This window comes from Durio zibethinus, chromosome 7 (genome assembly GCF_047325235.1).
Source record: "Durio zibethinus cultivar Kanyao isolate XHJ-2024 chromosome 7, ASM4732523v1, whole genome shotgun sequence".
Lineage (NCBI taxonomy): Eukaryota > Viridiplantae > Streptophyta > Magnoliopsida > Malvales > Malvaceae > Durio > Durio zibethinus.
In genome coordinates this window covers 19,856,060-19,928,148 of record NC_143168.1, presented here as the reverse complement: position 1 = coordinate 19,928,148, position 72,089 = coordinate 19,856,060, and the positions used below count along the sequence as shown (strand labels likewise).

Here is a 72,089-nt window from a genome sequence, read left to right as displayed (position 1 = left end):
ATTAATCACTTAATTATAATCAATTGAATCTTTAGAGAGATTTTAAAAAGAGAGGAACATAGAAAATAGAAAAGAAGAAAAAAGAAAGTTTATTTTATTTAATTTTTACATATATTAGTTGCGTCACTTGGCAAACTTTTACATATTTTATTGATATCATATAAAATTTTATCTTAATTTACAAAAAATTAATAATGTTAATTTTTTTATCCAAATAATTAAGAGCTTAATTCAATGCATATAAATATTAGATATGAAATTAATTAATTGTAATAAAAAAAATAATAACTTCATTAATTTTTAAATTATAGTTCAGAGTTTAATTTCAACTCAAATTTTTTGTTGATTATAATAAAAAAATAAGAGTTTGGAGATTTTAACTTATCTTTACTACATTTTTAGAACATCTCACCAACAGTAAATCTTTTAGAAGATCTATCCGGAGCAAAGAGGCTCGTATCTTTTTAGACAATTTATAAGAATAGAAAAATATGATAAAGATTATAAAACTTAATTTCATGTATATGCATGCGTGAACGTGAAGGTAAGTAATTTGAATTGCAAACTTGAAATTATAACGGCTAAATTACTTCTATGGTCCTTAAATTTTAAGGTGTATATCATTTTAATCCCTAAAAATTAAAAAGTTAACATATTGATCTCTATATTTTGATAACTATAATGAACCGGTCATTCTATCAGTCAAATCGTTAGTTGTAAGTTAAATAAAAAGATAAAAAAAAAATTATGAAGTATAATAACGGATTGAAAATATTATAAAGTTAAGGTTAAAAGATAAAATAATTATAAAAGAAAAAAAGTGTGATAAATTTTATTCATTTTCTTCTTCATCTAATAACATATATAAATATAATCATATAATCATTAAAAAAATTTTGATAAAATATAGTCAATGACAATAAAATCTTACTAGCTTAATTAATTGTCACATCGTATTTGTGCAACCAACTATGAGTGGTAATCAATATTTTTGAATTATAGGGTTTAAGATAATTTCTTCATTTATTGATAACTCTACCATGCATACTAAATGCTGATTAAGAGGCAATTGTGGTAATTGGAATACTTAATATATCCTTGGCCATGAGTGAAAGGATAGGATATCAAAATTTATATTTCTTCCAATAATCAAGAACATCAATTTGCTTCTCACAATCTTCTCTTGCTTCATCTAAAGAGACATCCAACTTTGATTTATGTGAAATAGATCTAGTGTTATAACTTTTAAATCCCTATAATAATAAAATAAAGGAAGACCATATATCAAATTATAATAACAAATGTACACTTAAACTAAAAGAAAAAACCTTTATTACTTGTTATCTAAGAAATAAGTAATAATCTTATAACTAAAGCTATTTGTATAAAACTTTTGGCTGAAAATAAAATACTTATTAAACTTACACTCATTTCTTCAGAAACTTTTCTTTGGTTACTTTGATCACTATCATTAATTGTCATAGATGAGTGAAAATGATTCTTATTCTCATAGTCCTTGAAAAGTAGCTTCTATTCTTCCAGAAAATCCAGCCACTTGTTTTCATATCCATTACCCAATTTTGACAAAAGTTATTGCAAATTTTGCAACTTAAAACGATGATTAAAGATATCTCTTTTGCCATTGGTACTATGATTGGGTCTTAAAACAAGGATATTTCAAATATTTTTTTGAATTTGCCATACATTTTTAAAATATAAATTATCAGTGGTGTAGTCTCTTCCTGAAAACAAAGTGTTAATCTCAGAAAAAAGGTTTCAAAAACTTGGAAACCTTATCAATCCAAAAAAATTCTTCAGAACTTGGAAGTATATTGTAATTTCCATTTAACAAACTCAACTTCTTAAAAGCTTCACGAAAAAAAAAAAATTATTTAACATCAAATATGTAGAGGTCCACCTAATTATCACATCCAACCACAATCTTCTGAATAATTCAAATTTGATTGAATTACAAATTCATGAAACTTGACCTTTCTTGCTTTAGAACCTTCCACATATTTTACACTTTCTTTTACCTTTTTCAAGGTTCATTAATGATTGAAAAATCCTTTTAAGCAATAAGATTCAATATATGAGCTATACAACGAATATGAAAAAAATTTTCCAAGACATAGCAATGCACCTTGTTGATCAAGATGGCCACATAAAAGGTTTTGCATGCTATCCATATTGCTACCATTATACAAAGTAATGCTAAATTTTTTTTCTCAATTCCCCAATCTTTCAGTAAATCATAAATCTTGTTATTCAAAAGAAATGCAGTATGTGAAGGTGGTACATGTCAAAAATTCAAAATTATGCTACATAACTTTGAATCATCATCAATAAAATGTGTAGTTAAACAAAAATATCCCTCAGTAGTACAAGATGTCAACATATCGTCAGTCAAAGAAATTCTACTTAAAATTTTCTCTATACTAGATTTAACTTTTTCTTTCATTTTATTTTGTAGTTTCAAGCAATCAACCTTACAAGTATTTCTACAAGTAGGTTTGAAATAATTATTCAAATAGGAATGAAAGGCTCTAAGTTTAACGTATATCTATGAGCAATCACACTTTCAGCAATCATTTCACAAGTAACAAGCGGTTTTATTTTTTTACTTCCACCCACATCCTCATTAGAAATTTCTATTTTGTTATATCCATATGCCAACACATAGTAGACGTACCTGAATAAGACCCACCAATCATAACAATCCTACAGAACTTGCTTTTAGCTCCTTTTTCGGTATCATTTTTTTTCTCGATATACCAACTGTTCTTTAGGATCAAGCGAAACAAAAATAGTCTAACATTAGATTTTTTTTTTTTTTGACTCTTTGAAGAATTAGAAGTAGAAGTAGGTATCATGGAGCAACCTATGATGTTAGGGCCATAATCACCACTAGAGTTTGATTCCACATGTAATTGAAGAAAAAATTAAGATAGATCAATCCCATCAAACCTGTTTGAAGAATAATGCAAATACTATAATATATATATAATAAAAATAAATCATACAAGTATATTAATTGCATGTGCTAAGTATTATATGGTAGTAGTATAACACAATTTAAAAATCGCACAAATACATTATTAGTTAATTGAATTTTAATTTTTTCCCAAGCTAGAACATCAGACTTGCATTCCATGGATTACCCAATTAAAACTCCATGATTATGCCATTTAATCTAATATAGAAAGAGTATAGTTTGAGCCTAATGTATATAATTCACTATGATGAATAACTTCAAATTTATTTAGGCAATAATTAAATGTATTGTAACTTTGAAATGTTGCATTTTTAAATCTTTAGGAAATTTAATTAAATGTATGACAACATGAAATTCAAATAACATTCCAAAGTTACTAACAACCCATCAGTAACATGCAAACATGTCTATTTTATTAGAAAGAAAGGCCATTAGAAAACCTCTAAACAAGCCATCAGTAACATGCAAACACGTTACTCTACATATCAGAGTTTAACATACTGTCGTTTCTTTTTTTTTTTTTTTTTTTGCTTATCTGCAGCATCATGTAACTTGATTAGCTTCAGCAAAAAATAAAATAAAATAGAGGATGAATGAAACATAAAGATATAATCAATCAAACCTGCTGTTACTGCTCGAGAGATTTGTTGTTGCCATTGGGCTTCGTTGCTATCGCTAGTTGGGAGGGTTACCGTCAGTTGGGAGTTTGCTGATGAAGGCTCATGGCAGTAAACTCAAGAAAGAGGGGTGGGACTGGAGAAAGTAGATTTAAGAAAGAAAAGCTAGGGGTGCGTTGTTGGCTTTAGACTTAGGAATGGACTAATAGACTTAGACTTCTGATATGATATTAAGGTTTACTCAATTTTTTAGGTATATATTTTTTTATTTTTGGAAATTAGAATTGTGAGGGGCCCGTAGCCTCTCACTTTCACTACTTGAAATTTTGGAAATTCTAGAAAAACTATCCATTTACCTTGACATCAAGATTAGTATACTGAATGTGTGTGCATATATAATTATACATAAAATAGATAAGAATAGAATGCTGAACAAATAAAATTATCATTGACATTTTTATTGCAACCAAGAGTGCATGTACATGGACATGAATTGGGCATGGAAAAAGCATGTAGCAACAAAAATAGTGCTCTAAGGACATTAATGTGATAAAAGACGAAGATTCATAACAGAGATTATTGTTGAATCTAAATGCCAATTCTTGTCCTGTTGCTCGACAAACATGAACTCCAAGTGCATGTAATCCAATAGAATAGACTCAGTAGCGTCCAGCAGATATAAAAGCTGATAAGTAAATGTTAGTTCTGCAGCATAAAACTTAAGATTCTATTAAAGCATGTTTATATTGATACTATATTAAAGTATAACCTAACAGTACACTATACTAGTAAATTTATAACTTAAAGTAGAATTAATTATTATTGATATTAAATTAAAGTATAACTTAACAGTATATTATAATAGTAAATTAAAATATTGATAGTCATTTGTAAATTAAAGTATAACTTAACAGTATACTCTACTAATTATTATTATAATTGATAGCAAATTAAAGTAAATTTAAGTGAGAATATAATAAATTATTATTGATAGCAAATTAAGTATAACTTAACAGTATGCTATACTAGTAATATTTTTAATACAATTAATTTTATACTTTATTGATATTAAAGATAATTATATTTTAAGTAATTTACATTTGTTGATTGTAGACTTTATTACTAAGTGGTTGGTTCAATCGGTTAGGTTCGTTTTCTTCGACAAAGAAATCTTGGATTCAAGTTTTGTCGGTGATCACTTGTTGAGGTCATCTCGAATGCACGACTTATAATCACTTCTCTTAGACTATCAGGTACTATCAAGTACGACACATCTTACCCTAATATGAAAAACTAAGCAGTTTACCTCAGATTTTTCTTACAAAAAAAAAATTCCTATACGAAGTCTCCCTTATGCTTGAACTTTTGGGTTGACCTAAAGTTTAGTGGGAGTTTGTGTCCTTATTGCGGCAAGTTTTTCGTTTAGTTTTACATAGCAGACTCGCGGAAGGTCTGTTTTTCTGGTTGACTATAATATACAAGATGGAGAAGCTTGAGGAGATGTGGAAGAAGTTGTCGCTTTCGGAGGAAGAATTAAACGAGGTAAAGATCGAGAAGGACCGGGTGACATTTACATTGGCGAGGGGGAAAAACTGCCAATTAGAGAAAAGTCTGTCTAAAAAAGGGATTAACAGGGAGACCATCGAAAGAGTATTTATCAAAGTCTTGAGGGTCTCAGAGGGTTTGAAGATCCAAGAGGTTGGAGACAAACTTTTTCTTTTCCAATTCTGCAATGAAGGCAAAAAAGATAGGGTTCTTACAAGCCAGCCCAGGTCTTTTAATCTGGCGTTAATGATGTTCAAGGAATTTAATGGTTTAGTCCCTCTAGAATCAATTTGTATGAAGTGGTGTCCATTTTGGGTCCAAGTGCATGGTCTCGCCCTAGGTTTAAGGAACGAGAAGGTGGAAATAGTGCTGAATGAGTAAATTGGGGAAGTGGAAGAGGTTGATATCATGGCCAGGAGGAGGCTGCATGGGGTCGGTTTTTACGGATAAGGGTTAACCTTAACGTGGAAAAACCGTCGAAGCGATGCTTAAAAGTTTCCCTAGGAGAGGATGATCAACTGATGGTATCTTTCAAGTATGAACGTCTCTCAAATTTCTTCTACGTTTGTGGGAGACTGGATCATGTAGAGTTCGAATATGAAATTGCCATAGAGAGAGATAGACTGCAAACAAAGTTAAAAGAGAAAATGGGGAATGGCTGAAGGCTGAGGAAATGAAGTTGTTATCAAATCATGTTAAAACAACTCCAATGCACCATGTCCAGAATACAGGGAAGGATGCTTAGCAGAAAATCCTCAAAAGCACAACGAGATCGAAGGAGAATGGAAATGAGAACGAGGGCAGTGAACAATCAGGGATGGGCAAAATGGTAAATTCATAGAAGGATGAAATGGCACAAGATGTTTCAACGGAGAGCACTACGGGATCAAAGAGAGGGGATCTTGATAGATTTCGTTATTCAAGGCACATTCATGGGGACAAGGATGAAACTTTAATAGTATGTCTGGATATATATATATTTATATATATATATATATATATATATATAGGGGAAAGCAAAGGAAAGTTTTTTAAAAGAAAAGAAAAGGTATATGTACCTCTTATTTGAATAAGTAAAATTAATAAAATAACAAAAAGAAATGAATTCTAATAACTATTATTTAGATAAATAAAAAAAAGAAAATTAAATAATTTATTATAATATTTTTTTCAATTATAACTTTTTTTTATAAAATAACATATAATATATCAATATATATTTATGTTACCTAGCTTGTATAAACAAATATTTTTAAACAAAATTGAACATATTTAATATGATAAGATATATTAATTAGTTATTAATTTACTTTTAATTTTGTATTTAATTCATCCTTTTAATTTATTTTGACAATAATTTGACTTGTTTTATTATTAAGATTTGAAAAATTATAAATTATTTATAAATTATTATGTTATATAAAATGCTTATAAAAAGAAATTCTTTTAGTAGGAAATATCAATTATATAGTTAAACCTAATATCATAATAAAAATATAGATATAATAATCTTTTCTTTTCTTAATTTTTCTCCTAAATTAGTATATTAAAAAGTGAGGATTATAAAAGAAACTAAAAGTTATTAAATTGTCATCTCTTTTTTTTCTTTTAAATTAAAAATTTATCTAAATAAAAAAATATATATTATTTTCATTACTTTTTTTTATTTTCTTTTTCTTTCCTTTACTTCCCTTCCTCTCAATCCGATCATAGTATAAACGAGAATTAGAGGAATATTAGTAGATATCCTATAGTGAAGGAAGGTGAAAATTTGGGCTCGAGGTTAAATCAGACTTGGTGTAATGAGATGTTTGAAAGAAGCCCATTTACGGAAGTACCCATCCAAGTGGCTAGACAAGACCATAGATGGAAAAGATAGAATGGAGGCAACGTGACAAGGATTTCCCATGCACTTTAGCAGAAACATGTAGGCATCAAACGGGCAAATGAGAATCAAGCAGTGATAGGGGTCAGTGAGAGACTGCCAAGGAAGAGAATGAAAAAGTGATATGAAAAAGAAAACAGTGGAAAGGTGAATGATAAGTTAACGGCAGAGGTTGGCATGGAGGGCTAACCCTGCCGAAAACCATGAGTTTTCTAGTGAGGAACTGCAGGAGGTTAGGGGCACCCCATGCAGTTCATGAACTGGTCAACCTGGTCAGAGAAAAAAAGCCTTAATTCGTTTTCCTTTCTGAGAAAAATAGGAAAAGGAACAAAATGGAATGGTTAAGAATGAAGTTGGATTTTGCAAATGGTATTGCAGTAGACGGTGCAGGGCGCAGGGGAGGATTGGCGCTGAAGTGGTCGCAGAATGTGGATATCACTTCGCTCTCGTTATCTCCATCGCATATTGATGTCAAAGTGATTGTGGCAAGGAATGAAAAGGAATGGAGATTTACAGGGTTTTACGGCAACCCAGAAACTTATAAAAGAATGGAATCATGGGATTTGCTGAGAAAGTTGAGAGATCAAAGCCAGTTACCTTGGCTATATGCAGGTCACTTCAATGAGCTGCTTAGAGATGAGGAGAAACTAAGGGGTAATAATAGTCCAGCTTGGCAAATAGAAAATTTCAAAAGAGTAATCGATTATTATGACTTCTTGGAGATTCCTCTTATGGGGCCAAAGTTTACATGGGCCAGAAGGTGTGAGGGAGAACAAACACTGGAAAGATTGGATACAGGACTATACACTGCATCTTTTTTGAGTCTGTTCCTTTCTGTCTTGGCGAGGCATCTAGTGTCTACCACGTCACACCACCCACCTTTGCTTTTCTACTTGGTTTAAAAGGGCCTTTCATCGAATAGATGTAAGCAACAGTTCTGTTTCAAGAACTTATGGACAGAGTATAAGAACGTGAGCAGATTATTGACGAGTAATGGAAGAGGGGAAGACCTACAAACATCGGAGTTCGTGAGGTTTTGCATGGATGAGAAAGAAGGCTACAATACTGAAACAAATACAAGGTAGGGGACCTCAAAATGAGAATAAGGCAGCTGAAAAAGGAAATTGAGGTTATAGATCAAGGGACAACGCATTATGATAAAGGGCAACGAGAGCTGGGGAGATTGTTGCCCCACGTTGCCCCAAGAAAAGATCATGTGGAGGCAAAGAGCAAAAGAAATGTGGCTTCGGGATGAGGATCGCAATACCAGGTACTTTCATTGCTTGGCGTCGAGGTGCCGTAGAAATAACACCATATGTCAAATACAAGATGAAACGGGGCAAGTGTATGATCAACAAGGTGAGGTGGCAGGGGTGTTTCTACGGTTCGTCGTGGATATTTACAAGTCAGGCAAAATCGCAGGGGCCGAAAGCTTCTGTGAGGTGGTACAAAGAAAAGTAACGGATGAAATGGACAATAAACTGGGGCAGGATTTCAACGAACAGGAAATAAAAGAGGCTTTTGACCAAATGAACCTAGGGAAAACCCCAGGTCCGGATGGGATGAATGCCTGCTTCTTTAGAGGTATTGGCATATTGTTGGCAAGGACGTAGCATGTATTATTTTAACGTGCCTCAACGGGGACCTAGCAATCCAAGGGATAAATCAAACTAACCTGGTGTCGATTCCTAAATATAAGTCTCCCTGCTTATCTAGTGACTATTGACCCATAAGCTTATGCAATGTCCTTTACAAACTGGCTAATAGGATGAAAAAAATACTACCCAAAATCATTAGTGACACTCAAAGCTTGTTTATGGTCAGAAGGTCATTATTTGATAATGCCATGATTGCCTTTGAAACTCTCCAGTCTATGAGCAATAGGTGTAAGGAAAGAGGTGGTCAGATGGCTATTAAAGTAGATATGAGTAAGGCTTATAATTGGGTGGATTGGCATTACCTTGAGGTGGTAATGAGGAGGTTGGGTTTTTCTAAAAGATGGATCTCTATGGCGATGACGTGCACGTACGGTTTCATATTCGGTTATGATAAATGGCCAGCAATGTGGTAAGATTATTCCCTCTAGAGGCCTAAGACTGGGTGATCCATTGTCACCTTATTTGTTCATCATTTGTGTTAAAGGTTTGTCAAGGCACCTTTTCAAAACTGAAATAGATAGGAGGATTCGAGGGGGTGAGGTTCAAAGGAAGCTCAAAGGGTTTTGCATCTCCTGTTTGCAGATGACAGCATATTCTTTGTAGGAGCAAGCGAGCATGAAGGGCAAACTTTGTTGATGATATTGAGGGAGTATGAAGCTGCCTCTGGCCAGAAAGTGAATATCAGTAAATCAGCAGTAGTTTCAGCTCAAATGTGGGGTTAGAACTTAGAGGAATGCTCATGGACTGCTTGGGAATAAATCAACTGATGAAAAATGGACTGTACCTGGGATTCCCTATGGCTTTTGGCAGGGATAAGCTACTGATGTGTCGCCCCATTCTTAATAGGTTGTGGGCTAAGGTGCAAGGGTGGTGAGGTAAGCTGCTGTCCTAGGCAGGAACGGCGGTGCTTGTCCAATCTATGGCCCAAGCCATCCCAACATACATCGTGTCCATGTTTAAGCTACCTAAAGGTGTCATCAACAAATTCACTTCTCTAATAGCAAGTTTCCGGTGCGGGGATATGGCAGATAAACGAAAGATTCTTTGGTGTAGATAGGAGGTGTTATCATGCTCCAAGATGGATAAGGGACTTGGTTTTGGAGACCTTGAAGCATTTAACTTGGCCTTGTTGGCCAAACAAAGGTGGCATTTAATCCACAACAAGGACTCCTTATGCCATAGGTATTGAAGGCAAGATACTTCGGTCCCAAAAATCTCCTTCTTACATGCTAGTCAAGGGGAGTCTCCATCTAATCTATGGAGAAGCCTTTGGTGGAAGAAATGTTCTAAAGAACGAATCACGTTGGAGGATAGGGGATGGCACTCAATGGAGGTTTGGAGAGAAAAGTGGGTGGATAAGTGGCCAAGCTATATGGTGAATCATCCTATGGATCAATAGCCTACACCATTGAAGCTGGCAGATCTCATTTTCCAAGACACCAAACAGTGAAAAATGGAAATGTTCAATGATTTGTTCTCTCCAGAGGATGTACAAAGAATTGGGAGTATACCACTGAGCAAACATAGCACGAGGGATACCTCAACATGGTTGAATTCTCAGTTGAGAGACTTCACAGCAAAAAGCGCTTACTTTAGAGCTAGAGGGGAACTTGGAAGAGAGGGACCAAATAGGAACCAAAGACATCCTATATGGAACTTGGTGCGGACGGCACATGTCTTACCAAAAGTGAGGCTGTTCTTTTGGGAGCTTTTGCATGGTTTTCTGCCAACAAAGGAAGTGTTGCAAAGGAAAGGTATGACGGTAGAAGTTAACTCTCCAGTATGCGGGAAAGCACAGGAATCAGGTATCATACTCTTATTGAAAATCACTATAGTCAGACAGTTTGGGCATTGGTACAACATGATGTGAGTACTCTGACTTTTCATGGAGATGGGAGACAATTCTAGCAAGACCTACCGATTCTCTCAAGCCAGGTAAAGGATAGAGAGGAGAGGATGATCACTACATGGTTGTTATGGAAAAACATGAATGAATGTCTTCAACAGATGAAGTGCATAAACCAGCAAACCTGTTGCGAAGGGGCAAGAGTCTGCTAACAGAAGGATCACCAAGGGATAATCAAAGCTCACCCATTCAACAAATATCTCAGCAGGAAACATGGAGAACACCTGAGAATGGCAGGGTTAAGCTGAATGTAGATGCATCACTAAAAACGCAAGCCAGAGAAGTAGGACTGAGAGCTGTGATTAGGGATTCAAAAGGTAATGTTCTTTTGTCAGCATGCTATGGTGGAGAAAAGGATATTGTGGCCTTATGTGCAGAGGTGATAGCAATAAGATGGGGCATGCAATTGGCTATCAACCAAGGAATATAGAATGTCGAGGGGAAAGAGAAATAGTTGGTGATAGTAGTCCTTGTTTTGCAGGTGGAAATGTGATATAAGACATCAAGTCATTAACGAATAGCTTTCAGTTTTGATTTTTTAAGTTTATTAGAAGATTAGCTAATAAAATAGCTCATGAGCTGGCTGGGGAAGCACTTTCCTCAAGTGATCATAGGGTATGGAGAAATTCCTTACCTTTTTATGTAACTTGGATTGCATGGGAAATGAATGAAACAAATCTAGTTGGTATAAAAAAAAGGGCATTTACATTTATTGACTTTAGGTTATTAGCAATATATTAATTAATTTAATATATCTACTATTCAATATCCTAATTGAACATTTGATCAATTGGTATATATCTAATATTATTATATTTACGTAAATGTTAATGTCAAAATAATATTCTTTTAAATAATATCCATTATTCACCTATGTGAATTTTGAATATTTTAGTTTTTATTTGAATTTGTATGATGATTAAAAAATAATGAATAATATTTAAAGACAAAATTAATATAATATATATATATTTAAATTAGTTTGTACTCAAGATAATCCAAGCTTGAAATTATTCGAATTCAAAATTTTTTAAATATAAAAAAATTTAAATCCAAAAAAATCTATATTTGAAACTATCCAAACCTCAAATAAATCCTAATTCAAAAGATTTGAACTAAAGATAACTTAATCCAAACCCATCCGAATAAGCCTGTTTGCTACCACTACAGGTGGCAACAAAAAAAAAAAAAAAAATTGAGCAATAATCCAACTAATATCAACCTATAATTAGTTGTGCCAAATCAAAAAATTAACCTCAACCTACCAAAAAAAAAGATGCATCACTCTATTAAATGAATTCAAAATTTAAAAAGGTAAATACTCATTTACCTTTGTACTATATACTTTTTATTAATTTGACGTTTAAAAAAATAAAATTGTCAATTTTATACTTTAACTCTCATTTTATTTTACTTTGGAATATCAAATTGATACCATTAATCAACTTTCTAACATAACATAAAAATCTAATAAGATATTGACACATGTTAAAAAGTCCAACCAGTATTATATTATCAATCGTCATATTAATATTTAAAAAGTATTGAAAAATTCAAGAACTTTTTTTAAAAAAATTTTAAAAGTCCAAAATATTTTTTAAAAACTATAAAAAAATATTAAATATTTTTAAAATATTAAAAAAAATCTCAAAATTTTAATAAAAAAAATAAAAATTCTATAAAAACCAAAAAATGAAAATTTTAATAAAAACTTTTCTTAAAATTCAAAAAATTTGACAAAAACTTAAAAAATGAAAATAAAAAAAACTAAATTTAAAAAAAAATCTGAAAGTTTTTCAATAATTATAAATATTTCAAAATTTCTAACAATTTCAAATTTTCAAAAATTTGAAACTTTTAAAAATTTTAAAAATTTTTTGAAATATAAAAAATCTAAGTAACATAATAAAAATCCTATAAAATTCAAAATATTTTTTTAAAAAATTTCAATAAATATATAAAAATGAATTTTTAATAAAAATAATTAAAAAACTAATTAAAACTAAAGATATTATTATTTTAATTAAAATTTTGATTTTTATATTTTTGTTGAATTTCTTAGAAATTTTTTTATTTTTCTTTGATTTTCTATTAAATTGTTCAGTTTTTTATCTTTTAATTTTTCAAAATTTTTGTAGTTTGTTTCAAAATTTTTAGGTTTTTTTAATTCTTCATAAATATTTTAATATTTTTATTCTTTAAATTGTTTCATATTTTTTTGAAAAATTTTTAGAAATTTTTATATTTTTTTAAAAAATTTAGAATTTTTAGTTTTTTGAATTTTTCAAAATTTTTTGAATTTCATTGAATTATTTATTAAAAATTTGATATATTTTATAAAAATTTTAATTATTCATAAATTTCAAGTTTTTATATTTTTAAAATATTTTAGTTTATTTAATTTTATATAATTTCTTTAAATAATTCATTTTTTTAAAAATTTTTGGAAAAAATGTTTAAATTTTTTTAATGTTAACATGATAATTGATGATGTAGGGTTTATTAGACATTTTTTGATAAATAATTATATTTTATTAAATATTCATATCATTTTTTTACATTGATTGATGAGTTAATGACATTAGTGTGAAGTAATAAAATAAATAATGAAATAAAAATAAAAATATCAAACTAAAAATTTTATTTTTTTTAAATATCAAACTATATAAAATATATAATAAAAGGGCTAAATGTACATTTATCCTCAAAAAAAAAAAAAAAAAAAAAACAATAGCCAACAGAATTCAAAACAGGACAACAATCGGATATTCCTTTAAAGCGATGGACAATCAGCTACACAGAAAAAGACAAAACACACCCGATAAACTCAAAGCCAATTTTCTCTTTTGTCACTCCATCTCCACTTATCCAAACAATGGAAACATGGTTCCTCATCCTCCTCACAATTTCCATCTCTCTTCTTCTCAAAGCCTTTCTCAATCTCTTCTACCCTTCCAAAACGCTTCCCCATAATCTCCCTCCAGGCCCTTACACATTCCCTATCATTGGCAACATCTTATGGCTCCGAAAATCTTTCTTCGAAATCGAACCAATCCTCCGCAGCCTCCATACAAAGCTTGGTCCCATGGTCACTCTATACATTGGTCCTCGTCCCAGCATCTTTGTCTCCGATCGTTCCCTTGCTCATCGGGCTTTAGTCCAAAGCGGTTCACTATTTTCAGACCGGCCCGAAGCTTTTGCTACTAATAAGATCATGTCTAGCAACCAACATAACATCAGCTCTGCCCCCTATGGCCCAACCTGGCGGCTTTTGCGGCGGAATCTGACTTCAGAAATCCTCCATCCTTCACGTATAAAGTCCTATTCTCATTCACGTAAACGGGTTTTGGAAATTCTTCTTGATAATTTAGAGTCAAAGGCTAAAACTGGAGAATCGGTTCAGGTTTTGGCTCATTTTCAATTTGCTATTTTTTGTTTGCTACTTTTGATGTGTTTTGGTGATAAGCTTTCTCAAGAGAAAATCAAAGAAATTGAAGCTGTTATGCGAAGGGAGCTGTTAGGTTTTGGAAGATTCAATATACTTAACTTTTGGCCTAGAGTGACCAAGGTTTTGCTTCGTAAGCAATGGAGGCAGCTTTTTCAACTACGTAAGAATCAAGAAGATGTGCTGATTCCTTTGATAAGAGCAAGAAAGAAAGCTAAAGAGGAGAAACTAAGCAAGGACAGTGATGATTATGTTTTGGCATATGTTGATACTTTGTTGGATTTGGAGTTACCAGAGGAGAAAAGGAAACTTGATGAAGGAGAAATCGTTAGTTTGGCCTCTGAGTTTCTTAATGGTGGCACTGATACCACCTCCACCGCTTTGCAATGGATTATGGCAAATTTGGTGAAATACCCATATATTCAGGATAAATTATTGCTTGAAATTAAAGGGGTTGTGGGAGATGAAGAGGAAAAAGTCAAAGAAGATGATTTGCCAAAGATGCCTTATTTGAAAGCAGTGATTTTGGAAGGGCTAAGAAGGCACCCACCAGGGCACTTTGTGGTGCCTCATAGTGTGACAGAAGACGCAGTCCTGGGAGAATTTTTGGTCCCCAAGAATGGAACTATCAATTTCATGGTGGCAGAAATGGGATGGGATCCAAAGGTGTGGGAGGATCCAATGGCATTTAAGCCTGAGAGGTTCTTGGGAAGTGATGATAGTAGTGGTGAAGCGTTTGACATAACAGGGAGTAGGGAGATTAAGATGATGCCTTTTGGAGTTGGGAGAAGAATTTGTCCTGGACTTGGCTTAGCCCTTCTTCATCTGGAGTATTTTGTGGCAAATTTGATTTGGAAATTTGAATGGAAGGCTATGGATGGAGATGAGATCAGCTTGGAGGAGAAGCTAGAGTACACGGTTGTGCTGAAGAATCTATTGAGGGCCCACATTTCGCCAAGGAAGAGACAAGGAGTTGATTTTCTACTTAGAAATTAAATTATATAGGTGGAGGTCAGATGTCAATTTAGCTATTAAGTATGTGCTTAATATGTATGCATGTTTCTTTCTATACATGAATCTAGAAAACTTTATAGTAAGTAGTTTTCTACGTGACTGCATCAATTAAGTAATGATTGCTAAAACCAACTAATCCAAGGTGAAATAAAAAAAAATGATTGCTAAAAGAGAGAAACCGTTATAATCTTCAGTTTTGATAATTAAGTAATGATTCCAATGAAAAAGGTTGCTGGTCTTTTGCAGGAGAGGGTGTTTTTTTTTTTTTTTTTGGGCCCATAGGAGAGGGACTTTTTATATAATATTATTCATCAATATCAGTTTTTTTTTTTTTTTTAGAGATCGAAATTACAAGGTTAAACACAGTTTTAGATAAGTTAATTTTTATGCTGATTTCATAATTATTTGGGCTTTTAATGGAAATGAGAATCATCATGTCATGATTAATCCATCGGTAGAAATTATGAAGTTTATATTAGAAATATATTTTAGAAGTTGTAAGATTTAAAGCTTTAAGATTGTAAGCAATTCTGACCGCATTAAAAAAAAGTATAATGAATGAAAGGCTTATAATTAATAATCAATTTTAATTCTATAAATTTATTTTGAAATTTTATTTACATAAGATACTTTTTGCTTTATACAAATAGAGAATAGTAAAACCGCGTTAGCTCAAGAAAAAAAAATGGCTATCCATAATTATATTTTTAAGGCAGTTTTTTATGTAAAATATTTTATTTGTGTCATATTTTATATAAAAAAATTATGTGCATAATTTATGTTGATACAAAAATATAAAATATAATTTTTTTAGTTTTATTAAATTTATTTATGATTTTTAAAAATTTTTAAATCATGTTATATTTATGTATTTTTTTATATTATTTTCGTATTATATCATCATATCATATTTTAAATTATTATGTTTATCTCTAAAGAACAAGGCATATCCGAATGCAATAATATTCTATTCCCTTTCCCACTTTTTGGAAGGAAGGAAATAGGAAACCAAATTAAAAAAAAAAAAATCCTTTTGACAGAAGGGTTTTGTCTGAAAAAATAAAAATTAAAAAAAAAAGGAAAAACTTGTACTCAAATTAAATCTCTTTTAGTTATCGGCTCTAGCCAATGAATAGGAGTTGCTACATTGTGATTTGCAAAAAGAAAGGAGAGAAATGGAAGTTTTTATGAGAATAATCAACAAACATGCAACACAAGGGAAGACTTACAATTAAATATGTATTATATATAGCAATGATCGATAAATTGTCAATTGAGAGATATTAAAATTAATTTTAAAATTAAAAATTTTGAATTTGAATCTCAATTATAATTCAATTATATTTGATAATGTTAAGGGACCTCATCCACTATATTAACTTTGTAATGCAAACCCATTCATTGATTTCCCTCACCTAGCCTAGCCTTGCAGAGAGGAAGAGGAAGTCCATAACTCATTTTTCTTTTTTGATGCAAGAGAGGTAAAAAAATCCCTAGTTTAGGGAACGAATGAATGAATGAATTGATATTCCTGAAAATTTTAATTAATGTTAGATTGGTTGTTCGCTTGTCAATAAAAAACAATACTTGTCTTTCCCTTAAATTTATCTGTATCATGAAAAATATTTCAATAGAATGATTGACTAACAGTTTTTTATTTAGATTTTTATATATTTTCATGAATATTTTATCCTAATAATTAAGTGTTTTTCATTCTTCTACCATTTATTTAAGCAAATAATAATAATAATAAAATGCAGCCCATTTCCAATTGTCTCACCTAACACTTGATTTTCTAAATGGAATAAACTATGAATGCTTTAATTTTTTTATCAACTGGTTCTAATGTCTATTTTAACAACAAATTTATTTCAAAACATGATAATATATGTGTAGACTTTGATGCAACTGATTGAGGATGGGGGCTTTCAAAAACAATAAATTGGAGATACACATACAATTTTTCATTAGTCCTTACTCCTTAGACCTGTCCCGTAACTTTTACACGTTTTTTACATGTAGTGCTATGTTCTCTAATATATAAGCACTTATGGTTCTCATAACATGCAAAAGTATATTTAAAAGTGGACTATCATTTCTCCAACTAAAAATAGAACAGATTTTGGTACATTAGTAGGATTAGATATTTAATAGTAAATTGCCATTAATCATATAGTCTATTAATAAAGTGTTTAATTTTTAATTTTAATTATCGAAATTTAATTTTTAATAATTTTAAATATAATGAAATATTTTATGGTAAGTTTAAGTATATGAGCTGTGGACATTGATTTTGTCCGGGTCTACCTTTTTTTATTTTATTTTATTTTATTTTCAAAATTTTTTATTATCAATAATAATTTTGATAATAATATTAATAATAATATTAATTTAATTAAAAATTAAAAAAATTAAGAATTAAAAATCAAAATTATTAAAATATTAATTAAAACAAACAAAAACAAACAAACAAAGGGAGCAGAAAGACAAAAAACAAAGGGCTGGTACGACGACGTCGTCGCCCCCTGTCCAGCCCTCTGCTCGACAGCCACCCTACCCAGTCCCATCAAACCTTTCAGCCCCCGACCAACCCCTGTCCAGCCACCTCTACAACTTACCCCAGCCCACCTATAGGCATCCAAATCCCCATCTTTAAAACCCTCCAGCTTTTCCCCTTAATTTCTCTCCCTAGAACAAAAAACAACCACTCAAACAGAAACTAAAAAAATGCAAACAAACCCCCCAATGTCGAAACAGAAAGCCAAAAAATCAACACGAAAAAAACATAAAAACAAAAATCACAGTCCTCACCGAATCGACGAGGAACCCAATACCAATGAGATACTTGCAACAAAAAAGAGAGATCATTAGTTTGAGTCTTTAAGAAAAAAAAGAAGGGGTCAAAAACTTCCAAACTCGATCTACGAGAATCGAGGCTATTTTCGATGAAAAGGGTACCAGATCTGAGCTCAGGAGGTTGAACAAAACCTTTTGGTCAAAAAAATTTTTTTTTTCGATCACCGGTGACCACCGTCGACAGTGACCCAGGAGGCGGCTGACGCGACGGTCTGAGGATTGGACGGCGAGAGCCTCGAAGCTCTCCCCCAAAACTCTCTCTCTTTTTTTTTTCTGAAACAAAAAAGAATGAACTGAAAAAAAAAACTTACTTTTATAGAAGACATAAGACAAAAACAACGCTGTTTTGAGCATAAGACCAAAACGACGTCGTTTCAAGCATAAGAGGATCACGCATAGACCGAACCTGACCCGAGATTCGCACAAACTAACCCCCCAACCTGCCTCAGCCACCCTCCAATCGGTTCGGACAAACCACTAGTAAATCGATCGAATTGGTTTGAACTGCTTGGCCACCAGAACCGCTCATCAGCCTGCTCAACCAAACCGCACGTCGAACTGATCCTTTTTCCCTTTTCGATCCAACCGAACCGTCGTTGACCGATCCGATTCAGGTAAAAAAATTTTTTTTTGAATTTTTGAATTTTTTATATATTATTATTTTTGTTATTTTAATTTTATATATATATATATTTATATATGATAAGTTCTTAAATTTGTTAGGATAAATTTTTAATTGTTTTAATAATAATAAAAATAAAAATAAGTAAGATAATAATTAAAAACATATATTAAAAATGCTAAAAAAAAGGTAATAATAATAATAATTTTTTTTATTATTTTCCCTGCCTAGATGTTGGAGGGAATAAAAATATAATCCTAAAAATATTTCACCTAGATGTTGGAGAATTATTGTTAATAAATTTTCATAAAAAATATATATATATGAGAATTTTTTAATTAATTTTCAAAAATTACTAAAATCGAACTTGCTCCGAAAATTCACCTAGATGTTGGAGATTTTTAGAGATGTTCGTATTTTCTTAAAAAAAAAAAAAACGAAACCTTAAACACTAATTCTTAAATTTCAAACCATAGGTTTCTAAAACCCCTAAAATCCAAAATCCTTTAAATTCAAACCCTTAAAGTCCAAAATCCTAAAATCTTCAAATTCTAAAATCTAAACCTTAAACCTTCCATGCCCTAAAATTCAAGCCTTAAGACCTTTTGAACCTTAAAATCAAACCATAAAACCCTCAAAACTCAAACAAAAACCCTAAAATCCGAGTCTTCAAAATCTTGAAACCCTAACCTTAAAACTTCTACTCAAGCCCCTACCCAAAACATTCTGAAAATTCTAAGGACACGTGTGAGAATCTCATTTGAAATGATTTGTTCCTAAATGCTGCCTAAATGATAGGGTATTACGGAAGCTTTATTTCATTAAGTTTTTCATACGAGTTCTTAATTCGCATTAATAATAACTTTAATAAATAAAAGAGTATAACAGTAAATTGGGATCTTAAATATAAATAGTTGCTATGTTGAAAAGTCGAGGTAGTCTCATTATACTTAAGAATCCAACTTTAAAATTGCATTTCATGTTACATAACATTTATTGGCATACATACGTTAGCATGTTATTATTAGTAATTATTTGTATTATCCCATCTTTAATTTTTATTTACTATTTGATGATAAAATATTTTATAATAAAAAAGAATAATACTTTTAAAAATTTTTTTGTGATATTATGAAATAAAACAAAAAAAATAACATTATGAAGGAAATAATTCTTGGAATTTTGCCTAGATGTTGGAGAGTCAGTAATAATTATTTTCTATAAAGATTGTTATTTCATTTTAAAGATTATCGTGTTAAATCTTAAGCGAAAAGAGTTATTTTAAATTCTGTCTAGATATTGGAGAATTTTAAAATAATTCTTTAACTTTAAGATTTTTTCAATATTCCTAAACAAAGAGCTTTAACAAAATTTTATTTTTTCAATTGAAAGGAATTAATGTTAAAATTTAAATTGAAACCATTTTTATCCAACACCGAAAATAACGTGTAGTTAAATGGTACCAATTTATGGGCATTACGGGGGTGCTAATCCTTCCCCATACGTAACCGACTCTCGGATCCAACCTAGATTTTCGTAGATCAAAATTTATCTTTTTGATAAACTTTAAACTTGCTTTTATAATTTTATTAAAAAAGATAAACTTTTGGGTGGCCAATCACACCCTAATAAAGATTGGTGGTGACTCCCCCATTTATTTTGACTTTAAAATTCCTTTACATCTAGCGGTCTCAAAACCGTTATGACAGCTTGGCGACTCCACTGGAAACTTTTAATTCAAGAGTCAAGCCAAAACTTTTAACTATGTGCTATTAAGAATTGTTGGATTTAATTGGTTTTATTTGACATTTCATTTAATCTCCTTTATTTTGATTTTTCAAAAATATATATGTTAATAAATAAGATAAATTGTATGTTAGTTGTTATTTTAATTTTGTGTTTATGGTATTTCGATTAATACGTTATTTTGCACACACTTTGTATATTCATGCATGAGCTCTAGACCCGGGCTCTATCCCTTTTAGGAGGAAGTGAAGTAGTTACACTCTCGTGAGGTGATAACCTCTGTATTTGCTAGCGAAACACTTCTACTTAGATTGAACCCATTCTGTTAGTAGCTCGTAATGGGTGAGGATCGGGGAGCCTTACTAGTCTATAATGGACGATAATGTGAGGAATAGTTTGCGAACCTTTAGACACGTAAATCTTAACTCGACATACAGTGAGTTGTAAGGTCCAACCTTTGGATAGAATCATGCTGTCCTTTTCACGAGAAAATTACCTAAACTAGGATACTATGTATATTCTGTCATGACATATATTATACTTGTTCATTCATTTACTCATTCTTTATTTATTTATCTTATTTACATTATTAATTTGTTTAATTCTTTTGTTGTCTTCAATTTTGTTGCATGCATCATATAGGTACTATATTTCTTAGAGGGTATTATTTTGGACCAATCTTCAGCAAGAAAAATTTTCAAAAAACCTAAAAGATGTCATTCGTGTATAAGAGCTACCTAGAAGTCAAGAGCCAATCAAAAAGTATTCATGAAAAAAAAAGATTGCTTAATAAATGGTCACATATCGGTACTACCACAGTCAGTGCATATGGATCTCAGTCAGAATGATATATCAGAATTGAAAGCTATTTGGAAATAGTGGGGAATAGAGAGAAAATAATCTTTTTCTAAGAAATACGAGGATGTGGCACTACTTATGTCAATGAAGGTTGATGAACAGTTGATGAGAGTCGCAATACAATTCTGGGATCCATCTTATCGATGCTTTGTATTCAACCAATAAGATTTGGCCTCCACGATTGAAATATATTTTTCTTTACTCTAAATAGAGTCTACAAATGAAGATAAGATCTATTGAAAGAAGCATAAGTCTATCAGATATAGAAAAAAGTTAGCTAGGATCACGCAAGTAAAGGTTAAAGAGATAGACAAGAAGGAAAAAAATGGGGTTGAGACTATTCCATCAGCTTTTTTGCTCGAGTACATAAAGAAGTATATTGATACTGATCAGGGGTTGGATGTGTTTATTTTAGTCGTGTATGGATTGATGATATTTTCTAAGGTGTTAGGACATATAAAAGCATCAGTGGTTGATTTCTTTGAGTAATTAGATAAAGGTGTAAACCCTTTACCAACTATTTTGATAAAGACTATTAAATCACTTAATTTTTGTAAAAAAAAGGTGAAAAACGATTTATAGGATGTGCACAATTACTTTTCTTTTGGCTCAGAAGTCACTTTTGAAAAAAAAAGACATTATTTCGACCATTCTCTGTTCATTTCATCCCTATCAAGGAGTTTGTTGCTAAAGAATAGAGGAAAGATTGGACAAAAAATTAGTGGTTGGCATTTTTTCTATAGCTCACTAGCGAGAATGTAACATGGAGGGCACCATGGATGCTTTTGATGGTCATCTTGTATAGTTGTGTAGATGAGTCATAGGTACCTTTGTTAAAAATATGAAGGACAGTGAGTTATGCACCTCTTATGGTTCAAAGACAATATGACTCACGACAGTTCATCCTTATGACTCATAGACTCAGTTCATTAGAGTTTGATTATGGGACATCTAGTTATGTGAAAAGGTTTTGTGAAATCATCAAAGCATGGAAGCAGGTCAACGAATGAGCCCAGCTAGATTTATAGATAATGTTACAGAATGTTATCTTACGTGAATGATGAAAAGAGTTAATGAAATTAGGCATCTACCAATTGATGTTTCGAAAAAGTTACCAACTCTTATTTTAGTATCGATATTGTCAACTTTTGAGATCACCCAATGAGAATTTGAGATTGAAAGAAAAAGGTTAGAAAAAGAGAAGATGGTTATGATGAATTAGGTTAACCAATTGAGATATGATTTGATGATGAGAGATAATGCAATATAGAAGTTGACCAAAGAACGAAAAGTATTAAAAGAGGATCTATAAAATCTGCATCAAGAAAATAAGAAATTAAGGTTAGACAGTAGACCTTTGAAGGGATCTAAGAATGATATGGAAAAACTACAAGATATGGTGGAGTATTGGAAAAATAGAGCTCGAGAGAACAAGAAATGATCTCTGCACTCATCAAAGAATAGCATGAATGGAAAGAAAAACTTTTCAAAAGTTTTTAAAAAGGTAGCAAGGTACCAAAGAGAAAGTGAAAAGCTAAAAGCCAAACTTATGAGGGAACAAAATAGGAACTCCAATTCGTAAAATGAGAAAAAAGGTCTAGAGCATGAATTAATGAGCTTGAAGCTTCAATTGACAAGCAATTAAGGTCACATAGATAAGATTTTGACTGAATGGCAAGAGAGAGAGGATTATTGGGCTCGCACTTGCAATATAGAGGTGGATGCTCAAGAGATATGAAGAGTTGAAAGTTTAGGGAGGCAACAATACATCAAACATTTGACTACTCAAATCTACAAGGCTGTTCGAAAGATGAGCAACATTGTTAAAAAGGCAAAAGTATTAGAACAAGAGATTATATCAACCCAAGGCCACAGTCAAAGATTATTGAACTTTTTATATGAAACTAGGGAGCAATACGCTCAAATCAAATATTTTTATGGTTTTAATATAAGAATGATCGGATGATGTATAAAGACTTCTATGGCTAATGAAAGTTTTTTTTTGTTTCGATCGATCCAAGACAATATCTTAATTTGCATTTCATTCATTTTATGCATGCATTTGAATAAATATAAATACTAACAACAATATCAACAACATTATATCATGCGATCTAATTCATGGTTAATAAACTAAGGTTCAAAGATAGCAAAGTCGAAGAATCAAAATTAGTTAATTTCGCATAGATATTATACTAGCTCTCAGACTTGAGTTATGGAAGAAGAGAATACAGCCAGATTTGAAAGGGTCGAAAGCGCACAGAAGAAGATATAAGAAAGAATGATGAAAATACAATAAAGCATCGAAGCACAAATGGCTGAATTAAGACAACTGTTGTCTAGTTTAATGAAAAAAAAAAGAATCGTTGGTGCGTCAAGGACAAGGGATAAGGTTAATATGGAAGAGCCATTATACCCTTCGGGTTTCACTCTGCCTCAAGCTCAGGTTCAAGTTCCTCGGGGTATACACATATAGCCACTAAGTGCACAGCCATACCCCTATGTCAATCATTCTATAAGTCAACAACCAATACATTTGAATACTAACTCGAGACCTATCGTAGTTGATCCCATCACAATGCCAAATCTTAATGACCCTGTTGAATAAGAGAAGTCCCGTGAAATGTCAGAACTTGTTATAAATTTAAAAATTCAAAACAAGTATGATAAACTTGAAGAGATGCTCAAAGCGATTGAAGGTAATGACATTTATGAAGTTGTTGATGCCAATGAGTTTAGCCTAGTGCCTGACTTGGTTATCCCACTAAAATTTAAGACTTCAGATTTTAAGAAATACGATATAACAAAGTGTCATTCCGCTTATATTACCATGTTCTATAGAAAGATGATGGGTCATACTCATAATGACAAACTATTGATACACTATTTTCAAGATAGTTTGACTGGTTCAGTAGTAAAATGATACGTGCAGTTAGATCGGAACAAGATCCATTTGTGGAAAGACTTGGCCAAATTTTTTTTTGCTCAATATAAGCATGTCTTAGATACAGCCCCTGATAGACTATCATTACAAAATATAGAGAAAAAATCAATGAAAACCTTCAAGGAATATGCACATCGGTGGAGAGATACAGAGGCTCAGGTCCAACCACCACTGACTGAAAAAGAGATAATGGTGCTATTTGTCAACATACTCAAAGCCCCGTATTATGACAGATTGGTAGGGAATGCCACAAAAAACTTCTTTGACATGGTAGTCTAGGGAGAGATGATAGAGAACGCTATCAAAAGTGGTAAAATTAAAGGGTCCAAAAAGAAGATAGTAACTTTAAAGAAGAAAGAGCAGGAAATATATGCTGTCACTCACAAAAATCTCTCGCACCATCCTTTTGTCTCATATAATCCATACCATTTTTACTATCCTACCGCCAACCAAATTTCTCAACAATCATACTATTACCGAACACCCCAACAACCACTGCCCAGACCAAGCTTTAACCCTTAACCATCTAATTATACATCTACACCTCCAATTCGACCATTTACCCAACCAACCTACCCAAATAGCAATAAAAAAAACTCACAAAATAATAACAATCGAGAAAGACCTCATTTTGACCCAATTTTTATGTTTTACACTAATTTATACTTTCAATTAGTGAGAGGCCACCTTATCATTCTTTCTTATGTAAAACCATTAAAACTACCTTACCCAAGTTGGTATGACCCTAACGTCAAGTGCGATTATCATTACGGAGTTACATGACACTCTATTAAAAATTGCATGATACTTAAACACAAGGTGCAAGGTTTGATAAATGATGGGCTTTTATCTTTTGATACTAAATTCAAGCCAAGTGTTAGTGGAAACCCTTTGTCAGATCACACCGAAGGAAAAATTAATATAGTGGGTAAAGAAAAATATGTGAAGATTAAAAGATGGATGGATCAAGTGAAGACCCCTTTTGAACGGGTGTATGACTATTTGTATAAGGCAGGTATTGTTCAACCATTACTTTTGGATGACAATGGAAGTCATGAAGACCCTGACCATTTTTGTAAATACCATAGAGAAACAATTGGACATTCAATTTAAAATTGTGAGGTCTTTAAACGAACATTACAGGGTTTGATGGATGAGGCCATCATTGAGTTCTATGATGAATATGATGAAAAAAGTGTGAATACAGTGGGTGACGAGCATCCTGGCAAGTCTTTTATCCCTAAACCTCTCACTGTCTACTATGATGAGAAATCAAAACCCCTAACTAGAAAAACCATCTCCTCTTTTAGGACACCAATGACCATTTATGTTCCTAGTCCATTCTCTTATCAAACTGACAAAGCAGTTCCATGGAGATATGATTATGATGTGATGATACGAGGGTCTCATATGACCTTAAATGATATAAAAGTATGAAGAATACTACCAACATAGCGAGAATAGGAAGAATGACCCGAAGTGGTCAAATTTACACTAATAAAATATCAGAAAGGGCCAAAAAAAGAAAAAGATAAGAGAAGAGAAAAAGACATAGGGGAAAACCAAGATTCTCAATTGGTAGTAAGCTCAGAAGTGTAAGTTAACAAATCGATGTCAGAAAAATAAGCTTGTGAGTTTCTAAAGATCATCAAGCACAGTGAGTATAGTATGGTTGACTAGTTAAACAAATTGCCAGCTCGTATTTCCTTACTGTCGCTATTGTTGAATTTTGAGTCGCATAAGAATGCTTTGTTGAAAGTGCTCAACGAAGCTTATACCAAGCATAACATTTTTATTAAGAAGGTAGATCACATGGTTGGAAATATTATAGCCCCAAATTTCATCACCTTCAATGATGATAAAATACCTCTAGAAAAATGCGATAGTGTTAAGGTTTTACATGTTATTGTCAAGTGTAAATCCCACACTATGGCCAAAGTGATGATCGACAATTGATCATCTATTAATGTTATGCCTCTGATGACATTGTCAAAGCTTTTGGTAGATCCCTCTCATATGCGAAATAGTAATATGATTATAAGGGCATTTGATAAGGTATGAAGAGAGGTAATTAGTGATATAAAAATCCCACTGCAGATTGATTTTTATACCTTTAACATTATTTTTCAAGTAATGGATATAGCTTCTACATATAATAATCTACTGAGAAGACCTTAGATTCACAGGATTAGAGTTATACTTTTATCTCTATATCAAAAGGTAAAATTTGTCGTGAAAGGAAAATAAGTCTGTGTGGATGGTAAGAAAGATTTATTGGTAACAAAGACCTTAGTTACTCCTTACGTTGAAGCAGTAGAAGAAGCGATCGAATGTTCATTTAGAGCTTTTGAAGTAGTAAATGCTACTTACATCAGAGAAAGGTCAAGGATACCGATCCCTCAATTATCAAAAGCTACAGATATGGTGATCAAGCAAACTGTTGGCAAAGGTTGGTGAGCCAGGCAGGGCTTAGAAAAAACTCTACAAAGAATTACAAGAGCACCATGCTCGACTAAAAATAAAAAAAAATAGGGGTTAGGTTATAAGCCTACGGCTACTGATAGAAAGAACGTAATGCTAGAGAAGAAAGAAAAAAGAATGGCATGCCTCAAAGGGCAAGATTCAATTGATATAAAAATGATGTTCCCTTTTTTGTACGAAACCTTTCGTTCAGCCAGACATCTCTATCCTGGGTCAATGGAGGTTGAACAAAAGAAACCAGTAATGAAACTGGAGGAAGCTTTCTCTCGATTTTAAATTGGAGCAAATGAAGGGATAATGCAGGATGAAGAAATCTTTTTTCCTTTTTAGGGGACTCGAAGAATGGTGTACCATTTTTGTTATCCTTGAACCTTTTAACTCAAAAATTCCAATTGTTTCTGCCCAAGAGCATGCGAAGGTTAAGTGTATGGGCTTATTTTCATTGTCTTAATAAAATGATGAATGCAATGCATTTCACTTATACCATGTTCTCTATTTTTCATTTTTTTTCTTTCATTATCATTCTCTTTGCCTTTGTCAAGATCAATATATATTTCTTTGTGATTATACCCATTTTCAGGTTTTTTAATAATGAATATTATGGATGACCAAGGTAATAACACTGATTTTGATTTTGAAAATTCAATTCACATTAGTAAGCTTGATAATGATGTTAATTCAGAAGACTATGATTTGTCCATGATCTATTGAAATGGATGGAACAAGAAAAAAAAATTATAGAACCCCACTATGAATCAACTGACCTACTAAATTTGAGAGATTGTGAGAATAAGAAAGAAGTTAAGATTGACATTTCATTATCACTGATCGAGAAGCAGAAGCTGGTGAGTTTGCTATAAGAGTACATGGATGTATTTGCATGGTCCTATCAGGATATGTGCGAACTTAGCACAGAAGTGGTTAAGCATAGGTTATCTTTAAAACCAAAATGATAATTAGTACAGCAGAATTTAAGACGCATGAAGCCAAAAATATTATTGAAGATAAAAGAAAAAGTAAAAAAGTAATTTGATGCTAGTTTCTTATAAGTGGCCAAATACCCTGAATGGGTAGCCAATATAGTCCCAATTCCAAAGAAAGATAGAAAAGTTAGAATGTGTGTGGATTATCGAGATTTAAATAGGGCTAGCCCAAAGGATAATTTTTCATTGTCACATATTGATACTCTTGTGGATAACACTGTTAAGCACTCCATTTTTTCATTCATGGACGGGTTTTTCAGCTACAATCAGGTCAAAATGGCTCACAAAGATATGGAGAAAATTACATTTGTGACAATATGGGGTACGTTTTGCTATAAAGTTATCCCTTTGGGCTAAAGAATGCTGGTGCCACATATCAAAGGGTAATGATCACTCTCTTTGGGTCACTCTCTTTCATGATATGATGCATAAAAAAATAAAGATATATATTGATGATATGATAGCCAAGTCCCAATAAGGTGAAGATCATGTCATTAATCTCAAAAAGCTTTTTGAAAGATTACGGAGATACCAGCTCAAGCTAAATCCAGCCAAATGCATATTTGGTGTTAAATCTAGAAAATTGTTAGGGTTTATAGTTAGTGAAAGAGGTATAGAAGTAAACCTTGATAAAATTTGAGCCATTTGAGAATTGTCTATACCATGTACGCAAAGGGAGGTGAAAGGCATTTTGGGGTGATTGAATTATATTTCGCGCTTCATATCCCAATTTACCTTAAAATACAATCCAATCTTCAGGTTGCTTCATAAAAATAATCCTAATAAATGGGATGAAGAATGTTAGAATGCATTTGAAAAGATTAAAAAGTATTTGATAAGCCCACCCATGTTAGTATCACCAGTTATAGGAAGACCATTGATTTTATATCTAACGATTCAAGAAAAATCAATGGGATGTGTATTGGGGCAAAGAGATGAAATTGGCAAGAAAGAGCATGCTATATATTATTTGAGTAAAAAGTTTATGGAGTATGAGGCCAAGTACCCCCAAATAAAAAAAATATGTTGTGCCCTGACTTGGACTACTCGTAGACACAGGTAATACATGCTCTACCATATGACATAGCTAATATCGAAATTAGATCTCTTCAAGTACATTTTCGAAAAACCATCTTTATCAGGCAGGACAGCGAGTTGGTAGGTCATGCTTTCAAAATATGATATTGTGTATGTGACACAAAAATTTATAAAAAAGAGTGCAATTATCGATTTTCTTACTGATCGAACTACAGAAGATTATGAACTTATGAAGTTTGAATTTTCAGATGAAGATTTAATGACGATCCTATAGGATAAAAATGAATAGCCTATAAGAAAAATGTGGAAAATGTTTTTCGATGGGGCATCCAATATAATGAGGCATGCATTGGGGTAATGCTAATATCCTCAGAAGGAAATTACTATCCCTGTACCACAAGCTTATATTTCAATTGCACAAATAATATTGCTGAATATGAAGCATGCGTCATGGGGTTATAAATGGTCATTGAAAAAAAGATTGAAACACTAAAAGTATATAGGGATTCAGCCTTAGTAATTTATCAACTAAAGGGTGAATGAGAGACCAGGGACCCGAAACTAGTGTTATATCAACGGCACATAACCAGCTTGATAAAATAGTTTAAAGAAATCCAGTTCCAACATGTTCATCGAGAAGAAAATTAGATTGCTGATGTCTTGGCTACTTTAGCAGCAATGTTCAAGTTAAATGATAGTATGGGAATTCAGCCCATTAGAGTACAAATGAAAATTTTACTAACCCACTGTACAAACACGAAAGAAGAAGTAGATCGACAACCGTGATACTATGACATTATACAATATATCAAGTGTTAAAACTATCCAAAGCAGGCTTCAAAAAATAATAAGAGGATCATTCGAAGATTAGCATCAAGTTTTATGCTTGATAGAGAAATCTGGTATAAAAAGAGTCAAGATCAAATTTTACTAAAGTGCGTCGATGCTGTGGAAGTAAGAAGGATACTTAAAAAAGTACACGAAAGAATTTGTGAAACACATGCTAACGGGCATATGATGGCTAAACAGATTATGAGAGCTGGTTACTACTGGTTTACAATGGAAAATGATTGCATCGGCTATGCTAAAAAGTGCCATAAATATCAAATTTATGTAGATAAAATTTATTTCCCTCCAGTCCCGCTGCATTTTTTGACACCACCATGGCCTTTCTCCATGTGGGGAATGGATGTGATCGGACCCATAACCCCGAAAGCTTCAAATGGGCATCGATTTATCTTTGTGATAATCGATTACTTTACAAAATAGGTGAAAACAGCTTCGTATGCTAGTATTACGCGATCAGTGGTGTGTAAATTTATAAAAAGAGAGATAATATGTCGGTATGGGCTTCCGAAAAGGATTATCTCAAATAATGCTAGCAATTTAAACAATAAAATGATAAAAAAAATTATGTGCATAGTTCAAGATCAAGTATCATCATTCAGCACCATATCTCTAAAAAATGAATGGTGCAGTAGAAGTTGTGAATAAGAACATCAAGAGAATATTGGGAAAAATGACTGACACATATAAAGATTGGCATGAAAAGTTACCTTTTGCTTTGCTTGCCTATAGAACATTAATCCAAACCTCCACAGGGGCCATCTTGTTTTCATTAATGTATGGGATGGAAGCTGTACTGCCAATCAAAGTAGAAATTCGTTCTCTGAGGGTGTTGATGGAGATAAAATTGGATGAGGCAGAATGGGTTCAGGATCATTTCGAGCAACTGAATCTTATTGAAGAGAAAAAGCACTCAGCACTCAGCACTCAGTTATGGATAAATGTATCAAAGAAGAATCATGCGAGCACATGACAAAATGATATGACCTCGATGCTTTCGTGAGGGCGAATTGGTTTTGAAAAGGATTTTGCCATATAAATATGACAATAGAGGAAAATGGATACCCAATTAGAAAGGTCCATATGTGGTAAAAAAGGTATTTTCTGGTGGAGCTCTGATCCTTGCAGAAATAAACAGAGATGAATTACCAAATCCTGTAAATTCAAACACGGTCAAGAAATATTTTGCTTAAAAAATTAAAAAAAAAACATAAAAAAATAATACCAAAAAAAAAAAGAAAGTGATTCAGATTGAAAACTAGAAAAATGAGGTTTAAATAAAAAAAAGGGTCATGTGAGATGAAAACCTAAAAAGACGGCTTAAATGAAGGTGGAGCTCAAAAAAAGTTTTTCAAAGAATGAAAGAGTAGCACCAAATAGACGAATTGTCACCAGAATTAAAAGAGAGGATTTTTTTGGGCAAGTTCTCATTAGTCACAGATGTGGGGAAAGTATTGGTCATATGAAATCACAAGTGACAAGATTGCAAATGTAACAAATTTTTGGAAAGGACCTGGTCTGAGTAGGTCGAGGTCGTCCAAATGTTCATTATTTAGATAACCGATATTTGATTCTTAAAATACTTGTGAGTTAACTATTCTTTATGTCTCGAAAGGCTTATCTTAAACCCAAAATACCCCGTTACTGATTGTGTTTCACACCCAATTTTAAACCTGAAATCATTGCATTTATTATTTAAAATTAAGATATTGATTGATGAAGTTCATAATAGACCAACACATCACTCGAAAAGAGAATGCAATATGAGGATGACAAAAATAGTAATACGGGGGTAAAAGAATGAAATGAAATTGATTGATTACTGAAGACAAAGAAGAGAAAAGGGATAAAAAATAAAAAAAAGAAAGATTTTAGGGCGATTAAAAGCCAAATGGGTCCGCCATAAGACAGAGATTCTGATCGAAAATTGAAAGTTTTAAAAGGATGAGATTACTGGAAGTGGTTTTTAAAGTTTGAAAGAATTGAACCAAAAGTTGAATTAACTTGGATGAAAAAGCATGATATAATTCGTTGACAGCATTTTTGTCTTTTCATTCATCACAATCATTGCAAGCATTACATACCTCTTAATAAGTTGCATAGAAATGTTATTTATGAGACATCAAGAAGAATCAATATTTTTCTTTCTTAAACCAAAGATGATGGCCTTGAAGGTGGTACGTTAGCACAATCCCTAAAATCGAAACTGTCGATCTATAGGGTATCCAATCTCTTACTTTTCAACTACAACTCAGTCTTCTATAGTTCCCTGACTCGTGGTTTAATCCCAATCATTTTTATTTTTTGACTTGCAGTTTAGCCCTAGTCGTCATTAGTCCCAGTCGTCACTGTTTAATATTGATCATTTTTATAGTTTTTTGACTTGCGGTTTAATCCCGATCGTTTTTATTTTCTAACTTGTGATTCAATCCAAGTTGATGTTACTTCGACTCGCAGTTCAATCTTGACCTCTTTATTTCAAAGTCACGGTTTAGTCTTGATTGTTGTTATCCTTTGACTCATGATTTAATCCCGATCTCCTTATTGTTTGACTTATGATTCAATCTAAGTTGACATTATTTCGACTCGCGGTTTAGTCTCGATCTTTTTAATTCAAAGTTACAGTTTAATCTCGATTGTATTTATTCTTCGATTCGTAATTTAATCCCGATCTCTTTATTCTCTGACTCATAGTTCAATCATGATCTCTTTAATTCAAAATCGCAGTTTAATCTTAATTTTTGTTTTCTGACTTATGATTCAATCCAAGTTAACGCCATTTTCTGACTCACGGTTTAATCCCAGTCTCTTTATTCTCTGAATCGTGATTCAATCCTGATCTCTTTAATTTAAAATTGTAGTTAATCTCGATTGTTATTTTCTGATTTGTGATCCAATCCGAGTTAACGTTATTTTTTGACTCGCGATTTGATCCTGGTCTCTTTATTTTTTTAATTCGCGATTCAATCTCGATCTCGTTAAGTCAAAATCGTAGTTTAATCTCGATTGTTGTTATCCTTTGACTTGTGGTTTAATCCCGACCTCCTTATTTTCTGACTTGTGATCCGATCTAAGTTAACATCATTTTTTGATTCACTGTTTAATCTCGATCTCTTTATTCTCTGATTCGCGGTTTAATCTCAATCTCTTTATTCTCTGATTCGTGACTTAATTTTAATCCTTAGTATTTCTCTGACTCATGGTTTAATCCCGGTCTCCTTATTTTTTTTGACTTGTGACTTAATCGAAGTTCAATCATGATCTTGTTATTCCTTGACTCGCGGTGTTGTTCTGATCACTTTCCTTATTATTCGACTCTCGGTGTTACTTTAATCGATTCTTTATTTTTCAACTCATGATGCCATTATCACTTGACCTGACCTTAAAAAAAAAAATCTACGATTTACTTCCGAGCAAAATCGTTGTCTTTGTCTTTGCCTTATTCTTGATTCTCAGTAATGTACAAAGAGGGACAGTTGTAGACACCGATTTTGTCCGGGCTTACCTTTTATATTTTATTTTATTTTCAATTTTTTTCATTATTAATAATAATTTTGATAATAATATTAATTTAATTAAAAATTAAAAAAATTAAGAATTAAAAATCAAAATTATTAAAATATTAATTAAAATAAACAAACAAATAAAGGGAAAAGAAGGATAAAAAAACAAAAAGGTTGGTACGACGGCATCGCCGCCCTTGTCTAGCCCTCTGCTCGACAGCCACCCTACCCGTCCCATCAAACCTTTTAGCCCCCGACCAACCCCTGTCTAACCACCTCTACAACCTATCCCAGCCCACATACAGCCACCAAAATCCCCATCTTTAAAACCCCCCGGCTCTTCCCTTTAATTTTTCTCCCTGGAACAAAAAAAAACCACTCAGATAGAAGCTAAAAAAATGTAAACAAACTCCCCAACGCCAAACAGAAAGCCAAAAAAATCAACAAGAAAAAAACATAAAAATAGAAATCACAGTCCTCGCTAAATCGGCGAGGAGCGCCAAGGAGATACGTGCAACAAAAAAGAAAGATCATTAGTTTGAGTCTTTAAGAAAAAAAAAAGGGGGTCAGAAACTTTAAAACTTGATCTACAAGAATCGAGGACGTTTTCGATGAAAAGTGTACCAGATCTGAGCTCAAGAGATTGAACGAAACCTCTTGATAAAAAAATTTTTTTTTTATCACTGTCGACCACCTCCAATGACGGCCAGCGCGGCAGTCCGACGATCGAATGACGAGAGCCTCGGAGCTCTCCCCCAAAGTTATCTTTCCTTTTTTTTTTTGAAATAGAAAAGAATGAACTGAAAAAAAATTGACTTTTATAGAAGACATAGAAGCAAAACAACGTCGTTTTGAGCATAAGACCAAAACGACGCCGTTTCAAGCATAAGAGGATCAACGCGTGGATCGAACCCGACCCGAGATCCGCTCAAATTGACCCACCAACCTGCCTTAGCCACCATCTAGCTGGTTCGTATGAACCGCCAGTGAACCGGTCGAACCGGTTTGAACTGCTTGGCCACTAGAACCGCTCATCAGCTGGTTCAATCGAACCGTACGCCGAATCGACCCCTTTTCGATCCAACTGAACCGTCATTGATCAAACCGTTGATCGGTTCGATTCAGATAAAAATTTTTTTTTGAATTTTCTATTTTTTTATATATTATTATTTTTGTTATTTTAAGTATTTTTTTTATATATTTATGCATGATAAGTTCTTAAATTTGTTAAGATAAAAATTTAATTGTTTTAATAATAATAAAAATGAAAACAAGTAAGATAATAATTAAAAACATATATTAAAAATGCTCAAAAAAAGGTAATAATAATAATATATTTTTTATTATTTTTCCTACCTAGATGTTTGAGGGAATAAAAATATATCCTAAAAATAATTTCACCTAGATGTTGGAAAATTATTGTTAATAAATTTTCATAAAAAAAAAGAAATATATAAGAATTTTTTAATTAATTTTCAAAAATTACTAAAATCAAACTTGTTCTAAAAATCCGCTTAGATGTTGAAAATTTTTAGAGATGTTCACATTTTCTTAAAAAAAAATGAAACCTTAAACACTAATTCTTAAATTTCAAACCCTAGGTTTCTAAAACCCCTGGTTTCTAAAACCCCTAAAATCTAAAATCTCTTAAATCCAAACACTTAAAGTCCAAAACCCTAAAATCTCCAAATTCTAAAATCAAAATCATAAACCTTCCATACCCTAAAATTCAAGCCTTAAGACCCTATTAACCTTAAAATCAAACCTTAAAACCCTCAAAACTTAAACTAAAACCCTAAAATCCGAATCTTTAAAATCTTGAAACCCTAACCTTAAAACCTCTACACAAGCCCCTACCCAAAACATTCTGAAAATCCTAAGGATACATGTGAGAATCTCATTTGAAATGATTTGTTCCCGAATGCTGCTTAGATGATAGGATATTTAGGAAACTTTATTTCATTAAGTTTTTCATACGAGTTCTTAATTCGCATTAATAATAACTTTAATAAATAAAAGAGTATAACAATAAATTATGATCTTAAATATAAACAGTCACACCTAAGCTCTGCCTAGATGTTAGAAAGTTGGGGTGGTCTCATTATACTTAAGAATCCAACTTTAAAATTGCATTTCATGTTACATAACATTCATTGGCATACATATGTTAGCATGTTATTATTAGTAATTATTTGTATTATCCTATCTTTAATTTTTATTTACTATTTGATGATAAAATATTTTATAATAAAAAAGAATAATACTTTTAAAAAAAAAATTTTTTTGTGATATTATGAAAGAAAATAAAAAAATAACATTCTGAAAGAAATAATTTTTGGTACTCTACTTAGATGTTAGAGAGTCACTAATAATTATTTTTTATAGAGATTGTTTTTTCATTTTAAAGATTATCGTGTTAAATCTTAAGCAAAAAGAGTTATTTTAAATTATGCCTAAATGTTGAAAAATTTTAAAATAATTCTTTAACTTTAAGATTTTCTCAATATTCCTAAACAAAGAGCTTTAACAAAATTTTATTTTTTCAAATGAAAGGAATTAATGTTAAAATTCAAATTGAAACCATTTTTATCCAACATTGAAAATAACGCATAGTTAAATGATACCAATTTATGGGTGTTGCAGGGATGCTAATCCTTTCCCACACGTAACCGACTCTCGGACCCAACCTAAGTTTTCATAGATCAAAATTTATCTTTTTGATAAACTTTAAACTTACTTTTATAGTTTTATTAAAAAAAATAAATTTTTGATGATCAATCACACTTTAACAAAGATTAGTGGTGATTCTCTCATTTTATTTTGACTTTAAATTTTTTTTTACGTCTGGTGATCTCAAAACCGTTACGACATGAATTGACTAAAAAAATTTTTGCTCTGAATATCACTACTTGGGCAAAGTAACTGTTTGAGTAAATTGTATTGGTCTAATTTTAGTTGGTTCTAGATTAAACTGGGAAAAAAAAAAGAGGAGAATATAGCTTTATAAGTGCCTTTTTATGGAGCTAGATAATAAGATAACTATTGATTATCATGGATCATGCAACCATAGAAGTCTTGTTGATGTGGGTTGCGTAGCTGATGAAAAAAAAGATGGTGAAGGAAAAATGGATATAGAGGGATCGTTAAGCCTTATGGGTTAGGCAGGAAGATCTTGAAATTGTCACTAAAAAAGGCAAAAGATCACAATTGTATGCAGCTTACCCCCACTCTCACCATTTTTTTTTGTTTTTTGACCTTCGGCATTGCCAATCCCCTGTCCATTTTCTTAATCCCCGTTTGTTTTGACAGATAGAGGGAAATGGGGAGTATGGGGGCACCCAAGGACAAGGAAAGAGAGGTCAACAACGTCACCACGTGTTGTCTTCTTCTTCTTCTTTTCTATGATTATATAACTGTGTGACAGGTAAAACACTTTGAAACATTTTTGGTCTTTGTTTGTGCATTTGTCCATATGTTATATCGTGGAGGTTTTTCTACCAGAAATGGAATAGATTACGACCTGTTTGTAAATTATAAAAATATATTTATAATTTATAAAATATGTTTATAACTTATAAATTTTAATTTTTTTTTGAATTCATTTAAATAATAAATTTATTTAATTCGAATCGAACTAAATTTAAAATAATTTAGAATCTAAAATAATTTGTATATGAGATAATTCTAAGTTTGAAATTATCCAAATTCAAAACGTTTTGAATTTAAAAATATTTAAATTCCAAAAAATTCGTATTTGAAACGATCTGAAATAAATCTTAATCCAAAAAATTTAAATTAAATATAATTCGATTCAAAACTCATTGAATAGGCTCGTTTGCAACAAAAAAAAAAAAAAAGGAAGAAATTGAGCAATAATCCAACTAATATCAACCAGTAATTAGTTGTATCAAATCAAAAAATTAACCTCAACCTACCAAAAATACAAGATGCATCACTTTATTAAACGAATTCAAAATTATAAAAGGTAAAAACTCATTTTCTTTGTGCTATATACTTTTTGTTAATTTAGTATTTAAAAAAATAAAATTATAAATTTTGTACTTTAACTTTCATTCTATCTTTTATTTTGATATCGATATTGTTAATCAATTTTTTGATATAGTATAAAAATTTAATAAGATATTGACACATATCAAAATGTTCAATCAATATTATATTATCAATTGTCATATTAATATTAAAAAAGTATTGAAAAATTCAAGGACTTTCTTAAAAAAATTTTAAAGTCCAAAATATGTTTTAAAAATTATAAAATATATAAAATATTTTTAAAAAATTTAAAAAATCTCAAAATTTTAATAAAAATAAAAAAATAACAATTCTATAAAAACCCAAAAATGAAAAATTTAATAAAAAATTTTCTTAAAATTCAAAAAAATTGACAAAAACTTAAAAAATGAAAAAAAATCTAAATTTTGAAAAACTCTGAAAGTTTTTCAAAAATAATAAAATTTCAAAAATTCAAAAAAATCTCAAAATTTTGAAAATCTGAAACTTCTAAAAAATTTAATTTTTTTTTTTAAAATAAAAAATCTTAGTAATTTAATAAAAATCCTATAAAATTCAAAATAAATTTTGAAATGTTCAATAAATATATAAAAATGAAAATTTTAATAAAAATAATTAAAACTAAAGATATTATTATTTTAATTAAAATTTTTATTTTTTATATTTTTTTTGAATTTCTTAGAAATTTTTTGAATTTTCTTTGATTTTGTATTAAATTGTTAAGTTTTCTATCTTTTAATTTTTCATAACTTTTGCAGTTTGTTTCAAAATTTTTAGGTTTTTTAATTCTTCATAAATATTTTAATTTTTTTATTCTCTATATTGTTTCATATTTTTTGAAAATTTTTTTAGAAAATTTTAAAAATTTTCATATATTTTTTAAAAACTTTAGAATTTTTAAGTTTTTGTGAATTTTTTTAAAATTTTTTTGTTTTTTTAATTTTTCAAAAATTTTTAAATTTCATTGAATTATTTATTAAAATTTTGAGTTTTTTCTTTTAAAATTTATTCATTCATAATTTTTAAGTTTTTATACTTTTTAAAATATTTTAGTTTATTTAATTTTATATAATTTCTTTAAATAATTCATTTTTTAAAAAAATTTTGAGAAAAAAATTTAAATGTTAACATTATAATTGATGATGTAGGATTTATTAAATTTTTTTTATAAATAATTATATTTTATTAGATATTTATGTCATTTTTTTCATTGATTGTTGAGTTAATGACGTTAATGCAAAGTAACAAAATAAATAACGAAATAAAAATTACAGTATCAAATTAAAAATTTATTTTTTAAAATTATCAAAATTGATATAAAATATATAATAAAAGGGCTAAATGTATATTTATCCTTAAAAAAAATAAAAATAAAAAAAAACCAATCCAAAACAGGATTTAAAGCAGTGAATAATCAGCTACCACAGAAAAAGACAAAGCACACCCTATAAACTCAGAGTCAATTTTCTCTTTTGTCACACCATCTCCACTTATCCAAACAATGGAAACTTGGTTCCTCATCCTCCTCACCATTTCCATCTCTCTTCTTCTCAAAGCCTTTCTCAACCTCTTCTCCCCTTCCAAAACGCTTCCCCATAATCTCCCTCCAGGCCCTTTCACTTTCCCTATCATTGGCAACATTTTATGGCTCCGCAAATCTTTCTTCGAAATCGAACCAATCCTCCGCAGCCTCCATACAAAGCTTGGTCCCATGGTCACTCTACACATTGGTCCTCGTCCCAACATCTTCGTCTCCGATCGTTCCCTTGCTCACCAGGCTTTAGTCCAAAGCGGTTCACTATTTTCAGACCGCCCCGAAGCTCTTGCTACTAATAAGATCATGACTAGTAACCAACACAACATCAACTCTGCCCCCTATGGCCCAACCTGGCGGCTTTTGCGGCGGAATCTGACTTCAGAAATCCTCCATCCTTCACGTATAAAGTCCTATTCTCATGCACGTAAATGGGTTTTGGAAATTCTTCTTGATAATTTAGAGTCAAAGGCTAAAACTGGAGAATCGGTTCAGGTTTTGGCTCATTTTCAATATGCTATTTTTTGTTTGCTAGTTTTGATGTGTTTTGGTGATAAGCTTTCTCAAGAGAAAATCAAAGAAATTGAAGCTGTTATGCGAAGGGTGCTGTTAAGTTTTGGAAGATTCAATGTACTTAACATTTGGCCTAGAGTGACCAAGGTTTTGCTTCGTAAGCAATGGAGGCAGCTTTTTCAACTACGTAAGAATCAAGAAGATGTGCTGATTCCTTTGATAAGAGCAAGAAAGAAAGCTAAAGAGGAGAAACTAAGCAAGGACAGTGATGATTATGTTTTGGCATATGTTGATACTTTGTTGGATTTGGAGTTACCAGAGGAGAAAAGGAAACTTGATGAAGGAGAAATTGTTAGTTTGGCCTCTGAGTTTCTTAATGGTGGCACTGATACCACCTCCACCGCTTTGCAATGGATTATGGCCAATTTGGTGAAATACCCATATATTCAGGATAAATTAGTGCTTGAAATTAAAGGGGTTGTGGGAGATGAAGAGGAAAAAGTCAGAGAAGATGATTTGCCAAAGATGCCTTATTTGAAAGCAGTGATTTTGGAAGGGCTAAGAAGGCACCCACCAGGGCACTTTGTGGTGCCTCATCGTGTGACAGAAGACACAGTCCTGGGAGAATTTTTGGTCCCCAAGAATGGAACTATCAATTTCATGGTGGCAGAAATGGGATGGGATCCAAAGGTGTGGGAGGATCCAATGGCATTTAAGCCTGAGAGGTTCTTGGGAAGTGATGATAGTAGTGGTGAAGCGTTTGACATAACAGGAAGTAGGGAGATTAAGATGATGCCTTTTGGAGTTGGGAGAAGAATTTGTCCTGGACTTGGCTTAGCCCTTCTTCATCTGGAGTATTTTGTGGCAAATTTGATTTGGAAATTTGAATGGAAGGCTATGGATGGAGATGAGATCAGCTTGGAGGAGAAGCTAGAGTTCACGGTTGTGATGAAGAATCCATTGAGGGCCCACATTTCGCCAAGGAAGAGACAAGGTGTTGATTTTCTACTTAGAAATTAAATTATATAGGTGGAGGTCAGATGTCAATTTAGCTATTAAGTATGTGCTTAATATGTATGCATGTTTCTTTCTATACATGAATCTAGAAAACTTTATATAGTAAGTAGTTTTCGACATGACTGCATCAATTGATCTGATAAGGAATACCAGTTAATGAATGGGGCAGCCTAGACCGTTACTTCTCCCAGAATAATTGGCAACAAACTTTATTGGTTTCACACCATTTAAGCTTTTCACAAACATATGGACATGGTATTCTGCTTTTGGCAAGGTGTCCTGGAATTTTTATGGCATCCCCTGGATTTCTGTCACGCAAATTTCATTGGAAAAGCTGATATTTTAATGAGTTTTCTTTGAAGTTTTCTTCATAGTTAAAGTTAATTAATAAGACACCATCGAATGGATCACTTAAATAGCGAAAAGAGTATATTCTCTTTTTGTTGCATAAGATTTGAATATATTAAGAAAGTAATTTTTTTTATAAATTTATTACATTTCACGTAAATAAACCTGCTACTTGCTTGAATCAGTCTAAGAAGGGATTAATGGATAAAACCCAAAAACCTATCACTGCTTCAAAAAATTATTTACCAAGACAAGTAATAGTTATTATCATCCAGTTGGCTTGGTCAGTTACTTATTTTTTGCTTTATTGAATAAATAGTGGGTTAAGAACATTTGATCTTAATCCGAATACAATATGCAAATAAAAGAAATAACATGAAATGAATCAAAGTTACTAACAGCTTTCCTAAATGTCAAAAAAAACATGCATAGAAAGTTCAATCTTGGAAAGCACGACAAAAAATCAACCGTAGAGTTTTAGTTATTTTATTGGAAGTCAACACATTCAAATCCTTCCATAAAACCCTCCGCATGACTTCTTGGTGTGAAGCTGCTGTTTTGTCCCTAGTAAATTTGTAATCCACGGTTCCCACATGCGAAGCTGCACCTTATAAACTTTGTTGTATTGCTGTTTTAATTGATATGCAATAAATAAATAAATAAAAACAAAGCTGAATCACTACTTCCTATGTATGCATTTTCTGGTCAGGATGAGTAGTTCATATCACAATTGTAAACACAATATAAAAATATAGAAGGTCAATTATTGTAATGGCTTTATATTTTAATAAAATTTAAAAGTTAATCTCTCCATTATAATTTATAAAAATATAATTTTTATATTATTTTAATTTGATATTTTTACTTTAATAATTAATTTTATCAAATTTTTATCGTTAAAATATTGAAATAGTAGTTGATTTAATGATGTAAGTATTGACTTTATTGATGTGATATTAACTTTGTTAATGTGACGATAACTCTGCTAGTATGACGATATGAATAAATGAAATCGATTGTCAAATTGTATAAATGATCCTTGTATTCATACAAAATTTAAATTTTAGTTTCTTTAATACAATTTATAAGAATCTTGTCCTTATATAAATTGAATTTAACAATATTAATCTAAATATTAATATGATCAATTATTCTATTAACTTTGCTAACTTTATCATTAATTTTTAGAAAATCATCTAAAAATTAAAAACATCTTAAAAATTTTTAAAGAATCTAAAAAATTATAAATTTCAAAATATTAAAAAATATATGATTTTTCAGTTTTTCCCAAAATTTTAAAACATTAAATTTAATTTTGTTCAAATATTTTAATTTTTTTAAAAACGTCATATTTCTTGAATTTTTTTAACAACTTTTTTATTCTAAAAATATTAATTTTATTTTTTCCCAATATTTTAATTTCTTATAAAAATAAATATTTCTTGAATTTTTATGAAAAATCTGATTCATTTTTTTTAAAAAAATATATTTTTAAAATTTTTATAAAAAATTAAAATATTTACCAATATTTTATTTTTAAAAAAAATAATATTTTTGAATTATTTTAATAAAATCAGATTTTTTAAAAAATTAATATTGAAATTTAATATTTTTAAAAATGAAGAAAAATTCTAAATAATTAATAAATTTGAATTTTTTAAATTAAAACCTTATTCTTCTTAAAAATTTTAAAATATTAAAAAAAATTTAATTCAATGTTTTTAAAACATTCAAAAAGCCTAAAAATCATATTTTTTTAGTTTTTATTTTTCTAATTTTTCAAAAATTTTTGAATTTTTTATGACTTTTTAATTGTGAGATGGTTGGATAAAAAGACAAAAGTTACGTAAGTAAAATTAACGAATAGTAATTGACCGGATTAATAATTGAATCAATATTATTAAATTAAACATGTACATGGATGATATTTTTATAAATTATATCAGAGAGATTAAAATTTAAATTTCATGTAAATATAAAAATTATTTACATAATTTACCAACTGATTTTATTCATCTATACTATTATATCAACAAAATCAATGTTATAAATCAATATCATATCAATAAAGTCGATATAACGTCAACAATTATATTGCCTATGTCATTAATCAAATGCCATATTAGTATTTTTAATGGTAAAAATTTGACGAGATTAATAATGGGATTAAAATTATCAATCGAAATAGTATGAAAATTATATTTTCATAAATTATAATATAAGAATTAAATTTCAAATTTCGTTAGAATACAGGAACCACTATCATAATTTGACTTTAAAAAAACATAAAAACAATATAATTCAAAATTTTAATAAAATTCATATAAAGGTTTGGTAAAAATTAAAAGATATATTTTATGTTTGATATGTTAACATAAATTATAATATTATAATATTTTCTATTTTATAGTTGTTTAATATGAAATAAATAGGCACTATTATATTAATTACCAATCCAATTTTTTGTTAAGAAGTGACAGCGTTTATCGTGGCCTTCCATTTTTTAAGGTTTTTGGAATATACATGCCATCTAAATTCAAGTTTGCTTGTCTTTGGTTGTAGCAGCTTTGGAACCTAATTTCATTGGCAGAAATTAAGAGCAAAAAAGATGACAAATGTTTTTAGAATTATCCTGTTGTTACAACTCAAATATCGGGTACAAGGCCTGGAAAGCATTTTGCAGTTCAGACAATAAAATTGCATAATCTGTTACTTTGCGCCTTAGTTATGGTATTTTGTCTGAATGATCATACAAATTAATTACAACGCGTTGAATTTTGTTAACAATAATTTAAATTCTGTTCTTTTATAATCCAGACGTAATCTAGCTGTTTTGTTTGTCTACATAAGTGAAATGCAGACACTAATTGGTGCAAATTTTATTTTGTTTTTTGTGATTGGGCAAAATTTTCATGTGTAGTCTTGGCGTTGTCGGTTGATATTTCGAAGGACACCGCTTTCCTGGCATTGCCCATTTGGTTTGGAAGCTTTCGCTTGATTTTGCATTGAATTTTGGTCAAGATGAAGGGGAAAATCTTGTGCAAAAAATTGGATGGATTGGAGAAGTAGAACAAAATCTTTTATATCTTGATTAGTACGAGAGGGTAATACCAATGAGAGCTTATCTCAGTGGCATCGGAGCACGCCTTGGACTTCAGAATTTTGAATGGATTAAAATATTAAAAAAGTGTTTGAATAATTTTATATTTTAAATAAAATTTTATTTTTTATCGTGTTTAAATAAAATTTTATTTTTGAATTTGAATTCAAATAAATTTTTATTTTCAATAAAAATTTAATTTGTATTCAAACAAATTTTTATTACAAACAAAAAATTAATTTATAATAAAAATTTATTTAAGTACAAATTAAAATTTATTTAATTTATTTTGATATAAATTAAAATTTAAAAATTTATTTTAATACAAATTAAAAATAAAAAAATTATTTGAGTATCATAAAAATATAAAATTTATCCAAATAAAATGATAAAATGATAAAATTTTAAAATTTTTTTATTATTTTATTTTGACCTTTTTGAATTCCAACATTATTCGTGACCCAAAATAATGGGTGCCAGTAACTCGACCAAAGTGCTAATAACCTCTTCTTCAATCACTTGGTCAAGAAGCTGTTAATATATGTTATTTAATTACGTTGGAGGCCCATGCTCATAGCAAACGCAGACACAACGGCCCATTAAAGATAATTTGGATTTGTTTCGTCCATTTCAGCCCAAAGGGCAAAGCAGAGAATTGACCAAGTGTTTGTTTGAAGGCCAGCCTCATTCTCTGAATCTCTATCCAATTCATCTTTCAAGTTTCAAGTAAAGCCCTCAATTCTCTCACAGTTTTTTCTTCAATTATTCAGTTTCTTCTACAACAATTCCTTATCCATTCCCATTTTCACCAATTTCCAGGGTCATCCATAAAACCCAGAGTTGAAAATGGTGGCTATGGCAATGGTCACAGATTGTGGGAGTAGTAGATGGAGTGTGGTGTCTTTAAAGTAAACTCTGCCGCCACTCACTTCCACAGCTTGTTCCATTAAGTTACCATGTCGTCTTCATCCTCCGACCAAATCCCCTCAGCTTGTTCGCTCTTTCACTGTTCTCTCTACTGTTAACCCTCTCCATTCCCTCGGCTTCTCTGGTAATACTATTACTTCTCTCCTGCCCCTTTCATTTTCATACCCTTTTCTTATAATCACTTCAATTTTCTTTCTGAATATTAGAGATAACAAATTGTAGCCCCCACCTTTTATTTTTGTGTGGTGAATGAAATACATTTTTTTTGTACTTTTATAAAGAACAATTATGCTAGAATTAATGTTAAATTTTTGTTCATTTGGCATCAATTACTGTGCTTAAGTTGTTATACTTGTGTAATGTTATCATTCAAGTTGTTGTCAGCTGACTCTCTATCATGATAAGTTAGAAACTAAGTGCCAAGAATATGCTGAACTGTTTTATTACTGTCTTAATCCTTTAAAAGCTATATGGTTTGAGAGGAAGACTGGTTTATTTATTTATTTTTATTTCATTTCTTGATGCAGAACAGAGACAAGCTGAACAAGGACTGGTTTTTTTTGTTATTTCTAGTAAGGTGTTTTATGGGTTGTGCTTGTGATGCCCAAACACAGAAGCTGAGTTGTGTTTGTATAAGGGTTGGTTTAAACAAAAAATGAAAAAAAAAACAAAAGTTTAATTAATTGATAAGTTTAAGCAAAGTATGGATCGTCTAAATAGTGACCTTTAAGTAGCTCAAATCCCATCAATTTAGCATTCAACCAAGAAATCAAGGCATACCTCCTTGAAAGTGTATCTGCCACAATGTTGAGATTTTCCTTCTTGTACTTTATGACATAGGGAACCTATTTGGTAAGTCTTCTATTCAGCTTATTCTAATTCAAGTGCTTCAAGGATTCATGATCAATATTAATCACAAACTCCTTTAGCAATAAGTAGTGCTGCCATGTCTCCAAAGCACGAATTAAAACATAAAACTCCTTATCATAGATAGAAAAATTTAAGCTAGCCCCACTAAGCTTCTCACTAAAGTAAGCAATTGGGCTCTTTTCTTACATTAACATAGCTCCAATTCCCACCCCCAAGGCGTCACATTCAATCTCAAAGGTCTTCGAAAACTCAAAAAGGGTTAATATCGGAGCAAACCATAGTTTCTCCTTGATAAGCTCAAAGTTCCCTTGTGCTTCTTCACCCCATTAGAGTACAACTCCCTTCTTTATTAACTCAGTCAATGGAGCTAAGATGGTGCTGAAATTCTTCACAAATCTCCTATAGAATGAAGTGAAACCATGAAAACTTCTTACTTCCAAAACATTGGTTAGAAATGGCCATTCTTAAATTGCTTTCACCTTTTCTTTATTAACTTCAATCCCATGCTGGAACATCACCTAACCAAGAAAGATAACTAAGTCTTGACAAAAGTGGCACTTTTTCAAGTTTCTAAACATTCTCTCTTGTCATAAGACTTCAAATACTTCTTTAAGATACTGCACATGCTCTTCTAAGTTTCTGCTATACATCAAAATGTCATTAAAATGCATCACAACAAACTTACCAATGAATTTACGCAAGACATATTTCATTAGTGTCATGAATGTGCTTGGTGCATTTGATAAACCGAATGGCATCACCATTCACTCATACAATCAATGCTTGATCTTGAAAGCTCTCTTCCATTCATCTCCCTCCTTCGTGTGAATTTGATGATACCTGCTCTTCAAATCCACCTTGGAAAACAACCTTGACCCATGTAGCTCGTCAAGTATGTCATTAAGCCTTGGAAGTGGATAACAGTACTTGATAGTGATCTTGTTGATTGCACGGCTATCAACACACATCTGTATAGTCTTATCCTTCTTAGGAACCAACAAAGCAGGTACGAAATAAGGACTTATGGGCTCCCACAATGCCCCTATCTAACATCTCATTCACTTACCTTTGTAGTTCTTTGGCTTCCTTGGGATTGCATCTATAAGCAAGTCTATTTGGCAAAGCAGCCCTTGGAATAACATCAATTTGATGCTCAATCCCCTTAATTGGTGGTAATCCCATTGCAACTCATCTAGAAAGACCTCTGCAAACTCCCCTAATAACTTCTTAACTTGTGGTGGTAGTGGATAATCCTCCCTTTGAGTCACTTCTTTGACAAGCAACATTAACACCAAATCAGAATTTGACAAGGCCCTCTGCACTTCTTTCTTTTTTACAAGCAAGCTTTCGTTCTTTCCCTTTTCCATCAATAATTGGTCCTTTTGCACTTGTGTGAGCTGAGTGGTGCTAATTAAGGGTGTAAATGATACATTAGTATTCGTAAGTTACTCGGGTTCGATTCGAATAAAATTCAAATTTAATTCGATTATTATCGAGTCGAGCTCGAGCTCGACTCATCGATTGAGCCGAGTTCGAATATTCTTATACACGGTTTAAGTAGCTCACGAGTTTAATCGAGCTTTTATATTTAAATATATTTTTATTATTTTAATTAATAAAATATCTCAAATTCGAATTCGAACACAAATAATCAAACTTTTGTCGAGTATACAAATCAAACTTATTTTTATATATTAATCGAACGAGCTCGAGTAGCTCGATTTCGATCACGAATCGAGCTCAAGTTAGAAAAATGAAACTCGATTGAGTTCGAACCGAATATTGAGCCACGAGTTAGGAGTCGAACTCAAACTTCTCACTGTATCGATTCGACTCGACTCGATTACATCCTTAGTACTAACACAATTTATTTCCCATCCTTTGTGCAAGAATAGGTATTTTTGAAAACATCATGTATAGTACACCTATCAAACTACCATGGTCGCCCTAGCGAAAGATGTCCCACGCTCATTGCTACAACATCACATGGCACTTCATCTTTGTAGGTCTTCTCAATCAAAAACAGCATCATCACTTGCTTGATAACTTTGATCTCCCCTGACTCATTCAACCAATGCAGTTTGTATGAATAAGAATGCTTGATTGTGGCTAAATTTAGGTTCTCCACCAAAGTAGTGGATGCCATATTTGTACAACTCACCCCATCAATAATCACACCACAAAATTTTTTATTGACAGTGGACCTAGTGTGAATGATGTTTTTCCACTGCTCATCACTAACCTTAGCTTGTAAATTCAAGGCTCACCTAATGACAAGTATTCACCTTCATTTGGATGTTCTATGGCATCCTCTTCTAACCCATCTTTTTCTTCTTCTTCAAAATTTGCCTCATCCTTACTTTCAATAGTATTTGTGCTTTTCAAACAATCATAACCCTCTTGTTTGGACATTTAACTACTATATGCCCCAAACTGAGATACTCGAAAAACTTGGTATCTCAAGCTCTCCTTGGAGGTGTAGGCTCAACCACCTTGTCTTTCCCTTTCATTACTTCAACCGGTGGCTTGCTCGAACTTTCTTTCTTTTGCTTCGTTAGAGTCGCCTTAGAAATAGCCCATGGAGGTATAGACGTAGATCCATTCCCCTTGCTCCCAATCGGCTTTGAAACACTAGATCTACCTTGTCCCCTTTTAAGTTGCCATTCAACTTTTACGACAAGCTTAATCACATTTTCCAAAAATACATAAGGCTACAACTCCACAGTATGCACAATCTCCCTATTCAGCTCTCCTAAGAATCTTGCGATGGTCTGCTCTTGAGGCTCATGCAACTAGCACCTCATCAACATCATCTCAAATTCCTCGACATAATCTTCCGCGCGCATAACCTTTTGTCAAAGACTTTGAAGCTTGATGTAGAGTTCTTGGGGGTAATATTTTGGAGCAAACCATTTCTGCATTAATCTCTTCATCTTACGTCAACTTTGAACTTTATCCTCTCCATCAGGCTTCCTTTACGTCTTGATGTTCTCCCACTATAGATTAGCATAATTTGTAAACTCAAGGGTAGCAAGTATACACTTTTTCAATTCAGAATAATCATGGCACTCGAACACTTTTCTACCCTTTGCATCGACTTCAAGTACTCCTTAGCTAAACTAGTACCCTTAAAAGTTGTGATTGTTTTCCTGAGGTTGCTTCCTCCTCTGGCCATGGTATTCATCCATGCCGCAATCTATACCGACTCATCATCATCTTTGTCGTGATCATGGGTAGCCTCTTTTTGTACTTGAGGCCCTCGTTGTCTTGCGGGTTGTTGCACTTCCAATCTTTCACAACCTTGAGTCAAACGGGCAAATTGTTCCATCATTTCTTCTTGCCTTCGCTGGATTTCTAGAACTTGTCTTGCCTTCTCTGGAATCCTAGTACTTGTGCTTGCTCCAGAGACATCCCCTTCGATACTCCTCTTTTGGCCATATCTCCAATCAACATCAAATCTATAAATATTCGACTCACAAACCACAAAAACTTACGCTCTGATACTAATATGATGCACCTCAAATTCAGAAGCTGAGTTGTGGCTAGTATAATGATTGGTTTAAACAAGAAAAGAAAAAATAAAGAACATAAACCGAAGCTTAATTAACTGTTAATTTGGCACACCACAATCAATCAAACAATGGGTTGATTGGATACACTCTTAGAAGAGAAAGAAGGAATAATGATAAGAATTTGGGTAATTTGCCACAAAACAAGGGTGATTTTTTTTTATAAGAATTGAAGAAGAATGCAATGCAATTCTAGTTATTATTCTCAATAATGATTTGTGGCTATTACATTACTAAGACATTTATAACTCTAGAATCTAAGATATATTCTTGATTAATGAAAGAAAAATCTAGGAAAGAAAAAAATCTAAGATACTTAATAAATAAGATCTTTTACCAGATCTGGTGAAAGATAAAAATCTCTAAAACTAAAATAGGAAAGATAACGTACTAAATCTAAAATAGAAAAGATTACAAGTAATTAACCTAATAATCTTCCAAGATTAGTCACAAATCTTCATATTTTCATTCTTCCAGCCGCAAATCTTCAAATCATCTATCTCTTACATGCAACAGCCCATATGTGAGCCTTATTACATGTAAAAGCCATAAGTGAGGCCCATGACAGCATGACCCAATATGTGAAGCTCAAATTCAAGCAATAAACCCAAATAGCATGAAACAGCCCAAATGTGCACAAACACCTTCACAAGTAATGAAGGTGACCATCCTAGGCTCGCCGCCATACAATAACTGTATATGAGTTGAAATCTATCCAAGTAAAAGATTAAGAGCCGAATGCTTTTTAGCTCTAGAACGAGTTATAAGACCAATAATTGGTGTAATTGAGTGTTGGTTCATGTCTTCATCATTATGAGCTAAATCAGCCTCCACTATATCACCATAATGGATCCCATAAGCTTGGTATTTTGCATTTATATCAAGGATTTGGTTTTTGCTTGTAATTACCTTTATTGATTTAGTTTCCGGTAGTTTTAGGAGTAGGAAATATGGAGCTTTCTCTTAATTAATTTACTATGAATTACTGAAATTTGGATTATTGAGACTTTTAAGTGTTATCTTTTGATAATTGAAAATTTGGTATTAGGAATTGATTACTGAGAATTGAGATTGGAGAATTTCTATTGAAAATTTTACATTATTTCTTGAGTGTTTTATTTGAGATCAGTTGTCTTAATCATTTCTATACTCTAGTAACTCTGCTTTTTTTTTTTTTTGTATAATTTTTTCTTTCAAGTTATGCAAAACAGATACTTTTATAATCTTTAACTCTAATTATTATATTACTAATCTCACTAACTGGCAGACCTCACCAGCTTTGAGCACAATTTCACCATAATTGATAATGGTGGTCGATTCTATGCCAAGGCATGGCAGACGAGTACCTAAACTCAACAGGCCTCCTGACCAGCTTCGTGCACTCCTTCGAGGGCTCACGATGCAGCTCCTAGAACATGGTCGGATCAAAACCACCAGGGCTGGGGCAAGCACTATGAGGAAGTATGTTGACAAAAATGATCACCTTAGCTAAGGGTGGTTCTCTTCACAAAAGTAGGCAGGCTCTTGGCATCATTTATGAGAAACAAATTGTGCATGCTCTATTTGCTGAGTTGCAAGATAGGTACGGTGATAGAAATGGTGGATATACACGAATTATTAGAACACTGCCTAGGGAAGGGGACAACGCACCAATGGCCTACGTTGAACTTGTATAGGTACTTTCCATTGTTAAGGCGTATTGCATGATTGTATGCACAGTTGCCTGTTTGATATAAATTAGTGCAGCTGAACAAGCTTTCTCTTATTTGTTCAAGTGTTTACCTTCAATTATGTTTGTACTTTGATGCTAGATGATGTTCTAGCTAAATTTCATACCGGTTTAATATTTATTGAATGAATCCTATTCCAAGTAGAGGCACATAGGTAAATTGCAATGAATGGAGTGCCTTGTCCTTTCTAATTGCTACAACTATACTATAATTTACCTTCCTCCATATCTTTAATGGTATCCTTATCATATTTCACATGTCAGGTTGAAAAGGACCAAATAATCCAAATTCACTTAACTTATTTCTGCCCCCATATGCACTACTGCATATACCTATTTTCAAATGTTCATTTTTTTATCACTCATCCATCCCACCATACCCAAGTGCTTGTAGCTTTAGCAACTTTTTTGGCTTTTTCACATTCTGCAATGTACTTTATGCCTCTTTTTGAAGTTGAATTCATCCTTTAATCTCATCAATAATGTTTAGAACTATTGCCATTAGGTTCTGAACCTGCATGGTTTATCACTCAATAAGATGTAGAAGCTAAGAGGTAGGATGTGTTCATTACTAAGAAACGGGCAATTTGATGGATAAAAGTTTGGGGACATGCTGCTTTTGTGCATTATAGGTGCTTGTGTGCTATCTGAAGAGGAATTGCACCCTTTCCCACGCCAATCTTGTCGCAGTTATGGAGTTTATTGTCTAAAAATAAATTTCGTTGGGAAAAGAATAATGTAAAGGTGGATAGCGAATTGGCAGCGTTTGGTTCTGAGCAGCAGCATTCAGAGTTTGTCAGTTAAGCACAGGTTTTCAGCTGGATTGGTTTTTAGCTGATTTCTACGTACGTTTTTGCTAGTTGGATTTGTTACTTTAGGCATGTATGTATATTGGTCTGCCTGGAATTTCCTTGAGAGGGGTAATTGTGAATCGTAATTGGAGGCGGACTGGATCGCCTAGGTCTGTGTTACGACATGACATGACATACATTACGTAGCAACTGCCGGAATATCGTTTTTATTTTTTTTAATTTTAGTTGAGAAGAGGTTATTCCATAAGGTCTTAAATGAAAATTTACGTTGGATTTAGAGATTGTTTATAAAAAAAATTCATAAAAAATTATTGAAAGTAAGAAACAAATTTAAATTTTATAAATAAAATATTTTATTTTTACTAACAAAAAATTTTCAATCTTTACCTATTCAATAAATTTGTATTAAAAAAATCATGTGTAAAATAAAATCGTTAATTTTTTTCAAACCACGTATACACTGGAAAAAGAGTATTTTTTATTAAACATTTCATCATATTTTATTGATTGATAATCTGAAGGTGAAGTTCATTAATTTGGAGACACTATCAATATATGTCACTAGTCAATATAATTTTACTACAAATTTCTGCACCCATGATGTCGTATAATTTTTTTAAATCATAAGAAATACATGACAACGAGATTAATTATTAGAGGATTTAAACTTAAATTTTAATGGAATTAACCAAATCGTTTTAATTCAATTAGTTGATTGGCTACAGAATAAATATCACTCCCTTTTCTAAATTCATGATACCAAATTTACATACCAAACCATTTATTATCATTCTTATAGTTTTTACATAAAAACCATATAATATAGCAATATTACATAAGTGGACCGAGATACCCAAAAGAAAGATTATTACACAAACCAAGAGTAGCAAAATAGCAATACAGAAAATTAGCATTTAAGATGAAAAGCTATGCATTATGTATTAGGATAACCATCTCTCCATCAACTGCAATTTTGTTGGCCCAGACTTCTTAATTTTAAGCTTCTGAATTACCTGGATAGGAAAGAAGATAAACAGAATTAAAAGTCACATTGAAATTGAATCAAGGATTGTAGTAAAAAAAAAAAAAAAACTAAGTCAACCATGCATTTTGGGCAGTTTACAAGCGGATTTATAAGCATACCTTTGAATTAAATGTGTTAAAACTAAAAATAATCTTTCAAATTGATTTCTTTATTTACAATTAAATCGATATTTTGGATATGTATATAGACTCAGTTATACAATTTTTAAATTCCGTCACCAAAAACAAACTCTTGTTTCCAAGTTAGATTCACATATTATGAAGAAATAGTTTTGATCAATCTCACTTGAATATTCTTTCCATTTGATTAAAAAAGAAAATACTTGTGTGTGTGTCAACGCACTTTTTTGTGAGTATAAATCCTACAAAAAAATTTATAAGGTGATATTATAGAGTACATATTAAGCAGGACTTGGCTTACACTTCTAAATTTAGCATAGAATTAATATTTCAACCCCTTTTTATAAAGATTCTCAATTATTGAATCAAACTAAATAATGATGGAAATTAAATACGAAAACAAATGTAACATGAAACTTACGATTGGACCGAGAGAGAAGAAAAACATTAATAACGGTAGATTTTATGCCTCCATCCATGATCTTCTCGCCTGATTAAGTCCACGGCTCTGATTGTTGGTTGATACTGAATTTCTGATGATCCACATATTTTGTCTATAAGCCCACGCGAAACGTCCTGCAAAAAAACTTGTTTTAGATCAGGTAGACTTTCCCAACCATGCGGCAATGTCATCATCTCTTGGCATCTAACGATTTCTAGCTCTTGAAGACAAGGCATCACTCCTTCGTTCATCGCAATTTCTTTCAATCGGGGACATTCAACAATATGTAACCGCTTAAGCTTTTGGAAACCTTCAAGGAAGTTTAATCTCTCTCCTTCATAAGCTTTTAATAGTAAAATTTCTGCCAGATTAGGCAATGCTTGGATGTGAGGAAGAAAATCATCCCTCAGTCCAGACCAATGTAAGTACAAACATGTAAGGCTATGGAGCGAATGAAACCAGTGCGGCACCTTCTCTAATTTCCCAGCTAGAAAAAGTTTCTCAAGGTAAGGAGGGGCTGATTCAAGCGCGTCCATCTTTAATTGCTCATCCTCGTTACATGACTTCACCAATAAGTAGTGAAGACGTCTCATTTTTGAGATGGCGAAGCACAAAATTTTCTCATCAGCTTCCTTCACATTTGCAATGCTAAACCTTCTCAGTTGGGTCATGCTGCTCAGTTGTTTGATAAAGCTTACCCTTGCTTCTACAAAGCTCAAAACTTGTAAGCTCTTTAACCTGCAAATGTTGGATGGTACACTTGCGCCCAAGGCATAGTGGAATTCGAAACCGGTGACGTTGTAACGATAAACAATTAGATGCCGAAGATTTTTCAACTTCACAATTCCTGGCGGAAGCTCTTTAATTTGGGTCCTCTTTAAAAGTAGAGACTGTAAGTTGTAAAGTTCTCCAATGGATTTCGGAAGCTCCTTCACTTGAGTGCTTGTCAAGTTAAGATATCTCAAATTGAATAACTTCACCAATTCACCTGGGAGTTCATTGACTGGGGCATCTTCTAAATCCAACACTCGTAACAATTTAAAACCAAAGGGTAACCTATTGAAGGAAGATTGAGAGACCACATCAATAGCAAAAACAAACAATGAACGAAGCCTGGATAGACCAGCCTTGCCTGATGCTTTCATCTCTTTCTCCCTTGCTTCAATTGACAAACGACGGATTCCATCGCCTTCTACTTCTTCTTTCCCATCAGATTTGGCAACAAACTTTTCCTCTTTCGATATTGACAGTGCAAGCTCTGGCAAAATGTCGTGCATCTTACATGTTTTGGGCCTCCCTGATCCATTCCTCGTTACAACTTGAAGCAAGCCTCGGTAAACCAACTCCTCCAGGTATCCATCTGCTACCACTTCTGGGTCTTCTTCCTGCTGTTCAACAAAGCCTTCAGCCATCCAAAGTCTAATGAGCCTTTTTCGCTTAATCTCATAATCTTCGGGGAATATGCAACAATACAAGAAACAGTGCTTAAGTCTGTAAGGCAAATCATGGTAGCTAAGCAATGAGATATACTTGAGTCTTTTCAGTTTATCGTTTTCGCTTAGCTCCCAATTTAAGTTTTCATAAATTCCACTCCATTCCCTTGTAGACTTCTTGGAAGCCATCAAACCACCCAAAGCCACAATAGCTAATGGCAAGCCTTCACATTTTGCAACCAGTTTTCTTGCCAAAGATTCAAGATATGGTGGGCATCGGCCAAGCCCGCTGGGGAAAGCTTTCTTGCAAAAAAGGGTCCAACCCTTGGCATCTGTTAGGGGTTTAAGTGGAAGGCGGTGTCTTAAAACCCCAAATTCAAACGAAGCTACGTCCTCCTGTCGTGTGGTAAGCAAGATTCGGCTTCCATTCATACTAGTAGGAAGTGCGTTGCTGAAACGCTCCCATACAGCGGTGCACCAAACATCATCCAACACAATTAGATATCTCTTTGTCTCCAAGGACTTCCTCAGTTCCTCCACCAAATCTATATAGGTCATGGCGCTCAGGTTTTCGATCCGTGGACCATTTTCTCTATTTTCCTTCTTCTTCACCTCTTTGATCAAGGAATTGAATAGCTCTTCGATCGTATACTGTTGTGAGACAGTGATCCAGGCACAGCATTCGAAATGTTGCTCGACAATTGGTTTTTTGAAGGTGTTCGCAGCAAGAGTTGTTTTCCCTAAACCGCCCATCCCGACAACTGCAATGACAGTCCTTTGAAGCTCTTTATCCATCAACCATCCCAACAACTTACGTTGTGCCTTTTCGATTCCAACAAGTTCATCATCTTTAAGAAAAAGAGAAGATTCACTCAGATTTTTCACCCAGTTAGTATCATAATTGGCAGCCACTGTTTTTCCTTCTCTTTTCTCGTTACATTTTCCTGATTCTAACCGAGAAACTTGGAATCGTTGGCTTCTCTCTGTGATTCTCTTAATCCTTTTGTCGATGTCTTGTAACTTGACAGCTACTCGATGCCTGACCAGCAGATTCTTGGGAAAATGAATAAGCTTTAACAAAAAACTTGAGCATTTACCCCTCCATTGTTTTTGCTTGTTGAAGTGGTACATAAATTCATCGACGACATCTTCAATTTCGTAGGCAATGTCTCGGACGCTGGCCACCCACTCATTCTCTGTTTTATTGTTGGCTGCTACTCCTTTTTTCTCTTCAGCATCTTCAAGGAAAGATTTCATGGTTTTGAGATCAAGCTTGACATTGTCGATTGCAGCTCTAACCTCCGTCAACAGTGACACTTCATTTTCTAAGATGGATATTGCCTTGCCCGTTACTAGATCGACCGAGCTAGACAAATCCATTGCTATATCATTCAAGGAAAAGTTCCAAGGAGGCTATACCATTTACAAAATAAGCAGCAGGAAGCAGGAAAACAAAGAAAAAGCTAGACTTAAAGGAAAATGGAAGGACAAAAGAAGGAAAGATATTGTTGTAAGAGCTGGTGCTCATTACAATATGCACCCCCTATTTATACAAAAGTTTGACCCCTTATTACACACTGGTTGAGTTAATAATAAACCCTAGGTAACAGTAAACCTTGGTTGAATTTGTCAGCAAATTGCCTCTCATCCATTCCTTTTAAGAAGGAATCTTATCTTGAAGGAATCTTCTTCTGGGATGTCATTGCATTGATTTTGATGGTTACTTTTATTGGACATATCCAAGTTTACGACCTCTTCATCATTTTAATTAAAAATAGTTGAAGAGGTTAGTTTCTGATTCGTTCTATTACTGTTAATTTCATTTAATATTGAAATAGCAACAACGTGAGTAATCAATAACTTTCATTTTAAATAGTTTTTTCAAAAATTCAACCGGTTGGGGTTCGGAGGGTTCCTGATTATGTCTATTATAGTGTCTTATCATAAAAATTCTTTTATCATCTGATGTTGTAGTAATATTAAGGATTCTTGGGTAAAGAACTGAGGTCTACGGGATTTCATTTAATAGTTTTTTTGGCTTTCTCAATTATTGCAATTCTAACTTGAAAATTATACAAACTTAGTCAGTTAAATTATTCAAAAGCAAATTTTAAATTTACTTTATTTTCATTTGTTGGTAATGTTAGAAATTTTTAAAATAAAATATGACAAATAATCTCACATTGAAAATAAAAATAATAAAAAAGTTATTTAGATTAAGATACTTAAAAATTCATTATAGTTGGATTTAAGTGACTAATAGACCATGGGCTTAGTTTCTCAAGCTTGATTAGTCTTGCATTAATTAAATAATTAGTATATATTAATATTTAATTAATGACACTTGGCACTTGACAAGTGTAGTGTAGTAAATAAAATATTATTTTATTTAAAATTTATAAATAAAATTTTATTTAAAGCAGATAAATTTGTTCAAAATGAAACAGTTTCAATTATTCAAAACTAGACAGCTTCTGTCTATTTAAAATAGACAGTTATGTTTGTAGGAGAAAAAGACACTTATCTATTTTTATAAAACTACTATGGTTTTCTGAAAAAAATAGAAAAATAATTCTTGAAACTTTCCCTCTTTCTTCAAACTTTAAATTTTTTTTATAAAAATTTTGCTACAGAAAACCTTTATAGAAGTTTAGTGATATTACGATACATCGGTGAATGTTCGATGGACTAATTTCGTCAATACAAAATGCAGTCAGTCATTGGACTTATTTCTATTCTCAAAGTTTATTGCTTACAACCCTTTTGCACACTTATTAAGTGAATAATATGGTAGGGGCAAATAAAAAATTAAGGAAAGTGGCACAGTTATACGTCTTGGAGCCTTTCTTCAAAATTTTCAATATATTAAAAGTAGTAATTCCAAATTTTCAGTATTTGTACTAATAATCTTAAGGTTTTATACAATTCAACAACGGCTATAAAAGCAAATTCAGGGAATGTGCTTCTAGTTTTGTCAAATTGGATCGTTTTGACAGTGGCAATTTTCAAAGAGGGCAGAAGAAGATACATTTCTTACTTTCAACCTTGAAGGTTGTATATGTTCTAACTACTCCCAGGCCAATAGAAAATGAAATAGAAGAATCTATTACTATAACAAAGGAAAGGCAAAAATGGGATAATGCAAACTATATGTTTAAAGACCATATTTTAAACGATCTGTCTGATAGCTTGTTTGATACGTACCAAAACGAGACTACTATAAAGGAGTTATGGGATAAATTGAAAATCAGGTATATGACCGAGGATGCAACAAGTAAGAAATTTCTCATTAGTTATTTAAATAATTATCATATGGTTGATGGACGTATTGTGGTTGAACAATTGCATGAAATTGAAAAAATGCTTAATTAATTTAAACAATATAATATGAGTATAGATGAAACAATTATTGTGTCTTTTGTAATAGACAAACTTTCTCCATTGTGGAAGGACTTTAAAAAAAGTCTGAAACATAAAAAATAAAAGAAAATCACTTTTAAGGCTTTGGCTAATCATCTTTGAATTGAAGAGGAATACAAAAAGTAAGAATAGAATTTTGATTTTGGTGATGCCAAAGTTCATGTTTTGGAAGAAAGACAGACCACAAAGCCTAATTAAAAAAGATTAAGTTTAAGTAGATTACTAATGGACCTAAATTAAAACAGAATAAAAAAAGACAAAAAGGCTCATGTTACCATTGTGGTAAGCTAAGACATTTCAAGAAAGAATGTCGGTTGCTACAGAAGAAAAATGATTCCTCAAAAGGTGATACTTCTAAACTATTTGTTGCCATGATTTCCAAGATCAACATGCTTCAAAGTGATGGGTGGGTTGATTATGGGGCAACAAAACATGTGTGTAAGGACAAAAGCATGTTCATAACATTCAAACCAAGTGAATATGGCAGTGTTCTCTACATGAGAAATTCTTTTATAGCAACAATCAAAGGCAAATAGACTGTTGACTTTGAATTCACTTATGAAAAAACTCTAACTTTGAATGATGTTTATTATGTATTAGAAGTTAAGAAAAGCTTAATGCCTGAAAGTCTATTGAACAAGTTTGGTTTTAAGCTTGTATTTGAGGTAGATAAATTCATTTTGTCTAAAAGAGAAATTTTTATTAGGAAAGGGTATATGTATGAGAGAATGTTCAAACTCAATATTGTTAATAAGAATAAGAATGTTGTTTCTGCTTATATAGTTGAATCTTTATATTTATGTCATTACAGATTAGGTCATTTAAATTATAGAAAATTGCATGATATGAGTAAGCTTCTATCAATTCCTGAATTTAAACATGACATTAATAAATGTAATACATACATGTTGACTAAGATTACCAAAACTTCTTTTCCTAAGGTTAAAAGAAATACAAAGTTACTTGAGTTAATTCACAGTGATGTTTGTGATATGCATAGCCTTTTACATTATCTGAAAAGAAATATTTTGTCACATTCATAGAAGATTGTACTAGATATTATTATATTTATCTGTTATGTTCCAAAAATAAAGTACTTGATATATAAATCTGAAGTTGAACTTCAGTGTGAATCTTTTATTAAGTGCTTGAGGTCGGATAAGGGTAAAGAATGTTATAGTCCAAGTTACTTTAAATCCACTCGAATAATCCACCAATTTATAGCTCCTTATATACCGCAATAGAATGGTGTAGCTGAAAGGAAGAATAGGGTCTTAATAGAAATGGTAAATGTAATGTTATCATATTCTAGTATTAGACAAGGATTTCGAGGTGAAGCTTTCTTAATAGCTTGTCATATACTAAATAGAACTCCTAACAAAGAAACAAAAATAACCCTATATGAATAATGGAAGAAAAGAAAACCAAATATTTATTATTTAAGGATTTGGGGATGTAGAGCTGTAGTTAAAATTTCAGAACCCAAAAGGAAAATGTTGGGTGAAAAAGGAATAGAAAGCATATTTATAGGATATATACAAAATAGTAAAGCATATTAGTTCATGGTTATTGAACCAAATGATTCAATTTTACTTAATACTATTATTGAATCAAGAGATGCAATTTTTTATGAAAATAGATTTAAATATATTTCAAGACAACTATAACCATTACAAGCAATTCATCCTATAAATGGAAAAGAAATTCCAAATATGTTAGAACAAACTGAAATTAACAATGAATTTTGTCAAGAAATAAGGACAAGCAAAAGGGTTAGAAAGGCAAAAGATTTTGGATTAGATTTCTTTATGTTTCTTATGGAAGGCATTGGTGAAAGCATAAACAATAAAATTTCTTATTATTTTAATGCGGAGTTTGATCTTGTTAGATATGAAAAAGCAATCAAGTCTCAAGATTCTGCTTTTTGGAGAGAAATAATAAATGATGAAATGGACTCAATAATGGGAAATAACACTTGGATTTTGGTTGACCTTCTATCAGGTTCTAATCCAATAGATTGTAAATGGATTTTTAAAAAGAAAATGAAGGTGGATAGTACCATAGATAAATTTAAACCAAGGTTGGTAGCCAAGAGCTTTACACAAAAACAAGGAATAGATTAATTTAAAGTAAGGGACATATATGTCCATTCATAATGAAACAGTTTCAATTATTCAAAAATAGACAGTTTTTATCTATTTAAAATACTCTAGATTTCTTTTATAAAAGTTTTACTACAAAAAACCCTTATAGAAGTTTAGTGATCTTGCAATACGTCGGTGAATGCTCGATGGACTGATTTCGATAGTGCAAAATGTAGTCAATCACTAGGCTTTATTATATCCTTGAAGTTTATTGCTTGCAATCCTTTTGCTCACCTACTAAGTAAATAATATATTTGAGGCAAATAAAACCTTAAGGAAAGTGGCACTATTACACTCCTTGGAGACTTGACTTAAATTTTCAAATTTATCAAAAGCAATAATTTCATATTTCAGTATCTGTACTAATAGGTAATAAATCTAGTTCATAAAGCACCTTTTTTACTTCTCAGATTAGGTATGGCTAAATCTTTCTCTTTGAAAGAGTCTTATTAAACTTGTTAAAGTAAAATGTACATAAGAAAAATATTCAACGTTTTTTACAAAGTAAAAAAAATTTTAAATACCTTATCAAATGAAAGGTTAAATTTTTAAAAGTTATAATACCTACAACCACATTTCGATACTAAGTATATCGTAAATATCATGATCTAATCTAAATTTAATTTTAGGAAATGCTTTTGAAATGCCATTAGTTTTTAAATAAATTGAAAAAAATATTCGTGAAACTTTTCATGAAGTAGATGATCTACTTCATAATGAATTGAATAGTAAATTTTTTATAGAAAACTTCTTTTGTCAAGACCTTATTAACATTTTCATATATTTTTTTCTTTTTAAAATAGAATAGGAAAGTGCTTATTCCTCTTCAAGAAAATTACAAATGTCTAAGAGATTGTTTATCTCTTTGAACGAGTATTCTTTTCCATCAAGTTAAAAAATTTATGGTTCTTTCCAGTCATTTAAAGTCAAATTATTTAAAATAAGTTTTTGAAATCTTTAAAATCTGTTGACCTGGTTGGTCAATCTTTCAGCAATCTTTGTTAAATTTCTTTAAAATGTAGCTATGTTTCCTTGAAGTTGGGGTTTTCAAACTTCATTGATGAGGTTATATAACTCATTTAAGTAATCCTACATTATAAAAATCTTTAATTGCTTCATGATTAATTTGTTATGGTTTCAACAAGTTCTCGGTTCTTTGAATAATTTCAGAATAAGACATAAGAGTCTATTGATTTTGATCTTAAGAAAATTGAGAAATTTGAGAAATTTGTGAGAACTAATACGGTTCCATTACTTATTGTAGAGGGATCCGTGGCATTTATGGATATGGTTGCCAATGGAAAAACTATACTGGGTTAGGACACGATATCAATGGTTAAAATGGTGACTAAAATCTTAATCCATGGTTAGGATAAAAAAGTTGAGTAGAAGAACCTTGTGTGGGTTGCTTCCTTTTTATTGTGATCCATCATTCACTTTGTTGTAAAGGTTGTTTACCTTTGTGCATGTGGTCTACTCAATAAATCAGCACGAACATTGTTAGTTCCTTTGATGTATTTGATAGAAAAATTATATTGACATAAAAAATTATACCATCTAATTTTCTAGGATTATTTTCTAATTTTTAATTTTTTTAAGAAATCTTTCACAACTGGACTATTCTAATAATAAATTTTTCATGTGCTAGATATATATGGAATCTAATTATTGCATTCTTTATGGTAAGCAACTCTTTTTCAAATATACTGTAATTTATTTTGTTATGTTTAAATTTTCTAGAGTTATAGGTACAAAGTAGTTCTTAATTTTGGACTTTGGATTTAAGTATATATTCCTAATGCTAATCTAAGGCATCAGTTTCAAGAATAAATAATTCACCCGATTTATTAAGATATATTGTAGGTATAAATTTAAGATATGATTTTATCTTTATGACAATAATAAATTACTTTTCTATCTATAAAAAAGTTTTATCTTTTTTTAATTTATCTTGTAAAACCATTTCTTTTTTCGACAGGTTTTTGATAAATTGTCTACCATAGTTTAATATGCCTAAGAAACTTTGAAATTGTTTTTTATCTTCTATTATTTCTAGAAATTCTTTGAGTATTACAATTATATGATCTTGTAAAGTAAGTCCATCTAAAGATAGGTTTAATCCTAAGAATTCTATCTTTGTTTTCTCTAGCTCTTTCTTTTCAAGGCTTAATATTATACCATGTTATAAAAATTCTTGAATTATTAAATTTAGATGTTTCCTATGTTGTTCTAGCTCATCAAAAATATATATATCATCTACGTAAACTACACAAAATATTTATATTTTCCAAAAATTGTATCCATCCATCTTTGAAAGATTTGTGGAGCATTGCAAAGTTCAAATGGCATGACTCTCCATTGATAATGACCTTTTGGGATGCTAAATGCTATTAATGGTTTTGATTCTAAAAATTAACATTATTTGCCAAAATCCTGATTTGTAATCAAATTTACTATAATATTTAGCATTTTTTGTTAAATAAATTACAACATCCTTTCTTGGAATAAAATATCCGTCAAATACTAGGTTTTCATTAAGCATTTTATAGTTGATTACCATTCTAGGCGTTCCTCATTTTTGTTCAACATGGTTTTTACCATAAATGTTGGACTAAAGTGTTGACTAGTAGTTAGTTCTATTAGTCCTTTTTTTTGTAAGAGTTCAGTAATTTGTATATCAAATTCATCTATATCTTTTTTAGTCTAGATCACAGGTTTGACTCTAATTACTTTATTAGGATCTAATATCTTTAGGTTACAGAATCTAAGGCTTCTAGACCATAGTTTTAATGGCTCTTCACTATAATTATCTTGTAATATCTTAAATAACCAATATGTCTCACTAATTGGTTTAATTTCCACCTGTTTAGCTTCTAGTCAAAAACTAGTGTTACATATGTGCTTATGATTTTTAAGCCAAAGAATTTCGAAGGGTTTTTTTTATCTATAGTAAATAATATACTATTGGGTCTTAAGCAAAAATGTAAATAACTATATATTAAATTATTTCCTAATAACATATCTCCTTGCATAAATGGAAAATATATAATTTTTGGAATTATAAATTTTTTATTCATAAAGTCAATGGGTATATTTTTTGCTTTGCGTTGGTATATTTTTTTGCTTTGTGTTCTATTTTAGTTTGTTTACCATTTATTCTTATTACTACTATTAGATGCTTAATTGGCTCTCATTTTTTTGTTAGTAAAACATTACTTCTACAAATACATATTGTAGCTCCAGTATTTATTAGAACATATAAAAAGTATGGTATATACTTTTTAAATTTAAATTCTACTTGAATATGGATAATGCTCTTTTGGCTGATTATTAGAAAATGTTATAACCTCATCATCTCTAATTTTGTTTTAAGTTATGATGGCTAAACTCTTTATATCTTCTCTTATAGTATTTTTAAAAAAGACAAAATTTAAAACTGAATATACAGAGTTATAAATAGAGTTTTTTTTTATTATTTCCCAAGTTATCACCTGGAAAAATAGGTATATTGACATTTTTTATTCCTATAGATTGAGGTTGCAAATAATGAATGTCTATTTGAGCAAAATGATTGTTAACTCTTGAGACTTTTAGTATCTTCATTTTCTCTGTTTGAGAAATAAGGTATTGAAGAGGATGGTGGTAATACTAGGTTTTTACTAGAACTTTTGTTTTTTGGGATTTTAAAGTGCAAGTTGTTTCTTGATGTAAAAAATTCTACTGGTTTGATCCTTCTATTAGAAGGTATAGGTTCTATGATTCCTTCTAATAGCCAACTAGTGGGTATTGACAAATCTTTAAGATTCATTAATATTCATTTGATTTCTAAATAAAAAGATCGATGTTCAAAAATTTCTATAACCGTAGATTTGATTTCTTTAATAGAGGTATAAGTTTGATTAGTGAATTCATTTATAAATGTCTAATTAATGGACAAATTGAGTCGTGTTTTGAAATCTTAACTTTTTTGTCATTATTCACTGTTGTAGGCAATCTTCTATTAGTGGGTCATTGATTAAAATAAAGTAATTTGGTTTTACTTTAAACAAGACTACTCCTGTTACTAAATTTGATTAAATTCCTCTAATTAGAGCTTTAATAGGGTCTTTAAATCTTTAATCAATTAGAACTTCTATGATGGTGTACACATCGAATTTTGTTCGAGATATTTTTTAATATAATTGATCCGAAGCTTATTTGAGAGCAAAAGGCCAAGACCATTTACGAGAACCATTTGAGACCCGTAAAGACCTCATAAATTTGCCAATTCAAAACCTAAAGTCAACTCGAGTCAAACAAAGTCAAATTATGTAAAATTTGGTTAAAATGAATAGTCTGGGTTAATTCTGAAATTTTAAAACCTTATTGAAATCAAGGTGTTATTAAATTGAATTTGAGATTTTTTTCAAAACACTGAAATTTTCATTATGCCTTAGGAAAGGCCAAATTACCAAAATACCCTTATAAGGGTATTTTCGTAATTTAACCTTCATGAGCTTGGATTTTCGTAAAACCTTCCAGACCTTAATCCTATAATATTTTATGATTTTTGATGCATTTAAAATCATAGTAGTACCCCAGAAAGTGTGAAATTATCCAAATATCCTTATAGGGGTATTTTTGTAATTTGGCCTTTTCAAGCTCGGAATTTCGTGAAACTTTTCAGATCTCACTTTTGTAACATTTTATGATTTTTGGTAAGTTTGGAATCATAGTAGTATCCCGAGAAATGTGAAATTACCAATATACCCTTTGAGGGATATTTTCATAATTTGGCCTTTCTGAGCTCGAAATGTCATGAAGCTTTTGAAATCCTAGTTTTATAATATTTCATGATTTTTGATGCATTTAAAATTACAACAGTACCCTGAAAAGTATGAAATTACCAAAATACCCTTATAGGGGTATTTTCGTAATCTAGCCTTTCTGAGCTCGAAATTTCATAAAACTTTCTAGATCATAATCTTATAATATTTTATGATTTTTAGTTTTTTAAAATCCCAAAAATGACCACAGGAACCTTGATTTCTAAGAAAATAACCATAAATTCCAAAACTTGCATTAAGGGCAAAATGGTCTTTTCCATGGGATTGAGGGGACATAAAAATGCAATCTTTGCAGCCTTCAATATGGGCCATTGGATTGTTATTGACTTTTGATCTAAAGGCCAAAAGATGGCTCTTTGTTCCATTTTTTTACACCTGTTATGGCCTTTATTGCATAGCTTTCTTATTCATTCTTTGCATGCTTTATGTCTAATATTTGGTAGTAAAGTTCCAAGCTCTATTTGCTTTGCCTTTGCTTTCATTTTATGGTTGCATTTTCAGCATCTTCTTGGGCTGTCGAACAGCCCCTGTTTCCTCCCATGGCAGCAGCTGTTTAGCCCCCCATAAAGCTCCCATTTTGGTTCCTTTGCTCCATGGTTCTTGCTCCCTCATCATGCATTTCTAAATGTTTTATGTTTGATGTTTGTTAATAAAGTTCCAAGCTCTATTTACTTTATCTTTGCTTTCATTTTATGGTTGCATTTTTAGCATCGTCTTAGGCTATCGAACAACCCCTGTTTCCTCTCATGGCAGCAGCTGTTCGGCCCCCCATAAAGCTCCCATTTTTGTTCCTTTGCTTCATGGTTTTTGCTCTTCCATCATACATTCCTTATGTAATTTGTGTTTGATGGTTGTTTTTTCTTTGTTTCTCTAGTTCTTATTTTGTTGTACTATCAAATGGCTTCTACTTTCTCCATGGTAGCAGCTATTTGTTTCTTGTCATAAATCCCTCCACCATTGTGTCTCCATCTTGGTTTCTTGAATGTTTGCATGTTATTGCTCTGTTTCTTGCATGATTGGTTGATTGAAAACCCAAAGCTTTGTGTTTTTTTCATGTTACTTGCTTCCTTTATGTGTGTAGTTTATGGATACATGATTGAAGCTTCGTTTTTTATGGTTCCAATTTTTTTTTTTATTTTATTTATTTTTTTATGTATGTTGCTGCCCAGAGCCTTAGGAGTCCTTGAAAGCCAAACGTGGAGACCACATATGATGCAATTAGAGTTTGTGTTTTTCTTGATAATTGACATGAACAATAAAATAGGAAGAATACTAGTGTAGAAAAATTTTAATTAGAACACTATGGTAAATAAAAAATAAAAAATTAAAGTTTATTTTCATAAGTTTATTTTTAAGTGTATTCAATTTTAATTATACTTATACAATTTGTTTATGATTGTTTAAATTCAATTATAAGTTTAATTCTATGCATTGTTAATTTCTTTGTTGTTTTGATTCTCATGCTTATTTTAATTTAATATTTTGTGTTTAAATTCATGTTTGATATATTTTATTTTTCATGCATATAATAATGGTATGAATGAAATTTTTCGAGGATGATATTTTAAAGAAGTCCGAGTAGAGATTTTCTAAAATGTCTAGATGAGAATTTTTTTCTAAAAATATTGCCAATGTATGGGGTATTTAAAAAAATTTTCAATAAAAATTTTATTTCTTTTATTCCTTTCAAATTTTTAGTGATAATTAGAGATTGATTAAAGAAGATTAATTCCCAATGAATATATATTTTTGTCTACATATTCTACTTTATTGTTTGCATTGCATTTTTTCCAAAAAAAATTTCGATGATGGGACTCCGAGAAGTCCGAATAGTGATTCCCAAGAATTCAATAGGTGAGAAAAGTCTTCTAAAAATTATCAAAGTAATGGAATATTTAGAAGTTTCTTTTCAATATGAAAAGTTTTCATTTTATAATTATTTTCTTTAACTTGAATAGTTTTTCTTAATAAGTAGAAAATTGGTTTTTTTTTTAAGAAATAAATGTATTTGTGGATTATTGTATTATAATTTTTAATGTTTTAGTAAAAACAAATAAAAAATCTCCGAGAATAAGATCCTAAAGAAATTTGAGTAGTAATTCTTTAGGAATCTTTAGGTAAGAAAATCTATCTAAAATGCCACCAACGTATTGGAGTATTTAGATTAATTTTTGATAAAAATTTCTCATTTTTCAGAAATAAGTCCCAGAAAAATATTATTTATTTTAAAATTACTTACTACTTTATGTTTTTAAATAACTAGTGAAAATGAATATAAACCACCGAGGATAGGATTTTCAAAAATTTCGAGTAGTGATTCTTAAAATTCCTTAGGTGAGATTGTTCTTCTTAATATTGTCAGCATATTGGAATATTTTTAGGAATTTTTTCAATATAAAGTTCTTATTTATTTTCAAGCTTATTAAATAAATCAAATTATTTTTAGAAAAAATTAATTTTTTTGAATACCAAGATTATGACCATTTTTGTCAATATTAAAAGATAACATATAATTAATTGGTACTATTTTAAATGGACATCATGGGAGTGTTAATCCTTCCCTACATGTAACCGACACCTAAACCCAATTTGTTTTTCGTAGACCAAAAAAATATCTTTTTAATAAAACTTTAAATATGTCTATATTGTTTTATTAAAAGATAAATTTTTTGGGTGGCTAATCACACCCTAAAAAAATATTGGTGGCGACTCCATTTCTTTTGTTTTTCCAAATTCGTCTAACGGTCCTCAAAATAATTACGAAAATTGGTATATCATTACTAGCTCTAAATAGAGCTTTGATAGCTATCATTATGATTCCTAAATGAATATATCTGACCTCAGGTTATTTTTGTTTAATACGCTTGATTTTTTCATTAGTGAATATCTACTGATCCTTTATTAGAATCATTAGCTATAGTGTTTCCACTAAAGTTTTCTATATGCCTCTGAACCTAAGGTGTAAATTTTGAAAAAACAAAAAGTTTATAGATTTCGTCTTTTTTTAATGATTGTAGTTCATTTAGCCTATCATCTGAAATATTAAGTTCTTACCTACAACATCACTTAACTTTGTCTGCTGCTATTCTTTAGCACATATCTTTGTAGCTTTTGAAATAATTATTATTAGGATTCATCATAGAAATATATTCATCTTCGGAACCTAAATCTGTTTTCAGAGATTAATTCATAAATAATTTCATCTTCAAAAAAATTTTCTCTAAAACATATTTTCAAATCTCTTTCTTCGAGAGTTTTGATAACTATTTTAGCACTTTTTCCTTTGTTAGGTTGTTTAGGTACGATGTGCCATTCTTCATTACAAATAAAACATTTAAATTTGGATTTCTTAGAAGTTTTTCTTCCAACAAATTTTTTCTTTTTATCAAACTTATTCTTTTTGGGCTTCCGTTTGACTAATTTATACTTTCTATTCTTTTTGTATTTCTTAGAATAAGTTTTAAGTTGTGATTTACAATCAAATTCCCATTCATTATCTAATTTTTTGCACATAGTCTATACTTTTAACTTGCTTAGCAGCTTTTTTTTAAGATAATGTTCTATAATTTGCTTTGAAGCAAAATAAACTCTATTTCTTATAAAGTCTAATTAGTCTCGATTTTCTACCATAAGGTTATGATATTCTAAATGTCTTGGCCATTGTTGACCATAGATTTCGTCCCAAGGTGGGGGTAACTTACGGAAATATTGTTCTTTCCAAAATTTTGAATGTGTTTCATCCAATTTTTTATATTCATGAATATATTTTTTATAAAATTCCTCTAATTGTTTTTATCACAAAGTTTTATCTTTGTTAATATATAATTTGCTTCACTGTTTTGATTAGCTAGTTCTATTCTTCTGCAAAATTCATTTTTTAACAAATTTGTTATGTTTTTTTAACAAATCTAGTATAGTGGTAGTTTGATTTAGAAAAGTTCTTTTTTGAACTTTTCTTGCTCCTAAATTTTCCCATTTTCTTAAGAATTATAAAAAGTCTCATTGAAATGTTCCACAAAAATAATTTAAAAAATTTTCTTTAGACCAATTGTCTTTATAGTTGTTTAATACAATAGTTATAGATTGCACCCAATCTTCTATGGTTTTCCATAATCATTAATAGAAACTTTTGAAAGATCTATATCCGTTCTGCCTTGAGCTATTGATATTTTGTTTAAAGATTCAATAATGTTATATTGAGGTATCAGTTCTATAATATTTCTAAAGGCGTTCTAGTTTGTTTTATTTCATCTTTATGAATATCTTCAATTCTATTAAAAATTCTATGTTGATAATCCATTTCTTGATTAGAAATTTCGTCTACTTTTCTTTTTCCTTTATCAACTTTTTGTTGATCTAGATCCATAGGTGTAGTTTTAATCTGTATTTCTTCATCTACTTTTTCAGAAGATGAAGAGTTTGTACTAGTAGTTTCTTGTTTTTCTTTTACTACTGGATTAGTAGCTAAGATTTTATCTTTTTCATTAACACTTTTTTCTTCTGTACTACTTTCACCTGTAATATCATAATTAAGCATATAGCGACAATTAAAATTTTTAAAGAGTTCTATATATGTTTCATATAGTTATTCTATAATGTTTAAATACTCTATCCTTTCTTTAGGAACTGTTACCTTTTCCATCTTATGCTTAAGATGTTTTATAAGGATTTTATAAGATTCAAAATCCAATTTTTCAGCTTTTGAAAACTTTGATGGTTAGGAAGATGATGGTTTATCATGATTGAGCGTAAGAATTTCATTTCCATAATATAAGGGTCTAAAATCATTTGTTTGATTTTTATCTATATCAAACTATTCTAATTTTTTATTAATATTTATTAGTAACTATTTAGATTCATTGTTTAAATCTAAACTAGTGACTTGTCTTAAACTATTTATTTTTTATTCTAATATGTCAACTCTATTAAATAATTTTTTAAAGAAAAAGGTTGACAAATATACTAAACCATTTATAATATGACTAACTATAGATATGTGATTTTCGAATTGAGGATCTATATGTAAACTATGATTATGAGGTTTTCTGGACAAACATAGTTTTTTATTTCTTATTCCATATTTCTAGTACCTAAAAACCGTTTGATTACTACAAATTTTCTCCTAAAGCTAGCGTAAAAAGTTAACAAAATGCCAACATCGAGATAGTAAATAGATATATGAGTTTTAGAACATGAAATAATAAATAAAGAACTAAAAAAGGAAAGAAATACTCACAATGATAGCTTGCAAATAGAAACTTCAACTAAAAGATATATATTTGCATTTGTTTTTACAAGCTAGGATTTACAAGCTTTTATGCCATTTACAAAATAAGCAGTAAGAAACAAGAAAATAAAGAAAAAACTATACTTAAAGGAAGAAGAAAGCATCAAAGAAAGAAAGTGATTGTTTTAAGAGTAGATGCCTATTACAATATACACCCTTTATTTATACAAAATTTTGACCCTTTATTACACACTGGTTAAGTTAGTAATAAAATCATAGTTAACAACAAACCCTGGTTGAGTTCTTAGTTAATAGTAAACCTTGGTTGAGTTTGTTGGCAGATAGCCTCTCATCTATTCCTTTTTAAAAGGAATCTTATCTTGAAATAATCTTTTTTTAGGCTATCATTTCATTAATTTTGTTGGGCTATCATTTCATTGATTTTGACAGCTACCCTTCTTGGATATTATCCAGGTTTATAGCCTCTTCATCTTTTGGATTAAAAGAATTTGGAGAGGTATTCTTTGATTTGTTCCATCCCAACCTTCTTGGTACTAGAGTAGCAATGAAAGAGGGTCAAGTTCTTCTATTCTAGATTTGTTTTAGCAGTTCAATCACTTAGGGTTCGAAAGGTTCTCAATTATGTCTACCATAGTGTCTTATCACAAAAATCCTTTTACCATTTGTTGTGTCAGAGATGTTAAGGATTTTTAGGTAAGGATCTAAGGTCTAGGGATTTCATTTAATAGTTCTTTGGCTTTCTCAATCACTACAATCCCAACTTGAAAATTATACAAACTTGCTTTGTTAAATTATTCAAGAGAAAATTTTAAATTTTCTTTATTTTCATTTACTGGTAATAAATCTAGTCCATAAAGTATGTTTTTAACTTTCTAGATTTGGTATGGTTGAAAAAATCTTTCTATTTGAAAGAATCCTATTAAACTGGTTAATGTAATATGTACAAAACAAAAATATTTGTCATGTTTTACAAAGTTAAAAATTTTATAAAGAAAAATGCCTTATCAAATGAAAGGATAAATTTTGCAAAGTTATAACACCTACAAACCCCATTTTGATACTAAGTATATCATACAGATCATGATCTAATCTAAATTTAATTTTAGGAAATGCTTTAAAATTCCATTAGTTTCTAAATAAATTGAAGAAAAATATTTATTAAACTTTTCATGAAGTAAATGATCTACTTCATCATGAATGAAAAGAAAATTTTATTGAAAACTTTTCTTAGTAAGACTTCGTTAGCCTTTTCATATAAAAGAATTTTTTAATTTTTAAAAGAGAAGAGGAAATATTTTGTTCCTCTTTAAGAAAATCACAAATGTCTAAGCGATTGTTTATCTCTTTAAAGGACTATTCTTTTTCATCAAGTTCACAAATTCAAAGTTCCTTCCAGTCCTTTAAAGTCAAACTATTTAAAACAAGATTTTGAAATCTTTGAAATCTATTGACCTAGTTGGTTAATCCTTCAACAACTTTTGTCATATTTTTTCTAAATGCAACTCAACTTCCTTGAAGTTGGGATTTTCAAACTTCATTAATAAGGTTATAAAACTTAATGGATAATCCTAGATTATAAAAATCTTTGATTTTTTCATGAGTGATTTGCTGTGGTTTTAACAAGTTCTCGATACTTTGTATAATTTCATAATAAGATATAGGAGTCCATTGATTTGAATCTTGAGAGAATTGAGATGATTGAAAAATTTGTGAGAACTGATATGGTTCCATTACTTGTTATAAATGAATTTATGGCATTTTTGGATGTGGTTGCCGATGTAAAAAAATCCTGGGTTAGGATACGATATCAATGGCTAAGATGGGGATTGAAATCTTAATCCTTGGTTAGGATAACAAAATTGAATAGAAGAACCTTGTTTAGGTTGCTTCCTTTTTATTGTGATCCATCACCTGCTTTGTTCTAAAGGTTGTTTACCTTTGTCCATAGGGTCTACTTAATAAATCAGCAAGAACATTGTTAGTTCTCTTGATGTATTCAATAGAAAAATTATATTGACATAA

General features: G+C 31.0%; 5 pseudogenes across 4 annotated transcripts; 4 read left to right on the top strand and 1 right to left on the bottom strand.

Annotated features, from left to right (window-relative positions):
* Window positions 1-13,344: 13,344 nt before the first annotated feature.
* On the top strand, window positions 13,345-15,148 carry LOC111276932 (cytochrome P450 89A2 pseudogene; annotated as a pseudogene). The gene has a single exon (XR_016343587.1). The product of XR_016343587.1 is annotated as a cytochrome P450 89A2 pseudogene (transcript).
* Window positions 15,149-38,317: 23,169 nt separating this feature from the next.
* LOC149518099 (cytochrome P450 89A2 pseudogene) lies at window positions 38,318-40,152 on the top strand (annotated as a pseudogene). The gene has a single exon (XR_016343586.1). The product of XR_016343586.1 is annotated as a cytochrome P450 89A2 pseudogene (transcript).
* Window positions 40,153-44,065: 3,913 nt separating this feature from the next.
* On the top strand, window positions 44,066-50,809 carry LOC111276930 (large ribosomal subunit protein bL17c-like; annotated as a pseudogene). The gene is made up of 2 exons (XR_016343585.1): window positions 44,066-44,534; window positions 50,117-50,809. The product of XR_016343585.1 is annotated as a large ribosomal subunit protein bL17c-like (transcript).
* Window positions 50,810-52,157: 1,348 nt separating this feature from the next.
* On the bottom strand, window positions 52,158-55,951 carry LOC111276929 (disease resistance protein RPM1 pseudogene; annotated as a pseudogene). Its single transcript, XR_016343584.1, has 2 exons — window positions 52,976-55,951; window positions 52,158-52,403 (listed from the first exon to the last, which is right to left on the bottom strand). The product of XR_016343584.1 is annotated as a disease resistance protein RPM1 pseudogene (transcript).
* A 1,185-nt stretch (window positions 55,952-57,136) lies between these two features.
* Window positions 57,137-57,912, top strand: LOC149518098 (uncharacterized; annotated as a pseudogene).
* Window positions 57,913-72,089: the final 14,177 nt, after the last annotated feature.